The sequence below is a fragment of the Thalassophryne amazonica genome, chromosome 2 (assembly GCF_902500255.1).
Source record: "Thalassophryne amazonica chromosome 2, fThaAma1.1, whole genome shotgun sequence".
NCBI classification, from domain to species: Eukaryota; Metazoa; Chordata; class Actinopteri; order Batrachoidiformes; family Batrachoididae; genus Thalassophryne; species Thalassophryne amazonica.
In genome coordinates, this window is record NC_047104.1 from 133,461,538 (window position 1) to 133,521,041 (window position 59,504).

The following is a 59,504-nucleotide window of genomic DNA, read 5'->3' on the forward strand; positions in this document are numbered from 1 at the left end:
CATGTGTGTGATCTGCTTTTTTTCTACAAAATTAAACAACTGAATGAACATCATCCGAGGCCGGTGATTCCATAATTTTTGCCAGGGGTTGTATAATATACAAGCTAAGCATGACGATAGAGCTGTCGGCTGATATGACACAATCGTTTCCTCCCCGTTCACTCCTCTGCTATAAATATGTGCAGCCTTTATTTAGCAACAGAGTGAGCTTTGTCCTTCTGGTTTACACTTCTGATTACGACAAAAAAAGAACACCGCAAACACTCAGAATATAAGCCAGCAACAATTTCAAACCATGTCTGATGTACTGGCTGCTGCATATCTGATAACTGCAAGATATTGGACAGGCAGTACAGCGAGGTGCCTGCTAACTGAAGTCTGTGAGTTTGATCCCTGTGTGTGTCTACACATCCTTGGATAACATATTAAGCATACAATGTGTTGATTTGGGATGTTTCTCAACTCTTTTTTGCCACCACACTGCAAATAGGGGTGACAAAAAACAAGACAAAAACACTCAATCTGAGGGAAAGGTACTCAAAACAACTGAAATGATCTGTCCATGCAGCAAGATAATTTCACTCGACAAGATTCTTGATTTAAGATTGTTAAATCTAGAAATAAGCATGTTGAACACCTAAAATAAGAAATTAACTCTTAAAACGAGATAAATTATGTAATACTTCTAAATCTAAGTTTTTTTTTTTTTTTTTTGTAAGAACTAAATCATTTGCAGTGCAAGAATGCAGTCTTGGTCAATTCTCAAAGTGTACAATTTACTGCTTGACTTGTGTTTGTGTATTGCTCATTAACCACTCATTTTAAAATCTGCTAAGCAGCCAGGACAGAGTCCATATTGTATGGTTGATTAACAGCTCTAACAGTTGATTGACAGCTCAAATTGTCAAGATGCAAATTGTAAATTGAAAAGTAAGTTTTGCATAGTTTTACTGAAAAAGAAAAAGATACACTGTCTCAGTGAGAAAAAGTGATGTAACAATTTGCATAGATTTTTTAAAGTTATTTCAACTTAACTAGATAAGTCTTGTGGCATTAACTAAGTTGAAAGTTGAAATAACTACGTTGAAATATTTAACTTTAAAAAATCCATGCAAAATGTTAAATCAGTTTTTCTTGTTGAGACACCAGTTGCTTTTTTTAGAGTGTACATTTCTCTTTGCGAGCAACTTCATTTACAGTGAGGAGAATAAGTATTTGAACACCCTGTGGTTTTGCAAGTTCTCCCACTTAGAAATCTTGGAGGGGTCTGAAATTTTCATCTTCGGTGCAGGTCTACTGTGAGAGACATAATCTAAAAAAAACTATCCGGAAATCACAATGTATAATTTTTTTTAAATAATTTGTTTGTATGTTACTGCTGCAAATAAGTATTTGAACACCTGTGAAAATCAATGTTAATATTTGGTACAGTAGCCTTTGTTTGCAATTACAGAGATCAAACGTTTCCTGTAGTTCTTGACCAAGTTTTCACACTGCAGCAGGGATTTTGGTCCACTCCTCCACACAGATCTTCTCCAAATCTTTCAGGTTTGGAGTTTCAGCTCCCTGCAAAGATTTTCTATTGAGTTCAGGTCTTGAGACTGGCCAGGCCACTCCAGGACCTTGCAATGCTTCTTACAGAGCCCCTCCTTAGTTGCCCTGGCTGTGTGTTTGGGGTCATTGTCGTGCTGGAAGATAGCCATGACCCATCTTCAATGCTCTTACTGAGGGAAGGAGGTTGTTTGCCAACATCTCACAATACATGACCCCATCCATCCTCCCTTCAATACGGTGCAGTCATCCTGTCCCCTTTGCAGAAGTGCACCCCCAGAGTATGATGAGTTTCCACCCCCATGCTTCACGGTTGGGATGGTTTTCTTGGGTTGTTCTCATCATCTAAACATGGTAAGTGGAGTTGATTCCAAAAAGCTCTAATCTGGTCTCATCTGACCACATGACCTTCTGCCATGCCTCCTCTGGATCATCCAGATGGTTACTGGTGAACTTCAAACGGGCCTGGACATGTGCTGGCTTGAGCAAGGGGACCTTGCTGACCTGCTGGATTTTAAACCATGACAGCATCATGTGTTACAAATGTAATCTTTGTGACTGTGGTCCCAGCTCTCTTCAGGTCACTGACCAGGTCCTCCTGTGTAGTTCTGACCTTTCTCAGAATCATCCTTACCCCACAAAGTGAGATCTTGCATGGAATCCCAGACCGAGGGAGATTGACAGTCATCTTGTGTTTCTTCCACTTTCTAATAAATAATCATAACAGTTGTTGTCTTCTACCAAGCTGCTTGCCTGTTGTCCTGTAGTCCATCCCAGCCTTGTGCAGGTCTACAGTTTTGTCCCTGGTGTCCTTAGACAGCTCTTTGGTCTTGGCTATGGTGGACAGGTTGGAGTGTGATTTACTGAGTTTGTGAACAGGTGTCTTTTATATAGATAACAAGTTCAAACAGGTGCAGTTAATACAGGTAAAGAGTGCAGAATAAAAGGGCTTCTTAAAGAAAAATTAACAGGTATGTGTGAGCCAGAATTCTTGGTGTTCAAATACTTATTTGCAGCAGTAACATACAAAGAAATTATTTAAAAAAAAATCATACATTGTGATTTCCGGATTTTTTTTTTTTTTTTTAGATTATGTCTCTCACAGTGGACATGCACCTAAGATGAAAATTTCAGACCCCTCCATGATTTCTAAGTGGGAGAACTTGCAAAACCGCATGGTGTTCAAATACTTATTTTCCTCACTGTACATCCCAGGTTGCTACATATGTATTGTACAGCTGTATTAGGTGTTAATGTGAATACATGTAAATTTGGGCTCAGTAAGCATGCATATGTGCAGGTGTATCGTGTAAACATCTGGGTCAAAGGACAGGTATTACCTAGTATTCACTCATACATTTACTAGATACGACAGTAACAGCTGCACTGAAAAAAGAACCAATTTAAAAAGCTGTTTCAATTGGTAACACTTAAATAAATGAATTTGTTTAAACTTAATGTTAATAAGTTAGATCAACTTTAACTTACAAACTTAAGTTCAAACAGCTTAATTCATGTAGATGTTAAGAATTGAAACAATTAATTTAAGTTGGTTCAACTATTCTCTTTTTCAGTGCACAAGGTGTCTTGCTAACTTCTGACATACAAAGCCATTTGGTTTGTTTTTCCTGTCAAACAGCTGCAAATTCTGGATGACTGCTGTATATTTGATTTGATTTATTCAGTATTAGATGACAGCTAATAATAATAATAAGAAATTTTATTTATAACGTACTTTATATTTACAAGAAAATGTCAAAGTGCTATAAATGAACAGAAACACATTAAAATGACTCATTAAAAGCCTTTCTAAATAAAAATGTTTTAAGCTGCTTTTTAAAAGACTCCACAGACTGTGGTGCTCTCAGATGTTGAGGCAGGCATTCCAGAGTTGTGGGGCAGCTGCCTGAAAAGCTCTGTCCCCCATGGTGCGGAGCTTGGTCCAAGGTTGGCAGAGGCAATTTGAGTCAGTGGACCTGAGGCAACGGGTGGTGGTGTGTGGAGCGAGGAGCTCTGTCAGGTAGTCCAGGGAGCGGCCATAGAGGCACTGGGAGGTCAGCAGGCAGATCTTGTAAACCACCCTCTGCTGGACCGGAAGCCAGCAGAGGGATTGAAGTATGGGGGTGATGTGGTCATATTTGCGCCTCCTCATCAGGACACAGGCAGGGCACTTCTGGATGTAATGGAGCTTCTGCATGCTCCTGCCCGAGATCCTGATGAGGAGGGCATTACAATAGTCTAGCCTGGAGGAGACAAAGGCGCAGACCAGCCAGCTAAATAGATCCTTGCCAGTTGACTGACAGATTCTGTCACATCACATTCATTCACTGCCGTTCATTTTTTTGTTTGTTTGTTTTTGTTTGTTTGTTTGTTTTTACTATTTTCTCTCACCCATTTCACTCTATTGCAAGACTACATTAACTTTTCGTAAAACTGCTTCCGTGATATGAGGAAGCTAATCAAGCTGCTAGAGTGTTTGCGGGGAAATCTGTATGTTTGCAGCTGTTGAAGTGCTGTCAGAAGAACTGAACAAGTTCTTGTTCTCATGAAAATTCAGTAAGATATATCTTATATATTATATTCCAATTCTAAGGTGGAACTATGAAGAATAGCTAGGAATAAGTATATAATATACAAACAGTATATGGAACATATATGAAGATTACCAGGCCTGAATAAACGTGTCATATCAAAACTTAACCTAAACCAGTCTACCGGGGTAATGAAACCACCAAGTACAAAACTGGAAGGATTGCTTTCACCAAGTGTTGTGTTGTTACTGTTTTTAATCTCTCTGTTTTTACTTTAAATTTTTACTGTGAAACACTTTGTCATTGTATCTTAAAGGTGCTATATAGTAAATAAATGTTACTTACTCATTTATTTGTGATGATTTTTCATCCTGCAGTGCCTCTGCAGCTTGCCTCTCTTGGCTTGAACTCTATCTTCTAGCCTCTGTCCCATCACTTCACCAGTTTCCGGCGTTTTGCACTTTTCCTCTCATTGGCGTCCTTGGTCTGCTCTTCGCGGGGCACTGTGAGTTCCAGCACGATCAGCTGTTTAGACAATTCAGGTGACGATCATGTCTGTCTGAAGTGATGATGTGATGTGCTGTGGAAGCTTTGGACTCTCTTTCTTAGGCTGACCTGCAGCTGCCGGTCTGAGGCTATGTCGAGGAGGCCAGTTGTCAACTTTGCTTGTGGATGGGGTTTCTCTCCTGCTTTGATGAAAAGGATTGATTTCTTTGGGGCACAATGGTATTTGCGTACATTGATGGCTGTCGCTATGCTTTCCGCAACAGCCTGAAGCACCTGGTCCTGACGCCAGCAACAGCAGCCATCTCCAAGAGCTTTTGGGCAGCTACTGATGAGAGCTTTGAAAGAGCTTCTTCCAGAGCAAAGAGGGCAGGAAGGTGACTTGCTCTTTCCATAGATGTGAAGGTTTGTTGGGGATGGTACAGCATAGGCTGCTGGCACACAGGAAATGAACTTGCTAGAAGTCTGCCTGCATGATGTTTGACTAGTCCCAACCCCTGCTACCTCAGCTTTGCTGCCCTGCTCACTCACTCTTCCTGCACACCTGCTCCGACCTCTTCCTGGATTAGTTGGTGTATGTCCTTGCCCTATAGGTCCATGTATATCTGAGCCATAAAAATTCAATCATTTGCAGATCAAGCATTTCCACAAGAAAGGAGCTCTATGTGCACCATAATGCAGGATGTGACATTCTAGGTTACTAAGTTAAAACACTGATTAATAATATTAACCCTCTGGAGTCCTGGGTATTTTTGGGTGTTTTTGACTACTTTCAGTTTTACCTTCATAATTTACCTTAAAAAACGTTTTTTTTTTCAGCACAACCTCACCTGTGTGACTTTACAGTTTTTCTTTCATTCTGACATACTGCATTAAAACAGTGATCCTACATTCATCCCAAAACCTAAAATTTGAATCAGAAAAAAGTTAGTTGTTTTTTTTTTACTGTGAAAACCAGAAATATGTCTAATGAACCATTTTTATAGCTTAGAATACAAATATAAATTGTAAATTTAAAAAATATATGTTAAAATAGAGTAAACAGTTATATACAGCAATTCACATAAATGAAACAGAGTTCGTCACATCCACCAAGGACGTAATAAAATTATCTGCATTTATTTATGTGTCTGTCTGTCTCTTAGCAGGATTACATCAAAACTACTGCACAGATTTCAATGAACCTTTCACCACAGATAGATATTAGGTCATGGAAGAACCCATTAAATTCTGGAGGTGAAACAAGTCTGGACTGGTGGACATCAGAAATCTCGGATTGCTGTTGTTATCAGTGTTTCACTAGAATGAGAATATTAATTTTTTTGTCTTGGATATCCCGTGGACAAACCAAGTTTTTTAGTTATTTTGCCTAAATATTAATATTTGGTGCAGTCTGTCTTAGTATGTGCGATAATCCCACTGCCCTCATGAGATCACCTACTGCTTCACCAGTTTGTTCATTTTTTATGCAGTGATGGTTTTTAGATTTTCATGTCTGATACGTAATTTACAAGACATAGTTATCCATCATCCTGCAGTTTGGTCAAATGGAATCCCCACCTTGAGGAGATAGGTCACACGATAGTCATTGCTTAATGCGTAACTTGTTGCACATGTTAGTCATTTCATAAGGTGATGCCATGCCACTGTAAACTCCGCCTTTGCAGTATAAATGCGTTCAGCCTTTATTTGGAGTCAAAGAATGAGCTCAGTGCCACAGAAACGTCTCTCATTCTTTCTCTCTCAGTTTCTGTTTCTCCACTTTATCTTTTTACACTGACCAAAGGGTGACTATTTATTCAACACTGTGTGCATAGTCATTAGGCAAATTGTATTCCAGAGCATTTATTTTATTGTTCAACAAAGAGCTCTCAGTCAATCCAAAGCAATACACCTCAAATGTGAATGATTAACAAAGGAAAAGAGAGTTTTGGCATTCTCAGTGGAATGTGTGCAGAATTATTGGTTAACTAATTAAAAAAAAAAATTCCCATCTCACTTTTTTCATATAGAGAGGGCAGCACGGTGACTTAGTGGTTAGCACTGTTGCCTCACAGCAAGAAAGTTGTGGGTTCGGTTCCCACCTGTAGCCTTTCTGTGTGGAGTTTGCATGTTCTCCCTGTGTTTGCGTGGGTTTCCTCCTGGTGCTCCGGCTTCCTCACACATCCAAAGGCATGCAGGTTAGGTGGACTAAAAACGTTAAATTGATCGTAGGTGTGGGTGTGCATGTGGCCCGGTGATGGATTGGCGTCCTGCCTCACACCCCATGGCTGCTGGGATAGGCTCCAGCCCTCCAAGCAGGTATAGAAGATAGAAAATAGAGTAAGTATGAAAAATGAACAACTCAAAATAAACCAACACTTTTGGCATTTCAGTGACGAAAAATTGCCTGAGCTTTCCATCCATGAAGTCTTCTGGATCTGTTGACAATCTTTTGTATAGGAGCAACCACAGCCTCCCAAATGCTGTTCCAAGAGGGGTATCGTTTTTCCCTCACTGTAAATTTTATGTTTAAAAAGGGCCACGGATTCAATGATTATCACCTTGTTTCTGCTTAAAACTGCACTCCAGTCATCATCTATCACAGCGACAGATATCTGAAGCTTTTGTACAACAATCATTTCCACATAAATTCAGCATTATTTCATCATAAAAGACGCGGAGCGATCAGAGGACCACAGCAGCATGTCTGAGTCTGACTCTCTGAGTCTGACTCTCTACACCCAAAGAGATCAAAGGGAATAATCTGATTATTAACCATCAGATGACAAAGTAAAACCTCTTAAATCATTCTAAAGTCAGTTTTAAGCAGAAACGAGGCAATAATCAGTGAATCGCTGCTGACGCTCCGAAATGATGTATGCACAGTGAAGGCAAGGAGGAGATTGATTTTTAGGGGGGACCGTTTGGTCAGCGAGACTGGTCAAATATGAGATAAACCAGTTGTGAACATTTTCTGAGAGTCCAACGGTGTTTTGCCCGTGGTGAAGGAGAAAGTAATGGTCTTCTGTATCAAAAGCAGCTGTTAAGTCCAGGAGGATGAGTAGCGATGGAAAACCAGTAGCAATAAGTCAACATAAACCACTTTTCCATTCAACAATATGTTGGAAAGAAACACTTCATATTTTGAACGTTGAAGATTCATTAAACATTTCAAGTTAAGCCATTTCCTCCCCTCCTTCCATCTTTAAAATTTGTTTTATGAACTTTTTTTTTTACCTCTACCAACAAAGTTGGAGGACGTTATGTTTTCACCCGTTTGTTTGTTTGTCTGTTTTCATATATTGTTATGAAATTTTACAGAAGATTCATATTCCGATAGGCAAGAAATGATTCAATTTTCAAGATCACAGATCAAATGTCAAAGTCAGGAAAAATCGTGAATCCCTATCTTTAACATTGAACGAATTTTCAAAATTTCATAACTCTGTCAAAAAAGATCAAATTTCTTTCATTTTTGAAACCATTGTGTAGGATGGTATAATGTATTGACTGACAAAGTTTGATTCCAATCTGATCCATATTACAGATTTTGTATCCATTTAAATTGAACACTGAAAACCTAATTTTATGTACATTTTACATTATATCTCAATCAAAAGTGCCTCAGCCACTCTCATTTTCCCGTTATTGATTTATCTACGCCACCAAAATTGGATGGAGGTTCCAATTTTATGCCTGTTTGTCTTACAGTTATCAGTCGAAAGCCAAGTGCAAAAAAGCAATGATAAATCATGCATAGCAGAGATAACCAGCGTTCTGTGAAAATTATCTAAAAAAGAATTCAGAAACTGAAAAAGTTGGAAAAACAAAAACAAAAACAATTTTAACACCATAAAAAACTTTGATTCAGGTACATGAGCTAAATACATACTCCTGACATTTGATCAGACTAATTAAGCTTATGAAAAGCCACTTCTAACACGACTTTGACCTTGAAAATTTTTGTTTCTCACACAGTTTGTAACACAATGTGTCTCGGTTGCTTCTTTCACTTGACTGAGAGTTTCCTCATTCAGAGAGCGTCTGTGGCCTCCAAGGCACACACAACTCTCTCTCCTCACAGGGGTTCTCGCCTACAGTTTCATCGTGTCTGTTCGCTGTAGCACGTGAGAGCTTGTCAGTGATGTACATGTTCTTGCCTGGTATGTGTGTAACATTTAGATCATACCTCTGCAAATGCACCAGCATTCCCTGCAGTCGTGCTGGTGATTTGTTCAGCTGTTTGCTCACGATGACCTCATACTGGTGGAATCTCTTGGCAGTGAACATTATGGCAAGCAACAGCAACTTCAGAATTCTGCTTATAAAAGAATTTGTATAAAATATTTTTTTGCCAAACAGGAACCCCTCACAGCTTCTTCTCCTTACAATGGATGTGGCAACATCCCTCCATCTCCTACACCACCACTACACCGTCAGTACCACACTGTGGTGGTATAATGAGATGCTGCATAATATCACCTCAAAAACTAGCACAATACCAACACAAATTACCACGAATTTTCAATCCAACTATGCAACATCACAAACATGTTACAACGCCATTACAACATGCGTGACATCTAAAGATGTCATCAAGGCATCAGTGTAAAATATGGAAAATGATTATGAACAAGGAAAGTCGCAGTTGATGATTGGGAATGTTTGTCACGTGATCTTCACCACACGCTGGTGGTTTCTGGGTGGTGTCTGATGGGCTTCATGCTGTGTTTCATATATAATCAAGAATACTCATGAGTCACCAAGATGCGGTCAAACCCACCAGGACACTGACAAGCCTCACCAATACACCATCACATGTCAAGATGGCGGTTCATTTTTGAACATTTTTTAAAAAATGTTGCTGCACATTGTGAACCATCTTAATCCATGATAGCACATCATGGCATACCACGGTAGGGTGCCCAACATCAGCAAAATGTCAAGAGGACTCACTCAGTCTCGCAGTTCAGCTTGTGTGGACCCCCAAAGTACTTAAGTTCATTAATATTTCTGCACTTTTTTTGACTAGTTTCCGTAATGGTGATTCATGTAACTGTGAAGCCTATTTTGATGATTATTCATCTTAAACTTCTTTCAATGCAATTCATGTTAGGTTTTCCAGGGAGATTGTTCACTTTGTGCCTCGATGATCTTCTACTGAAGCCATGGCCATTTCTGGAATGTAAGACTACTACCATCATTATGCATCCATTTTTATCCATTATCCTCAGAGTTATGGCCCTTGAGGAAAAAAAATGAATTTCATCCATTTTGGCATAAGGCTTTAAACATAAAAAAATGTGGAAAAAGTGCAGCGTTGTGAATACTTTCTGCATGCACCGTATCCATTAGGGAGAACACACCCAGAAATCCTCTGAGGAGACGGAAACTTTAACTAGTCCCAAGAGAAACAGTACTCCACAATGTCAAGTGCCTAAGATCAGTAATACAGTGGATCCCTTCAGACGGGTGATGAAAGAAATGAACAGGTGGACATAATGGCAAAGCTGGATGTGAAACATGACCAACAAGAAAATCCCGCCTGCTTCACAGAGATCATGGAAGAGCAGCTGGCTCTGCTGAATAGGAGCTGACTCTCAAGACAAATGTGTAATAATGATCCCATTTGTTGAACAGATTGATCTTGTTTTGCTCTCTCCCATTAAGACTATATATTGGGTATGTCACACAAAGTTATTTTTAAAACAGAAGTTGCTGCTATACAGGAGTGCTGAAAGATCTTGAAAACCAACAAAAAGTCTGTTGTTATGAGTACAGCCCGACCGATACGAATTTAAAAAATTTTTTGGAGACTGATACAATACTGGTATTAGGGAGTTAAAAAAAAAGTGATACTGATATATCTGCAGATATATACATAAAAAAATATCAGTGATTCCTAATATCAAATCGAATACTTATGACAAAGTCATGTAATTCAGGATTGATGTTTTACAGTTTAAAGATGAACTCTATTAAAAATAACTATAAAATATAACCAACAACCAAACAGCATATGTCCCGCTACCACCAGTCCAACTGGCAATCAGAGTCGCATCACTCAGCATTTGCATAAAATAGACTTCTTGTGTATTTTGTCTCCGCTTAGCTGGTGGCATAGTGACCACTTGTCTATTCTCACTGTAAAACACCCATTCTGAGTGAAAATGAATGGCAGCTGGACATTTTGCCTTGATCCCTTGTAGCTTATATGAACACGGGGTGATGGGGTCCCATCCATGCTTGACAGCATTATAAACAGTGCCATCACAGTGCTCTCTTCTACACATACTACGCAATGACATATTTTCTAACAGCCAGAGGTGGTGGCCAAGTGGTTAATGCGCTTGGTTTCAGTTCAGAAGGTTCTGGGTTCAAATCCCACCCCTGCCATATTTCTCCATGTAATGTGGAGTTGCGTCAGGAAGGGCATCCGGCGTAAAACCTGTGCCAAATCAACGTGCAGATCCACCTTGGATTTGCTGTGGCGACCCCGAGTGCAAACAAGGGAGCAGCCGAAGGGACTTACTTACTTTTATTTGATAAGTTTTCATATCTGCAAAAATACACAGATACTGATATGTTTGTGAAACACTCATATATCAGTTCATATTTGTTGGCTGATAAATATCGGCATAATACATTGATGAGGCACTAATTATGAGTAAAATTTAACTTTTTCCATATGACTTGGAACCTTCATTGATATCTGCTAGTTTTATTTGCACCACATTGTTACTGGGAAGATTTCAGTGCAATGGGTTTTCAGTCCAGTTTAATTTTTGCTTAGGTTTATGTGATTTATTTGTCACCTTTTGCATTTTACTTATTTACAGTTTTTATCACAGTCTTGCCATTGTCACTTATGTTGTATTTGGACCACATTGTTACTGTGAAGTTATATTGGAATGTACAGAATTCCAATATGCTCAAGGCCCAATTCCAGAATATTTCAGATTTACAAAGTGTGCACAGAATCACACACACCATGCACACGCAAAACATGCAATAATAAAACCAATATTTTAGCAGAAACTTCACCTACTTTACTCTTATATACAGCTAGACTCTATACTGAAGAAGGTGTTTCTTAACTTGGTGAAACACACAAAAACAAACTGAAACGTCACTGAGCACAGGCCAAGTTTTGGGTGAGACAATATGGTGGGTAATGACTTCAGCAGTGAGCAACCCTCGCTGCGTGTCTCTTATAAAATACTCTCTTAAAAAATACTACTAAATCACAAAAAGACTCTGGAAAAATCAAAAGATTTTTACAATATTGTAATTTAGGAGGGATGGTTAAAAAAAAAAAAAAGGCATGGACGTGTTCTTTGTACGTAACGACGTCACCTAGCGCTCCGCACGGCGTATGACGTCATATCTTCCAACACAACAGCCACTTCCTGGCCGGTCCGGGCCCACACGGTGAACCGTTATCTGTATGTTGTTACCGTGCGCTCGAAGTCTGTGCGGTTCACGGTGTGATGAGCTGTGGGCGTCATGACTGAATGAGAAGCGAAATCCTCCACAAAAAGCTCCGGGACGCGCTGCCAGGTGAACATTTCCTGAGTTATTGTGCGTTTTCTTACTTAAAGGCGTCTTCACAGGAAAACTGATCTGCAGCTCCTCAGTGGCTCATGTCAGCTTATTTTTATTTATTTATTTATTTATTTTTTTAACCAAGAATGCACACCGAACATTTAAAGTAAAGCTGCTGTTTGTGTGTGTGTGTACGTATGTTAGTTAAGTTGTGACTGTGAAATTTTAGGTTATTTTCTTTGGGCTTTGGAATTTGTATTCTTATTGCTACTTTTTAATTGGATTTATTTAGTAAAACAACACAGTACAAAAGATATATTGTACGTTAAAATGCTTTAAAGTCCCAATAAAGTCTAAGCACATTTCTGTTGTGGTCCATATTGCTCAGAAAATGTTAAGAAATAATTATTATAGCAAACTAATAATGTAATGATGATATGTGTTGTAGATACATAGTTATAAAAGACAAATAAACAGCACCAATGTCTTATTGGCACAAAGACAATTGAATGGTGACGTATGTTATTATATTGTATGTGTTAGATGTTCCATGATTCCAACTTAAGTGTGACTCTGGATTCCTTTTTTTTTTCTTTTTTTTTAATCGTGTTTAATTAATTTTAGGGAGCTTATGCCCTGTTGATTAGTTGTAATGCATGATGCCATTTTGGACTTAGAAAAATGTAATGAGTATTTTTCCTTATGTTCTGACATAGTATAAAGCCTTATATTGTTGTTCTTCTGACTGCCCCCATTTGGGGTCTCCACATTAGATCATCCCTCTCCATCTCATCCTGTCCTCTGCATCTTCCTCTGTCACATCAGACACCTGCATTTCCTTCCTCGGCACATTTATAAATCTCCCTCTTTGGCCTCTCTCTTTACCCACTGCCTCACAGCCCCGTCCTCTGCATCCTTCTCCATATATACCCCGGGATCCTCCACTGCACATGTCCAAACTATCTCAGTCTCAGCTGTATCACTTAAGGCTTGATTTACTAAATGTTTGTACGTGTAAATACTTGTGCAAACACAGTTGCACTGGTAAATGTGTAAAAATACAGTGTATTGTAAATTTACATTTGCCTTCATGAATATGCAATTTTGGCTTTCTCCACCTGAGAGTACAGAATTGTGGAAGGAAACATGCAGAAAGGTGGGGTTTGCATATGCAACACAATTTATCAAGATCAAAAGGGCATTTATTGCATGCAAATATCATGTGGATTTAGCACATTTGAAACCTTGGCATCAACTGATTGTACTTGACAGACTGCTGTTCCAGCACAGAGGCTGCATAGAATTAAAAATAAATAAATAAAATCATTCAGGTCCACCAAAAACAGGCACATTTCAGAGTTTGTGTGGGACATTACAGCTGTGCGCAAAGGACACACAGCACTTGAACACATTCATGCTCTGGCTATTACAACAAACAGAAACATATAAAATGGTCTGTTGTCCTGTTTTGGACATTTGGTCCATGTTTTGTCCATGGTGTCTTGACAGGGTGGTGTGAGGTTGTAGTGTGTTTTGTGGGTGGAATGCACAGGGAACTATGGGCAATGTTCTCTGCATTCCACAGGTGGAGTGCATCATGATGCCATGGATGGAGTAGGAGTTGAATATCTAAAATAGATTCTTTTTCTTTTTTATTGCCAGTGCATGAACACAGTTTTCATTTTAATTTCATTTAATTTATTTTCATTTATATAGCGCCAAATCACAACAAAGTTTCCTCAAGGCGCTTCACACAAGTACGGTCTAACCTTACCAACCCCCAGAGCAAGCACACAGGTGACAGTGTTAAGGAAAACTCCCTCTGATGATTTGAGGAAGAAACCTCAAGCAGACCAGACTCAGAGGGGTGACAGTTATGTTCAGAGTTCATGTGCAATGAAGCGTAAGGTGGATATTGCAAGTGAATATCCTCTGGATCTCCCATTATCAGCAGACAACAGAAAGGGTCACAGCAAGAAATTATTTAAAAGGTCACATCTGGATTTGAGGAAATTCTCTTTTACAATGAGAAACAGCACCAAGTGTAATTGTTTTTAAAAATAGACAAACACTGGAGATGCCATTCAATAAGCCAAAATATACTGCTATTCAAGGTCTGACTTGTCTTCCGTGTATGTTAGATCTGGATGAAGATGTGTCTTGCAGGTGGCTGATTTAATTTAATTTTGTGCTTACAATAATGCACAGAATCGTCATTTAGATAATCCCGTCTACCTCACATTACCGCCCACTATCAATTTCATGTTTACTCTTAGTAAATCACCCGCAAAACAGTCTCCACCCCAAAGTGCAAATGTTTGGATTGGACGCAATTTAAGGGCCCTTTCACACATAGTACGAATGTGGGCGAATTGTGCATGAAGCAGGAATTGGATGCAATATGTGTAAAATCGTTAGCTGCCTCCAACGCCTTGTACACCTGTCGCTACAACTATTTGCGCACACCAGCGGCTGAAAGACAGAGTGTGCCCTGTGAGAGCCCATTCTGTTATGTGTCGGGCGCAGCTCGGAGAACCGACCAGCGTTTGAAGGACCCAGTATGAAATAAGCAGAGCACGGTACAAAGGCTAACTGAATTTAATACATAACAGTGATGTGATACAAAACAACAAAAGAGTGTGCGGTCTGGCGTGGTGGTGATACGGTGCGCTCCCAGCAGCGCTAACGGTCCGGAGCCAGAAGCCGTTCGGACCCAAGGACCCCGCCGACACCCCCCAGGTGGCCGCAACAAACCGAGTCTGTGAAAGAAGGAACCATTATGTGAGTCCACACTCTACACACAGAGAGACCACTCAAAGGTGTACATAAACAGCAAACACTTCCTGGCTTAATTACTAATCAGCTTCCCAACCTGCAGGCATGGAACATCCAGTTCACAAAACTCCACTGCAGTGGAAGCCGATACATGACTAACATACAGCTCAATATAATAAGGTGTGAGGGACACCACATTTACTGACTGTATAAACGTTAGTCACAAAATCTAACGTACCTCAGGAAGTGTGCTGACGAGCGTGAGACCTCACCCCCTCCTCTTTCACAGACCGTGCATCAAACCCTGGACGTTCTCTGCATCCACTGATGATGAGATGGCTCCCGAGACGACGATCTCACCCGTCTGGTCACAAGGTCGAGTCTCTGGCAAATACACACTGTATACTCCAGTCTTAAATGCCACCATGTTCCAATCCATATAGATGCACCACAGCTGTGAGTCCTGACGAGCCGCAGGTGATCAGGGTGAGGTCCTGATAACCACAGCAACACAGCCACTCAGTCCCAAATGCAAGCCACCTGGAAGGAAAACCAAAAGACAGAAACAAAAAGGCAGCCAGGCCCCCCCAGCCATACAACACCATTCAGTCCCTCTCGTGGCAGGTGTCGGCCAAATTCCAGGTGACACACGTGAACATCTAACACCGTTCACTTGTCACTTAGAAAATGTGTGGCTATTTGCAATATTAGCATGAAACCAGTCAGCAGACGATCACTGTTGAGCTGGCTGTGAAATTTGTCTAAGTGCCCAAAGGCTGTGGAGTTGCCAAGTACACATGGCGTGCCAGAGTGTCTGCTCCCCCCACAACATATGTGTGCGTGTGTTTCGCACACTCACCCCTGCTCCCCCAACATGTGCGTACGTGTGGTTCGCCCCCCGCAGGCGAAGCGCCTCCCATCTGATCATAGAATGACACCTTGGTCTGTGCACTGAATGAACAGGGGGCATGGCTGGCTGGTTGACGTCTCTGGTCCTGGACGTCACAGCTGCAGAACATGTACAGTGTTTTGATTAACACAGGCCAGTGTGTGCTTGCTGTCATCACGTAGAAATTAGGGCTGAAATGATTGGTTGAGTAATTCGAATAATTCAATTACAAAAAAATGTTCGAGGCAAATTCTGTGCCTCGAAGCTTTGTTTAACGTTGTAGTATATATGCCAGGCCTGTGTGTGGTGCTGTAATATCCCCAGAAAAACAAACACAAGACTAGAGTGAGTGCTAATCAAATTAGCACAAAAGTTACAGCTTTCCAACATGACAGAGTGAAATAAAGCCTTTTAGGGAAAAGATGGTCCACGCTGATCATTTGAAATAACTTACTGCACATTTAAAGCAAAGCAGTGTGTTTGTTTTTTTTTTTAAAAACACAGTTTGTCCGCTGGCCACTCTACGCGTGGCGGCTAGCTGCTGCCTCTCTCTGCCCGGTGTGAGCGGCTCAGCACTGCCCTCATACAGCTCCGTCCTGGTCACAGACAGTCTCTGGAAAAAGTCCACTCTTTCTTCTGAGTTTTGCTTAGACTCGCAATGAGTGTTTCGCTTTTTAATTTTCGCTTTTTTGGGCAACACACAATGCTTCACAAACACGGGAACTCAAATATAATAATAATAATAAAAACAGTGACTGCGAGGCTTGCATGTTCAAAAAGAAATTCATGCAGGGACCCAGTCCACCACCTTAATAAATAAATAAATAAAAATGGTTACATTTTACAAGTTGGGGAAAACAAAAAACAGAAAGCCACAACCCATCGCCATTCAGCAAAATGTCAAGACTTTGGCCTGACTTTGGCTGATCTCCTGACACCATGAAAGATCCAAAACTTGTAAAGATGTGAAAAAATAATAGTTACCCAAGAACACAGAAAGGGATACACTAAATTTGACAATCTCAGTGATGATGCAGTGACATTGTGCCATTACGTAGGGAGAGCCCTGGACTGTTAATGTTTTAAAACGCAAAAGTACTTTTTATCCGATTACTGGATTAATAGCCAGAATAATCAATAGAATACTCGATTACTAAAATAATCGATAGCGCAGCCCTAGTAGAAATACATAAAAACATATATCGCTTTTGCGACAGACTGGAGAGCGCGTACATTGAGAGGCTGTCCCAGCTGAAACAGACGTCAGTTCATGTGGACATGCAGCTGGTGATCTGAATGTCATGTCTGTCTGACAGGACACACTGTGAGCCGCGCGCTGCCGGACTACATGACAAGTCAACAGTGCGACAGATACGCCACTTTCAGTCACGTATCAGTAGAAATAAACCGCAACAAATGCCGTTTGGTCAGTTATCACAGCAGTTTTTTTCTCTTTTTTAAAAAAAATATATATTTCAGTCCTTGTTGATTTCAGGTGTTTTTCCACACCTTGTATAGGACAGTGATTGTAGCACAGTGGTAAAGTTTCTGGCTGGCAGTCAGAGCTTTTGTACATTGCAGGTTCGAATCCCATGGGTGGCATGTATTTTTCTTTTTTTTTTAATTCCCCCCCCCCAAATTTCTAACTTATTAATTTAGAAAGTGTCAAATCATGAGGAGGTCGCCTCAAAGCACTTCACAAACATCATTTAAAAAAGCAGAACAAAATGAATTAAAAAAATTAAAAACACAATAAAAAATTAAAACATAAATAAGTAAAATGGAATAACATAAAATACTAGTGATAAAACAAGGAAAATGTGTCTTCACTCGAGACTTAAAAATCTCCACAGAGTCCGATTGACAGATCTGCACGGGCAGATTGTTCCACAGAGCTGGGGCACGGTGAGAAAATGCTCTGTGACGCTGACTTTCACCCTAGGGACACACAGTAGACCTGCACCCAGTGAATGCAGGGCCCGAGCCGGTACATAGGGCTCAACCAGGTTGCCCAAGTAAGGAGGTGCCAGTCCGTGAACAATTGTGTAGGCCAATAACAACACCTTAAAGTCCGATCTTAAAGAGACCAGAAGCCAATGAAGGGATGCCAAAACCAGTGTAATGTGGTCCAACTTTTTGCTTCGTGTCAGAAGTCTGGCAGCAGCATTTTGAACCAGTTGAAGACCCCTAATGCTGGACTGCCATAACCAGAAAACAGAGCAATGCAATAGTTCAATCTGGAAGAGATAAAAGCATGAATCAGAGTCTCAGCAACAGCCATAGATAGGATAGGATGAATCTTTGCTATATTTCGCAGATGGAAGAAAGCAGTCCCCGTAATGTCTGTAATGTGGAGGTCAAAGGACAATGTAGGATCAAATGCTACTCAGGGTTCCTCTCTTTGTCCGTGTGATGTATAAAACTTGAACCAAAGCTAAGCGTCAGCTAATCAATGCCTATGCTGATGTCTTGCTGGGCCAAGAACCATTGTTTCAGTCTTATTAGAGTTCAAAAGTAGAAAGTTACTAGACATCCAACTTCTCACTGCTGCAAGGCAGTCTTCTAAAGATTTTATGTGGACAAGATTACCAGCAGTTATCGGCATATACAATTGGGTATCATCAGCATAGCAATGAAAGGCAATCCCAAAATGCCGCAGTATATCCCCAAAGGGTGCTACATGAAGGGAAAAGAGCAGGGAGGGCTAAAACAGATCCCTGTGGAACCCCAAACTTCATGCCCCTAAGATCAGAGAGAGTGCCATTGCACAAAATACAGCAGCTTTTTTTCACAGCAGCTGCGCGATGTGGTTACACATACTCCAGCTGCTTGCATTGTGTTCCCGCTGCGACGGTCTCGTGCACGACACTGTCGCATGCACGAAACCGTCGCAGCGGGTTTGTTCATGGCTGCTCGTCAACTAGATGTTTTCGTGATTCGCTCATATGAGCTGTTCCGCCGTGACTCCCCCTGATTTGTATTTCTTTGTACTATGTGTGAAGGGGCCCTAACCCTCGTTATCTGGGATCTTAGTAAATCAGGCTAGTTTTCAAATAATCTTTCCTCCTCTGTTCCTCTGATATGTTCATACCTACATATTCCTGTCCATTATAGACACTCTCAAAGAAAATCAATCAATCAATCAATCAATTTTATTTATATAGCGCCAAATCACAACAAACAGTTGCCCCAAGGCGCTTTATATTGTAAGGCAAGGCCATACAATAATTACGTAAAAACCCCAACGGTCAAAACGACCCCCTGTGAGCAAGCACTTGGCGACAGTGGGAAGGAAAAACTCCCTTTTAACAGGAAGAAACCTCCAGCAGAACCAGGCTCAGGGAGGGGCAGTCTTCTGCTGGGACTGGTTGGGGCTGAGGGAGAGAACCAAGAAAAAGACATGCTGTGGAGGGGAGCAGAGATCAATCACTAATGATTAAATGCAGAGTGGTGCATACAGAGCAAAAAGAGAAAGAAACACTCAGTGCATCATGGGAACCCCCCAGCAGTCTAAGTCTATAGCAGCATAACTAAGGGATGGTTCAGGGTCACCTGATCCAGCCCTATCAATCAATCAATCAATTTATTTATATAGCGCCAAATCACAACAAACAGTTGTCCCAAGGCGCTCTACACTATAAGGCAAGGCCATACAATAATTACGCAAAAACCCCAACGGTCAAAACGACCCCCTGTGAGCAAGCACCTGGCGACAGTGGGAAGGAAAACCTCCCCCCCAACAGGAAGAAACCTCCAGCAGAACCAGGCCCAGGGAGGGGCAGTCCCCCGCCGGGACCGGCTGGGGCCGAGGGAGAGAACCAGGAAAAAGACATGCCGCGGAGGTTCGCAGAGATCAACCACCAACGACCAAACGCAGAGCGGCGCACACAGAGCAAAAAGAGAAAGAAACACTCAGTGCACCATGGGAAACCCCCAGCAGTCCAAGTCCACAGCAGCACAACCAAGGGATGGCCCCTTGGTTGTGCATCACAGCATCTTCAGCACTGCCAACACCAACTCAGCTACCTCCAGCTCTGCCTCCTGTTTTTTGATGTTCCATGCAGTATGTGGATTGGAACAAACTCAATTTATTTTTACACTCTCAAAACTGACCCCCATTTTTGGAAGGGCACTGTCCGATTCTGGTGTCGGACCAAGGCTTTAAACCTGATGTCTTAATCAATTTTACAAATTATTTTAAAAAGTTGGGCTGAGGTTTAATTTTACTTAAGTGAATAAAAACTTAATAAATTTGAGCAGTGCTTCTATTTCAGAACCACAATTATGCACAATGCCCAGTATCAGAATTGTGATATGGTCCTTGTTGTCACAGATCAGAGACACTAGGGACACTATACTAAGGCAATGGACTTCTTCACAGTGACACACACTGAAACACTATGATAAAGGGAATTTATTAACGAAAAGAGACCTGTTAATGTCACAGGGAGCAATAATTTAAACTCGATAACAAAGACCTCAATACTAAAATACAACTTAGGTAGGATATCATAACAAAACAAAACACAAAATACTCCCCATAAATATATCACTGTAATTCAGGCAAACCAATATAGCAAACAAAGTCATAAGTCCAAAAAGCTGACTCAGTGGAAACACAGCCACAGGAATGAAATACGTATCTTAGGGAATCACAGAGGGTTCAGGGAACAAGGAGTTAACCGGAGCTGACACACAAACAGAGAGACACGAGAGAACAAGGAACGAGGAAACTCTGAATGCCGCAGCCCTTTTAAAGCGCCACGATTGTGTGCAAATTTGCTCCCTAATGAGTCACACGGGGAAGCGGCAAATTGCACACAGTTACCAGGAAATGCAGTGGTAAATAAGCAAACCACATGTGGAAGAAATGCGGCAAAAGTAAGGACAGAGAAGACGACAAACTCAACACAAAGTAACAGTTGGAGGAGGGCACAAAAGTAAAAACTAATGAGGGACAAAGCAACAAACACAATAAACAAAATTTGCACTTGAATGCTGATGAGAGGAACCACTGTGAGGGGAAACACACAGAACTCAGTGACACAATGAAACATGAATGAATGAATTTATTTGGCACACAGATCCAAAACAACAAAAAACTTACAAAAAAGAAACTAATCCAACCCATATGCTTGAAAGGGTGTAGGCAGAAGCAGAAGCTTGTAAACGCCTACCCCTTTAACCAAAAATAAAAATTATGCATATGTATATAAAATTATACATATACCTATGATAACTAACACAAAGTATAAATTGATCCCTGAACTAAAATTCCACATACGGACATGATCTTGGTGTCTAAACCTATGTTTATGGGTATAAGGATGGAGCTGTCACAACACCATCAATGTGTGGAACTTTTGTGTAGCTGGAACCTCTATGTATGATTTTGGCAATGGGGATAATGCTCGTTTTCGTGCTAGTGCCTCATTTGGGACAGATGGAAATGTTCTCTCCTGGGTGTTCTGGTGTGGGGAATTGCATTAATGTGATAGCTGTGCCATGAAAGGACCCCTGTGCTGTTTTAGAGCTAGGGTTGTGGTCGATGTTATCGACTGTTCCAACTGTAAAGACATTTTTCACCATTGCTGGAGGGCACACTACCTTTTCTGCGTCATATATGCCACAAACCTTGCCATCTCATTTGACATAACCCTGTCATAGGAGATGCACAGACCAAGACTAAAGAAATTGGCTACAAGTTCTTTCTTTGTGGTTCTAGCATGGACAAGGAGGCCTAGGTAGATGGGAAGTGGCGTTTCTCTCTCTTTGGGATGCCTTTGAGTGCTTGTTTCCTTTGGAGTGATAGTTTTTTTTTAGTTAAACATCACCATCTGAGACAGGCCCAGAGCAATCTTCTCTTTTGCAGAATTGATTTGTTTATCTTTGATGTTTGGGCCTTCCATAATCATCATCATCAAAGCATTAAGAGCAGGTGGAACTGAATCTGCTTCACACTTCTCATTGAATGATCCATCAAACTCATATTGTTGCTGAAACATTTGTTTTCGAACACACTGAGCAGCCTTCACCAAATTAACTCCTTCATCATCATTTTCACTATTAAGTGCTTTCTTAAGTATGTCACCAATATCTTTGCTGAACATCAGAACAACATCTCTTCCTTGTTGTTCTGCTCTGAGGTCTGGGATCTGTTTCAGAAGTCTGTCTTTCAGGCGTGTGGAGTGCACATGTACTTCATCAACACCTTGGAGTGATGCAAGTCTGCTACTGTAAAGCTTCGAAAGCTTTGATAATTTGAAGTTTGGAACAGCTTCCTTACTTTGATGAGCTTCTTCAATGTATGCAACAAGTTCTCCCAGAACAAGACTTTCATAGGTCTCCTCTTTATTTGTTTTAAGCAGCTGTCTTCGTTGAGAGATGGTGCGATGTCTAAGGACATTCAGACAATCCAAATGATAGACTGCATCTATCGCAACCATATCTCCTGCTGTTAGCTTAGAAAGTAACTTGGAGTCTCTTAATTCTGTTGCATACCCACGCACTGTAGCATCAGTTTCTTTGCTTGAAGCTGTGGTAAGCTTTTGCTTATTATCCAATTTCTCACAGATTAAACACACATTTCCTTTGGTGGTTGGCAGAGAGTGTCTTGTTTTAGCAGGGCTTGGTGCTTCTGAACACAAGGTTTCTGTTTGCTTCCTCTTCTGTGCTCGTTGAAGCCTTAGATTACAACATTTCTGCGAACAAGACTTGTGCCACATGGCTTGGTTCTTAATAAGAGTATTTTCAATGCCAGTACCATCATCAAGCCTATGAATGTCTAGAATACCTTCTGGTGTATCACCCATTTCAAGAAAGGCATTGAGGTTCCGAGCCAGACTTTCATAGCCACTTTTTCTTTCTTTCTGTGTTTTATTTGCTGGGTTCCCCTGCTTATCTCGTTTCTCTCTGTTCTGACAAAGTGCACAAAGTGTCCAGTCAATTTCATTTGTGGATGAGGATGTCGCCATTTTGGAAAGATTCTATCTACTAGGAAACCCACCACCAAGAGTCTTTGTCGACTTACCTGAAATAGAAAAGAAGCAGACATTAAAAGCTGTTAATATTAATCTAAAGGCATCTAATAGTTTGTTCCACTTCTATAACATCTAACAACAAATATGCTTTTGGGTACAAAACAATCATTATGCTTCTACGAGGTCTGTCAATAAAGTAACGGTCCTTTTTATTTTTTTCAAAAACTATATGGATTTCTTTCATATGTTTTTACGTCAGACATGCTTGAACCCTCGTGCGCATGCGTGAGTTTTTCCACGCCTGTCGGTGACGTCAATCGCCTATGAGCACGCCTTGGGAAGGAGTGGTCCCGCCCCCTCGTCGGATTTTCATTGTCTGGAAATGGCGGAATGAAAAGGACTTTTTTTCCATCAGAATTTTTTCAGAAGCTGTTAGAGACTGGCACCTGGAAACCATTCGAAAAATGTATCTGGCTTTCGGTGAAAATTTTACGGGCTTCACAGAGAATAAGGTCTGTTACTACAGCTTTAAGGACCCCTTTAAGGACGTTCGGCGCGCCATGCTACAAGCTGCGACGACACAGCACAAGCCACCGGACCATTTCTAAACGGATGGCTCTGTGGATACGAGACTGTCATGTGCTCTTTCTCTGGTTATCACAAGAGCTGGACATCAGCCATTTTCCGGCAGATTTCACTTTTAACAAGAGATTTTGTCATGGAAAGCCGCACGGAGGCTTTGCACGTAAAGACCAATTTGCTTTGGAAGCGAGACAAAGGAACACCTCCGTTTCGGCGTGTCAGAGGACAGGTTTGGACATGTCCAGCTCTCCACAATTTCACTGATACTTACTGGACTGGTAAGCATTGAAAGCTGAGATAGACATGTCCAAACTTGTCCTCTAAAGGGGTCCTTAAACCTGTAGTAACAGACCTTATTCTCTGTGAAGCCCGTAAAATTTTCACCGAAAGCCAGATAAATTTTAACCCTAACCCTAACCTAAATATTAACACCTTTAACAGAATCACAATGACTTTTTTACAGTAGTTCAAATCTTTGATTTCTGAAATAATAATGTAAATTATAACTGGAGTCCCTCATTTTAAACAAGTTCTGGACATGTTGTGGTAGAACTCTTTAAACATATTTTGTATTATGACATAATCAATCAAATCTCAACATTTCAAAATATGCAAACGGATAAACAATGGATTTGTTGAGTCATGATATGGTTTCTTAATAATAATTCTTATAGCTTTCTTTTGAATTAAAAACATAGGATTTGTGTTAGTTTTGTAGGTGGTTCCCAAAACGTCAATACAGTAGGTCATGTATGGAAGAAGTAGTGAATGATACAAGGTAACTGAATTAGAATTTTGAATTTTTATTTGGCGCACACACACACACACACAAATCCAGAACAACAAAACATACCAAAGAAGAAGAAAAAAAAACAATCCAACAATGCACATGTTCGCCCGAAAGGGTGTAGGCAGAAGCAAAGAGCTAAAAACGCCTACCCCTTTAACTGAAAGTACAAATTATACATCTGTACAGTGGGTTATAAAAGTATTTAGTCAGTCCCTGATTGTGCAAGTTCTCCTACTTAGAAAGATGAGAGAGGTCTGTAATTTTCAACATAGGGTCAACTATGAGAGACAAAATGAGAAAAAAATTCCAGGAAATCACATTGTAGGATTTTTAAAGAATTTATTTGTATATCATGGTGGAAAATAAGTATTTGGTCACCCACAAACAAGCAAGATTTCTGGCTCTCACAGACCTCTAGGTTCTTCTTGAAAAAGCTCTTCTGTCGTTCACCTGTTACCTGTATTAATGGCATCTGTTGGAACTCTTTATCTGTATAAAAGACACCTATCCACAGCCTCAAATAAACTCCAAACTCAACTATGGCCAAGACCAAAGAGCTGTCGAAGAACACCAGGAAGAAAATTGTAGATGTGCACCAGGCTGGGAAGAGTGAATCTACAATAATCAAGCAGGTTGGTGTGAATAAATCAACTGTGGGAGCAATTGTAAGAAAATGGAAGACATACAAGACCATTGATAATCTCCCTCGATCTGGGGCTCCACGCAAGATGTCATCCCGTGGGGTCAAAATGATCATGAACCCCATAGAAAATTTGTGGAGGGAGTTGAAAGTCCATGTTGCCCAGCGACATCCCCAAAACATCACTGCTCTAGAGGAGATCTGCATGGAGGAATGGGCCAAAATACCAGCTACAGTGTGTGCAAACCTGGTGAAGACTTACAGGAAAAGTTTGACCTCTATCATTGCAACAAAGATTATGTTATAAACTATTGAGTTGAACTTTTGTTATTGACCAAATACTTATATTCCACCATAATTTACAAATAAATTCTTTAAAAATCATACATTTAAAAATCATAAATTTTTCTCATTTTGTCTCTCATAGTTGAAGTGTACCTATGTTGAAAATTACAGACCTCTCTCATCTTTCTGAGTAGAACTTGCACAATCAGGGACTGACTAAATACTTTTTTACCCCACTGTATATAATCTATACATCATACAAAGTATAAATTCATCACAGAACTAAAGTTTCAAAGATGCAAACATACAAGCAGCAGTGCACCATAAACAAGACAAAATCAATGAACCTAATTTGACATAGCAAGCAATCAAATAGTTTCTGTAGAGCCTTTTAAGGCCAACCAAAGTACCAAGAATTTTTATGTTAATATTGACACCTTTAACAGAAACACAATGACTTTTTACGGTGGTTCGAAACTTTGATTTCTGAAATAACAGTGTCCCTTGAAGATTGTAACTGGAGTCTCTCATTTTAAACAGGCCCTGGACATGTTGAGGCAGAAGTTTGTTTTGCACTTTGAACATGAATTGTATTATGATATAATCAATCATGTCCCAAAATTCCAAAATATGCAATGGATTTGTTGGCTCAAATGGTAAATGGACTGCATTTATATAGCACTTTTCCATCTGCATCAGACGCTCAAAGTGCTTTACAGTTATGCCTCACATTCACCCCAATGTCAGGGTGCTGCCATACAAGGCGCTTGCTGCACACCGGGAGCAATAGGGGATTAAAGACCTTGCCCAAGGGCCCTTAGTGATTTTCCAGTCACACGGGGATTTGAACCGAGGATCTTCTTGTCTCCGTGAAGATTATTTTGTTTATTAACTGCACAGATGTATAATAAAACAAATGGTGACTGGTTTATAACACAATTATGACAGAGTTTCAGGAGAGAGAAAGAGAGAGGAACTATGGAGCCCTGGAAGTGTCATCGCAAAATGTTTTGCATGTGGAGAGAATGTGCGCTCATTTTATTATATTGTGTGCACTTTTTATGATATTGTGCACTCGTTTCATTATATTGTGCGCTCGTTTTATGATATTGTGCGCACGGTTTAAGCATTGTTTGAGTAAAACAAGGGCACGATCTACTTAAATGTAGCCACAATTTGTAAAATGTGCACTCAATATTGTCTTGACACATAAATGTTGGCTATTAGTCAACAAACCAGCAGACAGTGTAATACATTTCCCCATTAGAAATGGATCTGGTCAGAGTGTATCATCATGGTTTGGGCGCACAAGGACATACAGAGAACTCCAGCTGCCCAGCATGACATCATCTGGAGTTTAAGCACATTAAAAAGGATGCTGAGGGCGAAGCGTCTCCCCGTCGTCAGGATGACAATTTAGGTCATATTATGAAGTTTATTTTGAACGAAAGGAAAACGTGCGCATGTTTTATTAATTCGAGGGCTCAATTAAACGTGCGCACGAATTATCATGGCCAGGAAAACATGCGCATGTTTTATTAATTTGAAAGCAAGTTTTATTAATTCGTGGGCTCAATTAAAGGAAAATGTACGGCTCACAATATGTTTTCTTAATAATAATTATTATAGCTTTCTTTTGGAGAAAAAAATATGGCATTTGTCTTAGTTTTGTAGGTGGTTCCCCAAACGTCTATGCCATAGGTCATGTATGGATCAAGTAGTGAATGATATAAGGTAACTAATGAATGTTGGGGGAGGAAGTCCTGCGCTTTATACAGAATGGAAATGATCTTTAACATTTTAGATTTAACATAATTTATATGTGTTTTCCAACTTAAATTTTTGTCAGTAAAGATCCTGAGAAATTTGGTTTCATTTGCAAGTTCAATTTCAACGTTGTGTACTCATAAATTTCTGGGCTTGTTTCCAAATATGATACACTTTGTTTTACCAAAGTGAAGCAATAATTTGTTAAAGTCAGACCATTCCTTGAACTTCTGTAGTTCCCTCTCCATTGAGTCCAGAACCTGTCCCAAGTGATCCCCACTGCAAAACACAGTCAGCAAATAAAATACAACTCACAAACTTGGAAACCAAACATATGTCATTAATATATAAAAGAAACAACAAAGGCCCAAGGACTGAGCCCTGGGGCACCCCACAAGTGCACCTCAAAAATTCAGAGTTTATCCCACCCAAGTGAACAGATTTATACATGTTGTGCAAGTAACTGGCTATCCAATCGTGCTAAACCTCTGATGCCATACCTCCACAATTTATCCAATAATACTCCATGATCTATAGTACCAAATGCTTTCTGCACCTGCTGTGCCTGCTAAAGTGGGGGATGATTTGTTGGTGGTTATGGATGAAGATCGTACTTCATTAGAAGTGCATCACATCACAAAATGTCCGGTTTGGATTGGAGCACAGTTTACAACGACAGATTGGATCATTTTTTAGATCAACAAATTAAAGGGGAAACTTGTACAACTTGATTTCTGAGGGGCACTCTGCTCGGCAAAAGTCAGGAAAAGCATTTTTTGTTTGTGTGTTTTGTTGTTGTTTTTTCAGAGTGCAGTGGACACTTAGCCACTTCAATTCCACCCACACTTGACTCAGTGAGCTCAGGATGGAACATTGAAAATGCGATGTGCACGCTGTCCTCAAGTCCTCATGTTTTGAAGTGATTCTTGATTTTTGATTTGATCTCGGCATGTGTCAAGCCTGCATTAGGCTGTCTCACGCTGAGCCTGGTACAAGGTGGCAGTCTGGTTTTAACATGCACAACCATGTTTTGTCCACTCACATGAACATGCATCTGCTTGCATCTTTGCACTGAGATTAATGCAATTATTGCTTTAACAACTCTTTACCATGACAGTAAATCTGTATTTCACACTAGCTATGACCTAAACTTTGCAATTAATCAGTCGTTCATTTGTGTTATGAACTATGGGGTGCAATGATCATCTATGGCCTGTAACACCACTCTGCTTCAGTGTTGCTGTTGTTAAATCTCAGTGCTACATTAGTATAGTGGGTCACTCCATTTTGCTGGACAGAATTGAAAATCATATATTTCTGCTCAAGAGGTTCCATGGCTAAGATCTTATCTGTCTGGTCGATTAGAAGGCTTTTTTTCCCCCACGATATTATGTGTGAATTCTCCACAATGATGTGGTTCTTCAGGGCACAGGTTTAGCTTCAATGTATTCTCTTTCTCTGTATCACCTCCAGGTCAAATTATACAGAAGCACTGGACTAATTTTCATTGTTATGCTGAAGATATCCAGATGTATATACCTATTGTTGGCAATATGTCTCACATTGTAAAACTTGTAGCTTTTCTGGCAGCAGAGAAATGCTGGATGTCACCCAGTTTTTTTTTACTTCTGAATTAGAGAAGAGATAAATGATTATCCGACTTCTTAAACATACGACACATATCACTTAATGCTGTCTCTAGGTGATTGAGCAATTCAGCATAGTGTCAAGTCAAGTCTGGGAGCATGCATTCGTGCTGCGCTTTGCTGCATCCACAACACCACGGAACTGCCGTGGGTCATGGATGGTAAGACCCTGGACAAATAACCGGTCCATTCCTACATATTTAAAATAACCATCTGTCCGCTGCAGCCATGTGAAACGTGGGTGCCCCTTTGGTCTGGGGTCCTCAACACTCAGGCACCTGTGTGCTGGATCATGCACAGAGAATTTCAGTTTATTTCAGTTATATGCGCCAAATCACAACAAAGCTGCCTCAAGGTGCTTCACACAAGTAAGGTCTAACCTTACCAACCGCCAGAGAGAAAAGGGCCACATGGCCAAAATATCAAAGGTGACGCTCCCTGATAATGGCCATTTTCACTTGTGCAACATTATTATGGTTAGACTGATTTTCTCTGTGACTGATGCTGAAACTGATTCATGTCTAATCTAGAATTGAATAGTACAATGTAGTAGTCTCTCATTTATCTTGCAATAATATAAGAACTCTTCAAATGATTCAGAATTCGGCTGCTAGAGTTTTGACCAGATCCAGGATATTCAATCATTTTACTCCAATGTTGAGCTCCATGTTCATGCAAGTGTAGATGTCAAGATGTGCTGCTGACAAGATAAGATACTTTATGGCTATGCACCGCCTTGATCCTAGGCTAAAAAAAAAGTTTGCAGGCAGTTGAGCCGTTGCTTGTTGTGCTCCAGTATTGTGGAGTAGTCTTACTGCCAAAATTAGACACACATTTAGTTGAAGTATAGGCTTCAAACTCATCTTTTCTTTTCTGCCAGTTGCAATTAACAGAAGATATTATTTTATTCATATCACTGTGATCATGATTGCTTATAAAGTTGCTGTTGTTGCAATTAGGTGATGTTGCGATGGAGTAGTGTTTTTGATTGATTAACTGGGATTTGCTCTCTGTCTAAGATCCTGCCTGCACAAACTGCATGACCTTAACTACGCCGCATTAGGAGGAGCAGACGGGTTTAACTCATGCAGTTGCTGGCATGAAGGCATGAAGACTGCAGTGTTGGGTGTGATGGTCATGGATTTGCAGCCACACTGAAAAAAAAAACAGGTCACTGGACAAATGTTAGAATTGAAAGAATTGGAAACTGAACAGATGTGTTAGCGTCACATCTGAATGTGATTCTTCTGCATGGAGATGTATGCAGACTGTGTTGCAGTTTTTGAACCCCAACACTTGCATGTTGGACATGGGTCATTTTTTGGGGAGTTTGAGATGTAAATCACTGATTTTGTAGTGTGATCTGTTTGGCTGGGACTTTGGTCTTCTTTCAGCCCTCTTGACTGCAGGCACTGGACTGTGTGTGTTTTCTTATCTGCAATATTTCTGTCACTGTATGTTCTGTTTTTGTTGTGATTATGGCCAAAGCAGATGGTCACCCCCGTGAGTCTGATCTGTTTGAAGTTTCTTACTAATCACAAAAAGCGTAAAGCCATTTTTCTTTGCCACTGTCACCAGTGTGGTTGCTCATGGGGTGGGTGAGGTTTAAAATGTACTCATGCAGTCCACCATGGGGCCATTTATGTTGTGATTTGGTGCTATAAATTAATTGTATTATTATTGTTGTTTTCCATTCAGCTGCTCCCGTTTCTTTAGTTCGGGGTCGCCACAGCGGATACAGCCAGATCTACATGGGTATTTGGCACAGTTTTTACACCGGATGCCCTTCCTGACACAACTCCAGTGTAACCTGTTGAAACACACACAGCCCATCCAAGGTCTCCCATCCAGGTACTAACCAGGTCCTGCACTGCTTAGCTTCTGAGATTTGGCGGAATCAGGCTGACACAGAGCAGATCTTATTATTAATATTTGTCAAGTCTCGGAGCATGCACTGATGCATCCACAACACCACAGAACTGCCTTGGGTCAAGGATTGCAACCACCTAGGCTAGTGATGTCCAAAGACATTCCAGAAAGGAACAAAAGGGTGCAGGTTTTCCTTGCAGCCACTGACTCCAGCAGGTGATTTCACTGATGAACTCATCCCATCTGCAAATAGGAGATACTCCTGTCAGGGTAGCTTTGTTTTTGGAATTGTTGGTCATGATGATATCTAAAGGTTTATGCATTAATCTTGTTCTCTTGTCAACAGCGCTGGGGCCGACGTGAGATTGAGCCTGAGGCATAGTGACTGTGGTGATGGTTTTGGACTCATGTGAGGTCTGCATGGATCAGATTGAGAGTAAGGGGGTCAGGAGCGGTAGAGGCGTGTTGAAGTCAGAAGACCGAGGTGGTTCAACCAAAACCATCAGCAGCCCAGCCGCGCAAGCTAAAAGCAACAATCTTCCAAAGAGGGAGAAGGCGTTACAGAATGGCCTTCCAGCCCAGCCTCAAGGTGGCCAGGCCCGGATTGTAGAGAAGAATTCATCAAGAAGCTGTGGAAAGCCGAGACCCCCGCTCCGTCGTCCACTCAGCCTGGAGGTGACACCCCAACGTCTTCAAGGGTCTCAGGAGCAGAATGCAGACAAGCGCATCATACAGCCTCCTTGGCGCAGTGGTGCAGCTGCCCCATCGCCTCCTATACGTAGCGTGACCAGCCCTAGCCTTGGCCCGAGCAGCTGGATGCGTCGCAGCGAGAGCACCTGCTCTGTCAACTATTCTCTTCGGGCTAGCAAGGGGCAGATGCGACCGGCCACCTCTCTGCCACACATCGCTAAGGGCTTAGGGGGTCCGACACTGCCTACATTGTCCAGGCCGTGTCTGCTTGTTGCCCTTAGGCCCCTTAACTTGGAGCAGGAGAAGCAGACTTTCTTTCAGTCTGACTACAACTATGAGCCTCAGTTTGAGTACGCACAGCCTGAGCCCAGGAGTGTTTTGGACAAATACAGAGAGGGTTCAGGCCTTTTCTTGGAACAGGTAGGCCAGGTTTAAATTTCATCCATTATTTCTGTTAAATTGAATGTTTAACATATTTTTTATTTCAGTGATGATGTGTCTATGACTATAGGCAGTTGGAATCATGGAGTGTGTCCTGAGGAAATTTGGCTCCTATGAGAACTTTGAGGAACTGACAGGTGGCAGTGTTCTTCCTAAAAGTCAAGTCTGGGCTGCTGTGCGCAAATATCTGCAGAAAGAAGGCTGTGTGGGAGAGGTGAGACCATCTACAACATACGCCATGCATGGAGGTGACTGAAATTTGCTGTGAAATAAGTTTGCATTTACCTCCGTCATGTACTGTACAGTTTTATTTTTATCAGTGACAATGGGGCAAGAAAGTCCACACCCTTGGGCTTCTCAGTATCTTATTGTATCAAATTAAAACAAAAACAAATTGACAACATGATGTAAATTAAATAAAAATATTATTGACTTCAGGGTCCCATGATCCTTTGTGTGCAGGTGGGGGTGGGGTGTTCCGGTCCCACTGTAGCATGGCATTGCATGGAGATTTGTTGTTTCCTTATGGTTATCGGAAAGTAAGGACCTTCTGGAATGGGAATATTGATGGCACGTAATCTGAGTGTGATTCATTGTGGGATTTGATTTTTTTTTAAATTCTATATAAACATTAACTCACATTTGAGTTTGGTGACTGCATTTCATGATGCTATGCATTTTTTTTTCCTTGTGCGTGACAAGCGATGATGCCATTTTTGTTGTTTACATTGGGCAAGTTGAACCGGAATCCTGACGGTCTGCATTTTTCTTTCCACGTGCGTGACGAGTGGTGACACCGTTTTTGTTTACATTGTTACCTTGTTGGTTACATTGGGCAAGTGGAATCCAACCATGCACACAATGGACTTGTAGCCCAACCCCCTTAGCACAACACAACTAAATCTTCACTTTTACAGCCATTTTTTTGACATGTCAAGAGACATACAGTAAAATAACTTTTACAAGTAGCTCAACATTTTCTATCGTTCATTTAAATCAATTAGTAATAAATGCAAGCAGTATGGTAAATTTCTCTGAAACGGTAAAAGTTCTCAAAAGCAAATGTAATGTGTATGGAAGGAGACTGGTGAGGAAAGCCTTCAAGACCTCCACAATATTGAAAGAGTTACACACTTTGAGTGGCTGTGACTAGAGAAACTACACACTGGAACCTTTGTTACTTCACCTGTCACAAGTTCTTGGTAGAGTAGAACAGAGAAGTACTTTGATTAAAGAAAACATAAAATCTAGTCTGAAGTGTCATCTGGAAAACTCTGACATTTCACATTTTTCTTCACACTTGTTTGACCCTTTTTTTTCTGAGCACTATTTTGTTGTTCTGTTTAATTCCACATTTGTTTGCTTTTCTCAAGTCTTTTGTTGCACCCTTACACTGTGCATCGACTCTTGTCGAGCCTTCTGAATTTGGTCTGTCACTCCAGATAATGAGTGCCTTAACTTCAATCTCTCAAACTTACATTTTAAAGCAAAAACACAAAGTATTGGAATGTAGTCCTGAACAGACACATATTGGAGACGCACTACAATTTGTCAGAGTTCAGTGATGTTTATGTTGTTGCTTGTGTTTTTCAGCCAATCAAAACTTGCCCTGACTCACTGAGCATGTATGCAAGACTCCTTTCGCCCGAACTAGAAATGAGGCATTCACAGCCGGCTGTTGTCATGTCAGGGCTTGTTTGTGGAGCCAGTGGAAATGCTTATAGAATGAGTGTGATGCAGAGCCGAGGTCTATGAGCAGCACTTTAACCATCTGTCTCTGTTGGCTGTGTATCAGCCATGCCAATTATCAACATAGGCCGATTATCTGCCCATGTCAATAATTGGTCTATGTGTGTGTGTGTGTGTGTGTGTGTGTGTGTGTGTGAGAGAGAGAGTGAGATAGAGGCCTGATTTGCTAAGATCCCATATAACAAGTATTAAATTGTGTGGGCATTCTACAATTTTGTGCTTTTGTGAACCTTTGCGGGCAATTTTCCAAGAATAGGTTTGCAGTTGATAGCAGGTGGTAACTTGACATTGACAAATGTAAATGAGAATTTTGCATTTGTTAATGACCATAAGTGCAAACTGAATTGCAATCAGTCATTTGCAGATATGCGCAAAATAAGACACATTTGAACTGAAAATACTATTTATTGAACATTTACCAAATTGAAAATCAGTGTGCCTTGAAAATGGTTTGTCTGTGATTTAACGGTAGGTGTGCGGGACAGCCCCTCCCTGAACCTTCACATTGAAAGCTCTGTTTTCTTTTTTGCAGCAAACAGGGAGCAATATTTTTGATTTGAGTAGGGTGAAAATAGACTGAAGTGGGGAGCAATAATGAGCAAAACTGTCTGCAGTGGTGGGAATGGTGGGGCGGGTACAGTTCCCCCCCGCAGCCTCGACAGCTTTAAGCTGAGCGTGGAGACCAGAACAGAATTGCAAAAATGTGATTTGAATGGCTTTTCAAACCATCTACGAATGAGGCTTGAAACAGATTTGGAAAATAAAATGGATTTCATGCCATTTTTGACTGTTCAGACTTGCAACATTGGATCAGATAAGAACATAACTTGTATTCTTACTGGCAGTCTGAACAAAGCCAGACGGATTTGTGTACCTTTTATTTATAGGTGGCGCTGTCCACGGCTCTCACGTGCGGGTTCAGCCCCTTTGCATGGTACATGGACAGACACAGAGAGCACGCTGCTGTCAAACGAATAAATCAGCCCCTACAATTGCTGTAATCATGATAAATCACATTGCATGTGTGAAATTAGCCTATTTGTATGTGCTTCCAGACACACACCAAATTGTGTATTAATTAAGGTAAACATTAAATTAAGAATATGTGCAGTTTTGCTCTTTTGAAAGAAGCAATCCTTTATGCACAATGCGTTGTTCAGGTTGCAAAACTGTATGTGGTATGTCATTTGCACACATTTTTGTACATGCAGAGCTTTACTAAATCAGCCCCTAAATGTTATGTTAATAGGGCACCGCAGTCTCGTTTGAACCCTGCGTAATATCGTGAGATTTGACCACTTATGGGGACAACCTCTCCCATTGCGCAATATATACACAGCATAACTTCGCACGGAAAAATGGTGTACTGTTTTGTTTTCGGCTGCAGTCACTGAAGCAGTCATGAAAAGTGCAGTTTTTTGGTTCCCAGTGGAGAAGAGAAGACAAGGCAAATGGGAGACGTCGTGTCGGTGAGTGTTAGCCTACACAGCTAACCAGAGTAGCTACATTCTCTTGCCTGCAAAACCGCCTCAACACATTTGAGCTTTGGGTCATAACCACAACACATGTCCACTTTCCACTACATCGTCACTTTTTCTTTGTATTTTCACTTTGTTTGCGTGTAATTTGCCAAATATCTCAAAGAAAGTGCCGTGTTTCTGTCCCTGGAAGTAGAGAAATTACGTCATATGCCTCAAATGAGACTGCACTGCCCTATTGTCTGTGTATATTTTTTTCATAACATGGTCTGGAGGTTTGTTGCAAGTCAAAAAGGGTAGTTGCAAAAAATGTAAACAAAACAAAACATAACAGTTACCTTTAATCAGACAATATTTTGTATGTGCATGGTGAGGACACTGTAAAAGGATGTCATTGTGTTTTATTGTGTCTAGGTGGTGGTGCGTCTGTCAGACGAGCTACTGTCTCAGGCGGTGATGGTGGTGGAGAGCTCTCGTCCAACTCTGACCATAAATCTGGCTGGAGCGCGGCAGCACTGGCTTGAAGGCATGCTGCGACATGAGATAGGTCCGTATCAACTCTGCTCCTTGTAGATGTCTGAGGTGTCACGAGTGAGAGGAGGCATGATAGATTATTACAAGCATCAAATATTAGAGACATGGTTGCAACCTAAAACAATTATGTCCAATGTGACGTCTTCAAATGTCGAAGATTGACAGTCATCCAGGTACATGGTACCTGCAAGTTTAATCAAAACGCCTTGGTCTTGTTTAGTCTTTGTGACATTTCACCACTAATACAACTGGCTTTTTTACACCCCTGCTCAGTAAAGTTGGGGGGGGGGGCAGGCATGATTTCACCCCATCTGTAAAAGTTTATTGTCTGTACAATAACTAAAGAACACCTTTTCTGATTGAAATCATTTCTTGGTGTTCAGTTGGGGGAAGATAGAGGAGGGTTACCTTTGAAAATGGGAGTTGTCTGTCATACAACCCCGATTCCAGTGAAGTTGGGACGTTGTGTAAAATGTAAATAAAACAGAATACAATGATTTGCAAATTCTCTTTAGCCTATATTGAATTGAATACACCACAAACACAAGATAAATAATGTTCAAACTGATGAACGTTATTGTTTTTGTGCAAATATTTGCTCATTTTGAAATGGATGCCTGCAATACATTTCAAAAAAGCTGGGACAGTGGTATGTTTACCACTGTGTTACATCACCTTTCCTTCTAACAACACTCAATAAGCATTTGGGAACTGAGCACACTTATGATTGGGTATAAAAGGAGCATCCCCAAACGTCTCAGCCATTTACAAGCAAAGATGGGGCGAAAAAAATAGTCCAGCAGTTTAAGAACAATATTTCTCAACATTCAGTTGCAAGGAATTTAGGGATTCCATCATCTACAGTCCATAATATAATCAGAAAATTCAGAGAATCTGGAGAACTTTGTACATGTAAGCGGCAAGGCCGAAAACCAACACTGAATGCTCGTGACCTTCAATCCCTCAGGCAGCACTGCAATAAAAACCAACATCATTGTGTAAAGGATCTTACCGCGTGGACTCAGGAACACTTCAGAAAAGCATTATCAGTTAACACAGTTTGTCTCTACATTTATGTACACTCAAAAATATAAACACAACACTTTTGGTTTTGCTCCCATTTTGTATGAGATGAACTCAAAGATCTAAAACTTTTTCCACATACACAATATCACCATTTCCCTCAAATATTGTTCACAAACCAGTCTAAATCTGTGATAGTGAGCACTTCTCCTTTGCTGAGATAATCCATCCCACCTCACAGGTGTGCCATACCAAGATGCTGATTAGACACCATGATTAGTGCACAGGTGTGCCTTAGACTGTCCACAATAAAACGCCACTCTGTAAGGTGCAGTTTTGTTTTACTGGGGGGGATACCAGTCAGTATCTGGTGTGACCACCATTTGCCTCATGCAGTGCAACACATCTCCTTCGCATAGAGTTGATCAGGTTGTCAATTGTGGCCTGTGGAATGTTGGTCCACTCCTCTTCAATGGCTGTGCGAAGTTGCTGGATATTGGCAAGAACTGGTACACGCTGTCGTATACGCCGGTCCAGAGCATCCCAAACATGCTCAATGGGTGACATGTCCGGTGAGTATGCCGGCCATGCAAGAACTGGGACATTTTCAGCTTCCAAGAATTGTGTACAGATCCTTGCAACATGGGGCCATGCATTATCCTGCTGCAACATGAGGTGATGTTCTTGGATGTATGGCACAACAGTGGGCCTCAGGATCTCATCACGGTATCTCTGTGCATTCAAAATGCCATCAATAAAATGCACCTGTGTTCTTCGTCCATAACAGACGCCTGCCCATACCATAACCCCACCGCCACCATGGGCCACTCGATCCACAACATTGACATCAGAAAACCATGAATGCCACCATGAATGCTGAAAGGTACATCCAGGTTTTGGAGCAACACATATGCTGCCATCCAAGCAACATCTTTTTCAGGAACTTCCCTGCTTATTTCAGCAAGACAATGCCAAGCCACATTCTGCACGTTTTACAACAGCGTGGCTTCGTAGTATAACAGTGCGGGTACTAGACTTGCCTGCCTGCAGTCCAGATCTGTTGCCCGTGAAAATGAGTGGCGCATTATGAAGCGCAAAATACGACAACAGAGACTCCGGACTGTTGAACAACTGAAGTTGTACATCAAGCAAGAATGAGAAAGAATTCCACCTGCAAAGCTTCAACAATTAGTGTCCTCAGTTCCCAAACGCTTATTGAGTGTTGTTAGATGGAAAGGTGATGTAACACAGTGGTAAACATACCACTGTCCCAGCTTTTTTGAAACATGTTGCAGGCATCCATTTCAAAATGAGCAAATATTTGCACAAAAACAATAAACTTTATCAGTTTGAATATTTTGCAAATGGCCATTGTCTGTTATCCAGTATGGCCACTACAGACACCATCTTGATTTTCATTTCTGTGAAATAAATAAAGAATATCTCATCTGACCAAAGTCATTTCTTGATGGTGTATCGCGGGAGGCTAGAGGAAGTATCCTTTTTGAACACGGGGGTCAGTACACCCTATACCATCTTTAAATGACCAGTCTTTCAAAGTGCAAACCACTTCTACTATGAAACCATACACCAAATCAATATACAAGTGGGATCATATGTCACGCTGTTTGTTGCTCTTGTTTAGTCTCAAGCAGACTGGTGTGGAATACTGAAAAAGCCAGCAGGATGAATGGCAAAACATCTTCAAGATGTAATTTTACTTTTGCAGGTATCTAAATGAAATGTGAATGTTTGTGTGTTTATATGTGGCCCTGCGACAGACTGGCGCCCTGTCCAGGGTGTACCCAGCCTTGCGCCCTGTGAATGCTGGGATAGGCTCCAGCTCCCCCGACCCTTAATTTTAAGTAAGTGGGTATAGAATATGAATGGATATCTAAATGATTTGTTTGACCACAAGGCCACAAATGCAAAAATATTTACTTTACACCAGTGTAAAACAGCAGAAAATCCTTGTATCTTTGAAAAGTATTTGAGTGTCATTTTTCTTCATCAACCTTAAGCTGGGCAGACACGGTACGATATTTTCAGTTGTTGTACTCGGCTCCAGCTCAAACTGTATGACAAAACTTCAGGGTGTAAAAGTTCAGAACGCACGATTTATGTTCTCACACTATACGGCCCGATGCTCTGATGCGATCTGACTACTCACATTGTACATTCAAAAACCACACGTCGAACTCGTGTTTCCGGAAGCAAAAGGTAAACAGAAGCTTTTTTTTCAAACTTTATTTACATTTCTTATTTTTACAAAAACACTCGATGGGAGACATCAAATTTGTAACAACAAAAAAATACAAGACTTTACCATGAGTTGGATAAGGGGGGGAAAGAAACAGAAGCTGCTCTCCCAAAGAGATGATCACTGTTTATGCTCTCTCCAGTACTGCATCAGTGTTTGCACATGCACAGTGCGAGAGGTTGGGGTAAATCGGCTCGTAGACACTTGTAGCGCTGCTTCAACAGCGTGATACCCTCTCAAGGGCTGACCAGAATATCAAACAGGTTTGATTTTCACCCGACCATACGATTGCCGATCAGGAGGTGGTCGTGAGAGGTTAAATGCAGCTCGTTACTCCATGTATACTACACGATGCAGGACGCATGATTAAGCTGAAACTCGGCGTGATCCAAAAAATTCTCGCACCGGTGAAAAATTGGCTAAAAAAGGGCCAAAACTCGCACAATGTAAGCCCAGCTTTAATGGTAGCATCACAAATATCTGGATGTTACATCAAATTTATCAACATTTTCCCTTAAATCCATGGAAAACAGCCTTTGACCATACATGAAATTAAAATATAATAAAATATAATTAGCTCTTTGTGTGTTTTCAGGTGGCTTTAGTCTTAAACCAACAGTGTGTAGAATTTAGGGGTGTTTATTAGAAGAGAAGGAATACAGCATCTTTTCATCCATCCATCCATCCATCCATTTTCTTCCGCTTTATCCGGAGTCGGGTCCCGGGGGCAGCAGCTCAAGCAAAGCCGCCCAGACCTCCCGATCCACATACACCTCCCCCAGCTACTCTGGGGGAACCCCAAGGCGTTCCCAAGCCAGCCGAGAGATGTAATCCCTCCAGCGTGTCCTGGGTCTTCCCTGGGGCCTCCTCCCAGTGGGACTTGCCCGGAACACCTCTCCAGCGAGGCGTCCAGGGGGCATCCGGAAAAGATGCCTGAGCCACCTCAACTGACTCCTTTCGACGTGGAGGAGCAGCAGCTCGACTCCGAGCTCCTCCCGAGCGACCGAGCTCCTCACCCTATCTCTAAGGGAGCGCCCAGCCACCCTCCGGAGGAAACTCATCTCGGCCGCTTGTACTCGCGATCTCGTTCTTTCGGTCATGAGCCAAATCTCATGACCATAGGTGAGGATCAGAACGTAGATCGATCGGTAAATCAAGAGCTTTGCCCCCCTACTCAGCTCTCTCTTCACCACGACGGTCCGATACAGTGACCGCATCACTGCAGATGCTGCACCGATCCGTCTATCGATCTCACGCTGAACCACAGAATCTCGTCTCTGCTGTTTGCGGACAATGTGGTTCTGTTGGCTTTGTCAAATCAGGACCTTCAGCGTGCACTGGGGCGGTTTGCAGCCGAGTGTGAAGCGTCCGGGATGAAAATCAGCACCTCCAAATCCGAGGCCATGGTTCTCGACCGGAAAAAGGTGCTTTGCCCTCTTCAGGTCGGTGGAGTGTCCTTGCCTCAAGTGGAGGAGTTTAAGTATCTCGGGGTCTTGTTCACGAGTGAGGGCATCTTTTCATTACTGTACATTTAACTGTAACAATGAATTTATGTTTTCATAAGCTCAGGATCAACCCTTCATCACTACATAAAAGTGGGCTCCTGTCATGGAGGCTGCCATCCTGCAGCGCCATGTTGATATAGTAGTCCAGAAGCTGCAAAATGCAAAAGACTGATTAAGTATGTCCATACTTACGATTGGGGAGGTGGATTAACAGGAAGACAGGACGGGAAGGAGAGGAACAGCAGTAGCCAGTAAAGCAGTAGCAATCACTATGTCTGGTATTTATATTAGTATATTTATATTTGCAATTTTTTTTTTTTTACTTTCACTTTTGATACTCTGTGTGCTTCTTACCCTGTGTGCTGCTGTACAGTGCTGCTAGAACCTCGATTTCCCTGAAGGAGTCTTCCCAAGGGATTAATAAAGTTCTATCTGATCTAATCTAAATAAGGAGAAGATGTGAAGAGAAACAAAATTGTGACTGGTGACAGCATGATGCAGTCTGCATCTTCACCACTAGATGACACTAAATGCTGCACACTGTAGCTTTAATGTTTTAACAGTGTATTAATTGGGGTTGTCATTTCAAAAGATTGGTCATTGTTTTTTGTTGGCCTCTTCAGGCACGCATTATTTACGAGGGGTCAACAATAATCTGCAGCCGTGGTCAAACACAGAAGGCAGGAAGCAGTTTGATCTCAAACCGGCCAATCCCACGGAGGAGGGTTTGGCCAGCCTACATAGTGTGTTGCTACGGAAACAGCCCTACCTTTGGCGAGCGGCCCTGCTGTACTACACAGTGTATCACGCCACCGTGATGAGTTTCAGCCAGCTCTTCAGGCATATTGCCCGCTTCGTGCAGGACCCGGACGTACGCTGGGAGTACTGCCTGCGTGCCAAGAGGGGACAGACAGACACGTCCCAGCCCGGTGACCACACACACACACACACACACACACACACACACACACACAGAGTGCCAAAATGCCTTGAATTATTTTCAAATTATTTTGTCATGGTTTATAGTCACTTAAATTTAAGACATAGGTTTGAATATACAAATAATTTTGCTTATTTTCAGGAAATACAAGGAAATGTATTAATTACTGTGTGGGGCTCCATCACTGGCCAGCTGGCTGCTTACAGCCTCTGAAGCAGCTACAGTGTGTGAAGACTGTTTGTTTGTTTAGTTATTTATTTACGAGTCTTTCTCGATAATATAAATACTCAAAAAACTGATTCATTGGCTTGGATTTCCATGTAATAAATATTTCTAGTCCCTACTAAATTAAATTAAATTATCTTGCATGCATGTGCTTTATTTGAGTTGGGGCTACATATATTTATTAGATGGAAATCCTGCACATAATTGAATTGAGTTCATCCAATGAGTCATTTTTTTTTGAGTGCTCGGAACCTAGGTTAAAGAAATAACTACACTTAAAAAAAACTGATGCAGACACAGGGTTCCGCCAATCGTTCCCAGGAGACCCTCACGATATGTTTGGGCCTGCCAGGTCTGACCGGCTTCCTCTCCTCCCAGCGGATCCAACTCACCACCATTACCACAGCATACACACATTTTTATGCCCCATTTGGGTATCCAATTGTTTTTTGCACCAAGAAAGCACACAATCAGGTGCCACAAATTGGCAATGGGGGGGGGGGAGCAATGCTTTAGACAAGTCAGGGAATGGATACATGAAGATTTTCAAGACAGTAAATATGTCTTCATATGACTTCATTTACATCAGCTTCTGTGGCTGTGATTGGAGAAATTCTGCATCGTGCTACCTTTTTCTGTTATGTCACCAGTCAGAGCTTCAGAGTGGAGTGAAGGATTTTCATACAACTGACTGTCTTGGAAATGTTTATATGTCCATCTCTTGACCTGTCTAAAGAAAGCTGCCTGTAAACGTGATGATTTAGTTGTCTTATACTTAAGGGTCTATAGATTTATGCATGCCATTGTTTTGAACTTTTATTTTTATTTTATTTATGCCATGTTGTAGATACCAGTTTTCACAATGAATTCAGAGGGCATCGCTTTAGAAATTTAAATTTAAAAAGACTGAATTATGTTTTTTAAATTTTATGTCATTAAAAAATTCAGATGTGTAACAGCTTAAGTGTTCAAAATCTTTTGAGCTCCACTATTGTTTTTTTTTTATTATTCAGATCACTCTGGCAGCGCTCTTTGTGCCTCTTCCTGTATATCTTTACAGCACGTTCAGTCATTCACTCATTCATTTGCTGCACCTGCTTATTCCAGTTAAGGATCACGTGGGGCTGGAACCTGTCCCAGCTGTCATGAGCAAGACGGAGCCAGCATACTGTAGGGCCAAAGACAGACAGACACTCTCACTCACATTTCTGGTCAGTTGAAGTTGGAGCACCCAGAGGAGTGAACACACACAAACACAGGGACAACTCCACACAGAAAGGACGAGATCAGAAGGGATCCAAGGACCTTCTTGCTGTGAGACAACAATGATAAGCGCTAACTAACCCATCGTGCTGCTACTTTGTAACAATATGCATGTTAATAATCATGAAGTAGATAATCATCATTTGTTGTCAAACACTGATAAATAAAAGCATCTACATACAGTCAGATATACAGCTGTCACTCCAAAATGCAAGCTGCCGGGACAAAAATAGACCAGCCACGTAAAAATACCACGTGTGTGTGTGTGTGTGTGTGTGTGTGTGTGTGTGTGTGTGTGTGTGTGTGTGTGTGTGTGTGTGTGTGTGTGTGTGTGTGTGTGTGTGTGTGCGTGCGTGCACGCGCTCACGCACGCTAAGGCTGTTTGGACTGAACCATTGAAGAAAAAGATGATGAGTGTTGCTGTTCTGAATGCAGTCTGCAGCACATGTGGATTGATTTTAATACAACCCCAATTCCAATGAAGTTGGGATGTTGTGTAAAATGTAAATAAAAACAGAATACAATGATTTGCAAATCCTCTTCAAAGAGAGAAAAGGAAAACCTACAATGTTATTTAAGAAATAAATAAAAGATTTCAATTAAAATATGGATCTGCCCCAGAATCTTTTTATTTGTCCAACAAATTTTAGTCATGGCTATCCTTGAATTTTTTTTTCTCTTGTACAGAAACAGAAAAAAACATACAAATGTTTACATGAATTAGTGCGTATGCACACACGTGGAACTAATCCTATCAGCACTCAGAAGTAAACCATAGTAGGTCCTGATTAGTACAACCCCAATTCCAAATAAGTTGGGACGTTGTGTAAAATGTAAATAAAAACAGAATACTATGATTTGCAAATCCTCTTCAACCTATATTTAATTGAATACACCACAAAGACAAGATATTTAATATTCAAACTGATAAACTTTGTTTTTGTGCAAATATTTGCTCATTTTGAAATGGATGCATGCAACACATTACAAAAAATCTGGGACAGTGGTATGTTTACCACTGTGTTACATCACCTATCCTTCTAACAACACTCAATAAGTGTTTGGGAACTGAGGACACTCATGATTGGGTATAAAAGGAGCATCCCCAAAAGTCTCAGCTGTTCACAAGCAAAAATGGGGCAAAAAAATAGTCCAACAGTTTAAGAACAATGTTTCTCACCATTCAATTGCAAGGAATTTAGGGATTCCATCGTCTACAGTCCATAATATAATCAGAAGATTCAGAGAATCTGGAGAACTTTCTACACGTAAGCGGCAAGGCCGAAAACCAACACTGAATGCCCATGACCTTCGATCCCTCAGGCGGCACTGCATTAAAAACCGACATCATTGTGTAAAAGATCTTACTGCGTGGGCTCAGGAACACTTCAGAAAACCATTGTCAGTTAACACAGTTCGTCGCTACATCTACAAGTGCAAGTTAAAACTCTACCATGCAAAGTGAAAGCCATACATCAACAACATCCAGAAACGCCGTTGCTTTCTCTGGGCCCGAGCTCATTTGAAATGGACAGACACAAAGTGGAAAAGTGTGCTGTGGTCTGATGAGTCCACGTTTCAAATTGTTTTTGGAAATCATGGATGTTGTGTCCTCTGGACAAAAGAGGAAAGAGACCATCCAGATTGTTACCAATGCTAAGTTCAAAAGCCAGCATCTGTGATGGTATGGGGGGTGTGTTCGTGCCCATGGCATGGACAACTTACACATTTGTGATGGTACCATCATTGCTGAAAGGTACATCCAAGTTTTGGAGCAACACATGTTGCCATCCAAGCAACGTCTTTTTCAGGGACGTCCCTGCTTATTTCAGCAAGACAATGTCAAGCCACATTCTGCACGTTACACCAGTGTGGCTTCGTAGTAAAAGAGTGTGGGTACTAGACTGGCCTGCCTGCAGTCCAGACCTGTCACCCATTGAAAATGTGTGGCGCATTATGAAGTACAAAATACGACAACGAAGACCCCGGACTGTTGAACAACTGAAGTCGTACATCAAGCAAGAATGGGAAAGAATTCCACCTACAAAGCTTCAACAATAACTGTCCTCAGTTCCCGAATGCTTATTGAGTGTTGTTAGAAGGAAAGGTGATGTAACACAGTGGTAAACATACCATTGTCCCAGCTTTTATGAAACGTGTTGCAGGCATCCATTTCAAAATGAGCAAATATTTGCACAAAAGTCTATGAGTTTGAACATTAAATATCTTGTCTTTGTGGTGTATTCAATTGAATATAGGTTGAAGAGGATTTGTAAATCATTGTATTCTGTTTTTATTTACATTTTACACAACGTCCCAACTTCATTGGAATTGGGGATGTAAAATTAATTCTTTGTTAAAAGATGAATTAACTGACCCAGTGACCTAATTTATATACAAAGCAGGTCACTGTTGTTCTGGTGATTCTTCCCACACTGGGATCACATATGTACCATGTTTGGATAGTTTGAGCCCAAGGGTGTTGGAGGTATGGTGGCACGTTTGTATAGATAGAAGCTGCTTTTGGCTGTATCAGCTGTATTTTTATCAGAGAAGTTGCATTCATGACACTGAATCTGAACACACCAGAAATTACTTTTTTTTTAGTACACAAGTACTAAGTACTAAGCTGAATATTCAGAATTCTCCATCAAGACTGATTTGATAGGCTGTACAAGAACTGTATTGTGGGTAACAAGTGGGGTCCCTCAGGGATCAGTCCTAGGACCTGTTTTGTTCCTAGTCTTTGTAAATGCTTTGTCGGATGTTCTTTCAGCAAAAAGACGACACAAAATTGTTTCATCCTATGCAGTCATTAGAGGATTACAGTTGTATTAAGGATGACTTAGATAAGGTACTGGATTGGTCAAAAGAATGGTTACTCAGGTTTAATATATAAGGTAAATGCACTTTGGTGCAAAAAAAAAAAATCCTTGTTATGAGTATTACATGAATGGAGATAAAATGGATACTGTTGTGGAAGGAAAGGATTTAGGTATTTTGTTTGCCAATAATTTATCATTTTCCAAGTATATAAGTAATGCAAAAGTTAATAGAGTGCTCGGTCTTATCAAGAAGTCGTTCAATTATATCAATAAGGAATCTTTCCTGGTATTGTATAAGAGACCTCATCTAGAATATTGTGTGCAAGTGTGGTCTCCCTTTTTGTAGAGGGACAGAGATACATTAGAAGAAGTTTGACGCAGGGCAACAAAAATTACCTGGTTTAGAACATTTATCTTAGGAAAATAGGTTGAAGGAACTCGGATTTACTACACTAGAAAACAGAGGAGCCTGTGGGGACCTTATTGAAGCTCATAAAATATTAAACTGCCACAAAAATGTTGATTGCAATCAATTTTTTCAATTTAGAGATCATACTGGTCTGAGAGGCCGCTCGACTATATTAAAGGTTATTAGGTCAAGAATGACCATCAGAAAGAATTTTTTAGCAACAGAATTGTCACCTTGTGCAACAGTTTACCGAACCATGTCATTTACTCGACCAGTGTCAATGTTTTTAAAGATAGGTATGATTGGTATTATTATGGATTTTAGGTATTGTTACGGTTTTTAGGTATTGTTGTGGTTTTAGCCTAGGTGGTGTGTTTTTATGTGCTATTGTATCAAATACATTTTATGGGTTTTTTTATTTTTATTTTTTAACTATTATTTTAACTTTGGGTGGTGTTTAATGTATTAATTGTGCAATTAGTATTATTATTTAAAGATAATATTATGATTTAAAGATAAGACATAACATTATGGTTTTAATTATTACTATGGATTTTAACTTTTGATGTGTGCTTCTATGTACTATTTGTACAAATTTTTAGCATGCAATAAGATGTTTTGTTGTTATGTACAAAGACTAAAATTCAGTGCTCAATGTTCCACTTGTTTCTATTTCAGGTTGCTTCAGTAAAGACCAGGTTTACCTTGATGGAATTCTTCGGATTCTTCGACATCGAACAACCATCGACTTCAAGATGTTGACATCTTTAGGCAAGGTCAATGTCAGCGAATAATAAACATAACGTGTGTATCTTTGGTGAAAATGCTGACAAAATGTTTGTTTTTTTTACTCCAAGGAAAAATGCACTAAAGGTAGGAAAATATTAGTAAGAAGCTGAAAATTTGTGTATGCACTCTACTCAGTAGCCTTAATAACACACTAAAAGTCCTCATGCACCATCAGCTTTCACTATTTTGACAACATATTTATGTTAAAAATGGCCTTATGGGAGATGTAGTTTAATATACTGTATACAAGTATGTAATTTGATTATTTTTGACTAAATGGCCATGCAAAGCTTTGAAACAATGCCATGAAAGTAAAGAAATACAAGTAAAATGTATGATGTCATCTTAGGGTAAATTCTTATTAAATTTCTTCACAGTTGTTGATCGTAGGGACTTTCACTGCTATGTTGAAAACAGAAAAATACTGAAAAATAATTAAAATGACTAAAATGGCGATTTAAATTATTCAAATAATTAAAAATAAAACATGATATTATACAATCCAGGGTAGAATATCTACTCAACTTTTAAACGAATAGTGTTGGACTATCCTGAAGGGGGTGGATGTGTTCACACTTACCTGAAATATCAGATTCTCACAGAAACAAGCAAGCTCAGTTTGCTGTATCACAAACTGACCGGCGGGACCTGAGCACTGATTCATTTATTTTGTGTTTATCAGTGACGGAGCAACAGAAGAGGTTTTGTGAGCAGTTTCTGTAAACTAGCGTGTTGCCCGCGGGGATCCACAGGCTCTAGATTGGGTAGTGTTTATAAAAATAGGTAGCTGACATTTTTTAAGGGTGATAATAAAGTATGCAAAGTTTCTTTAATGATTGTAACTGAAAATACAATAAATTAAAATGAGAAAGTTTTGTGAATATTTTTATTTATTGTTTGGCACATTTAGTTGATGTCATGTTTTACAACTGGCAAGGTTGAAATATTTCCTTTGTTCAGAGCTTGTCTGGTTACCAGGGACTGATTAATGGTGATATCAATGTCCATTGTTCACTGTTGTTACCTAATATCCCAAATTTATCCAAAAACGTTAGACCTATTAACTTTCCGTTTTCACAGCGTTCATCCTTGACCTAAAATACATAAATAAACCAAATGGAAAATGTCAGCTCTCCCCAGTTCCTCCGTGATCGAAGTTATACACACATACACATAGGCCACTTGGCTTTTCATATATAGAAAATATCTAAATATCATTTTTTTTGTATGTCTTAAAAAATAAGCCTGGAGTACATCTTTAAATGATTTTGTGACTCAGGAGGAATAAAAAAAGAACATTTGTGTCATCAGTTTCACTGTTTACCATTGAGAATCGTTTCTGGTTCATTCAGCCTGAGTGAGAAACCGTTTGCTGTGGACCTCCTCAGGTGTCCTATGAAGACGTGGAGAGGCTGCGACCTCTGGGCGCGCTACACAGGACCAGGATCCCCCACTTCATGCGGGACCAGGAGAAGTACCTGCAGCATCTAGATCACATAGTTGCTGTCAATGAACTGGACGATGCAGCGCTGCAGCATCTCCTGCCCTGACCGTCAGTCCATCCGTCCAGCCAAACTGCCTGAAAAGACTTGAGAACATTGGTAAACAAACTCTCCCCATGCTTTTAGTACGCCACTTAAAATAAAGTATTATCACGGCTTTCTTTGAAAGATTTTTAAAACTTGAATAACGTGAACTGAGGGAGACAAACCACACAGTAACACCTCCACACTTTTGCATGTCTGTGGCTGTTTCAGAGCCAAAGCCCTCACACTACCCCCCCCCCCCCCATGGCCTTTACTCCTACTCTGAAGTTACCTCAGTATTGCAACACTACAATGTAATTGAAGTATGTAGACGTTTCTGTGCACATGCTACGCCTGTAAAGGACAAAGCTGCCTGTTGGCTTTAATGTTTTATCATCGTGCTTTATTTATGCAATTATTTAAGTTTTTTAATTTTTTTATTTTTTACTTTGAGCAAACAAAACCTGAATGTGTATGGTATTAGCTTTATGTATTCTCTTTTGGAGTAATTTTTTATGACTTTTATTTTTAAGAAAGGACACTGAGGTCACGCCCCATCACTAAAGTGAGGCAAGTGAGGCCGTGACTTAAAAAAAAAAACCTGTCAGTGGCCTCACGCAAGTGTTAAATATTATTTGGCTCTGATTAGTGTCCCTGTGATGGACTGGTGTCCTGTCCAATGTGTATCCCGCCTGTCACCCTATGTCAGCTGAGACAGGTAGGCACCAGCCCCCCTGTGACCCTTGATTGGAGTATGTGGGTAATGATTGAATGATTGGTGTCTTTCGTTCAATTTTTATAACATGCTACTGTGATTTAGTGCAGTGGATAACTGAAAAAAATCATTCAAATGGTCATGCAAGCACCAAATTTGGCTCAAATACACCTTAGACATTACTCTTTTGAAAGGGCAGAGTGTCCACTTGAATTTTCAGTAGATTAGATTAGATAGAACTTTATTGATTCCTTGGAAAGACTCCCTCAGGGAAATTGAGGTTCCAGCAGCATTGTATAGCAGCACAGGGTAAGAAGCACACAGAGTATCAAAAGTGAAAAAAGAAAACAGTTTGCAAATATAAATATACATACAATCCTCAATGTAAATACCAGACATACTGATCAATATTAGTTTACTGGCGACTAGGCTGGTTTACTGGCTATTACTGGCTAATAGTTGCCATGTCAGTTGAAGAATTACACATGGATCAAAATTAAAAGATGCTCCAATCATATTGAAAACTATTACATTATTTGTCTGATCACATAGATTCCAAAAAGGTATAGTTTGGACTATGAATGTTATGGAGTTATGGGATAAAAACAGCAAGAATGGTGACAGGTCAGTTTAAGTTTGTACAGGAGTCAAAAGTTAAAGCTGCTCTAATTTTGGAAAAAAAATTAATGGAACTTATTGGTTGAGTTAATAGGGTTTTAAAAAAGGAATAGTTTGCATAATGTGTCATGCTTAGTTATCATGTTAGTTATTTGTTAGTTAGTTCTTAGTTATCACCATCCCTGGTTCTCAAGACCAGGCACCTAAGTGGCTCTGCTCTACTCTTTTCTACTCTTCTATTCTACTCTCCTTTTTTTTTTTGGGATATTTAGATACACCTTAGTATACACTAGTAGAGTTCTACCTTAGAATTGAATGTATTATAGAAGACATACCTTACTGAATTTTCATGTTACAGGGTAACATATGTCACATGTCATGGAATCCAATGGACGTCAACATTGTTTGACCTTTTGTTTGGAGACCAAACAGTCAACACAGTCAAAACTATTCCATTTATTAATCCTATTAGCTCAACCAATAATTTGAACCAATTTGTACCAAAATTGAAGCAGCTTTAACTTTTGACCCCTGTACAAACTGAAATTGACTTTTAATAATAATAATACATTTTATTTATAGTGCCCTTTTCATCAAAGATCTCAGAAGGGCTACAGATAAGATAAGATAAAATAAAAGCCAAAACAAGGCAAGCAGTTGTATTTTAAAATAAACATCTAAGAGGAGGGTCCATAGGTTTTGTTAAAAAGAAATGTCTTTAGACTCCTTTTAAAACAGTCAGTGGATTATGGTGCCCTCAGGGTGTCAGGGAGGGCATTCCACGGGTGTGGGGCAGCAGCACAGAAGGTCCTATCTCCCATGGTCCTTAGCCTGATTCTGGGTATGTGGAGGGGATTTAAATGAATGGAGCGAGAGGAACGTGTTGTGTTTTGTGGGTTGAGGAGTTCTTTGAGGTAGGGGGAGCATGTCCATAGATGCATTGGTGTGTGAAGAGGGAGACCTTGTATTCAGTCCTGGTGGAGACAGAAAGCCAGTGGAGTGAGTGGAGGATGGGGATAATGTGCTCATGTTTGCACACTCTCATCAGGATCCTAGCTGCAGAGTTCTGGATGTATTGGAGCCTCTGCAGGCTCTTGCTTGGGATCCGATGAGAAGTGCATTACAGTAGTCCAATCTGGAGGAGATAAAGGCATGGACCAGCTTTTCGGCATCTGAGAGGGAGAGAATGGGGCGGAGTTTGGAGATGTTCCAGCAGTGATAGGAGGTGGTCTTGCAGAGGTGGTTGATAAGGGATTCAGAAGTTTATCACCATTTCTGCTTCTTTTTTTTTTTAACCCCGTAACAACATAGAATTCTGTCATAGATGGTCCAGACTATACCCTTTTAAAATCATTATGATCAGACAAATAATATGGAATACCTTTCAATATGATTGGAGAATCTTTAAATTTCTTGACCCCTACCTGGCCGCCTATTGAAAATTCAAGTGGACACTGCTTTTTCAAAAGAGTAATGTGTAAGGAGCATTTGTGCCAAATTTGGTGCTTGTATCACTATTTGAAGGATTCCTCTGTAACTACTCTCTTATCTGCTGCATTAATTGACCTGAACGTGCTCCAATCATACTGCAGCCAAACTGAAATCCCAAACAGTTGACATGACAAAGTGCAAGACAGGGAGACGAAATGCTGAATATGACAACTTCACCTAACAAACGGTGTGTCCAAGTGGTATCTTGAACACACCGTTGGATCAACTGTCCCCACAGTTCCATCCGGACTCCTCAGAGGTGCCATTGTTGGTTTGAGGACGGCGCGGGCATGCTGTGGCCGTGCCTTTGGTGAGCGCTGAGCTTGACTGCTGCAGCTCGCCGTGTATTTGCAACTTGAATTTCTGGACCGTCGCATCACTTTAGGGGGCTGTTACTCAGTCACTTAACTTCCACCTGTATGCAAATGTTTGTGTGCCTCTGGGCACATCCACAATTTAGTCTTAAAAATAGGGGAAAATCTGGGTTCTGCGTGCAAAATTTTAAATAACAGCTCTTGAATCTCAAAATGAATTCAAATGCCTACAACGTGATTTCAATTCATATAAAATAAAATATAAAAGTGAAAATAAAGGGCTATATTGATGACATGAAGAACAGCAGTGACGTCTTTAAATTGCTGCACTTTTATGACAGAATAACATATACTCATGCTTTTACTGGTCCAGTTTAGGGTTTTCTTCATGCCTAACATTTGGGAATCTGTTTACTGGACTTTATGCAAGTGGAGAAGATATTTTCAGCGCTTTCCCAAGCTGATACGGCTCAGCGAATGCAGGAATATCTAGGTTTCTTTTCCATGAGCAGCAACAACTCTTTTACCAGTTCAGTGAGTGTCATCTCTGTGGAATGATGTGCCCTAAATGCTCACTGCCACGTCCACTCTGATCCTGCTCTAATCCTGCTATTTTTAAATTCATGCTGCGTAATTTCAAAGCAGGATTCACAGACTATTTTGCCACAGCTGTTGCTAACAGGATGTGATATTGCACTCCTGCTCATCAATTATATAGTTACATGTAAAAAAAAATTGTATTATTACGTTTACAGCCAAATGGCTTTAAAAATACAAGTGTTTCCAAGTTTTTAGATATATTTTTCATATATCGTTATGAATTTTTTTTACAGAGGATTAATATCCTTATAGGCAAGAACTGATTCATTTTCAAGGTCAAAGGGCAAAGTCAGGAAAAATCTTGGAAAATTGGAAAAATCCTTAACATTGAATGATTATTCAAAAATTCAAAACTCTATCAAAAAAGATCAAATTTCTAACATTTTCTAGAGTGTTATGTAGGACGGTATCCTCTATTGACTGACAAAGTTTCATCTGGATCTGATCAATATGACAGATTTTGTGGCCATTTCAATTTAACATTGAAAGCCCATTTAATGTGTATTTTACATTATATCTTAATCAAACGTACCCCAATCACTCTCATATTTGAAAGTGAGATGCAGACTGCCACTCACTATCACCTGACAAACTTTGATCTGGATCTGATCAAGATGACAGATTTTGTGGCCATTTCAATTTAACATTGAAAACCCCCATTTAATGTATATTTTACATTATATCTTAATCAGACATGCATGAATCACTCTCATATTTGAAAGTGAGGTGCAGACTGCCACTCACTATCACAGGATCTGATCCGTATTGTGAATTTAGCAGATATTTGATTTTAACATCGAAACACCCTTTTGATCTATATTTGTATCATATTTTAGCTTGTAACAGGACTTTGACCTTGAAAATTTTTTTCCAAGGTAAAAATTTGTGGAATTGGAAACTAGTGTTGATGGAGGTTTGCTCTCTATGAGTACGGTGCTCTAGTTCCCAGTTTGATTTCATGTAACTTATGGTTCAGTTCTTCCCCCCCAATGAAATTTTGTCAAGAAATGTCACTTTGAGATACATTTCTAAAATGCATTCATAAAGAAGCCTGATTCATTTCATTCGTTATAAAATCTTGTAACTTGCCTAAGTTTTGACCCAGTTAAACTGAATGAGTTTTTTTTAAAGGAACTTAAGGGGAAACTTTCAGATCCAGTTGATTTGAGTCCAGAGGTGCACAGATTTGAATGACCCGCTGCCACAACACAGTTAATTCAGAGTAGCTGATGAATGAATCGGCCCTGTGACAGACTGGCGTCCTGTCCAGGGTGTACCCTGCCTCACGCCCTGTGACTGCTGGGATAGGCTCCAGCACCCCCGTGACCCTTATCTACACGGATCTTTGCAAGTTCAGCTTCCAAAACGAAGCACAGATACAGTAAATGTTGGGATGCAGATGTGCACATTTTTAGTCCTTTAACACAAATTTCACAAACGTTTTTGCAAGTAAACCTTGCGCTTTCCTCAGTAATATATTTTTGCACTATAACGAGAATTGATCTGTAAAAGTATTTTTCTTTGAAACCTATACGGTGAAAGTCACTACAGTTTAAACTTAAAAGTGAATGAAAACAGGTTTTTAGCCAACAGCAGTAGGATTTATGACGCAAAAAGTTTCAGCTTGTATTAAGCTCAAACTGGAACTAAGTGACTGAGCGTCAGCCCATTTATGTCTATCAAAGCAGTTTATTTATTTATTTATTTGTTTCATTTTTGTGCGTTTCTCTTTGGGTCAAAATGTGAGAACAAAAATGATCAGCACTCTCAAACGAGGTGGGCTCAGAGCATCAGGGCAGGTCCAGGTTTGAACAAAAATAAGAAAATGCCTTAAATGATGATCATGATGAAGTAGAAAGGAGACAGGAACATGTTATGGTTACATAAAAGTGATTTAATCCGTTTGTGTCTGCTGACCACACGTGTGCAAAATCTCAGCCCAGGTTCTTCTGAACCAGTTTGTATGACACCAGTGTTACAGTGTTTTGTGTTCTGTAAAACTGTTTGAATTTAATTGAATTTCCAGTTTATTAAAGCAAGTAAAAATGCACAGCATTCTCTCTCTCTCGCTTTTGTAACAATAAGTACGAACACTTTTTTTTTCATTCACTTTACCCACATCAGCTTCTTGAGTGTTTTTCAGTTGATGAAATACATTTGCTATTAATTTGCATATCTCAGAATTCTGCCTTTGTGTGTGTGTGTTTTTTTTTTAGTTGGGAGTGATCTTTTTACGGAGTCAACTTAGACCCTGATTGCAGCACACGAAAAAGCTTAGTGAGGGATTTTGTCTGGATTTGTGATTCTGCTGGATCGTTCACGTCTCTCTGCAGTGACCTTCATGTCCTTGGGTCCTCTGTATCTTGAGATTTGGAGATGCCTGAGAAAAGTTGTAGAGTCATGAGGTCACTAGACAGAGGTGTTTGTTGATGACGGTATCTGATGATGGTTGATGAAGGTCCATGTTTTTGTGGTCCTGGTGCTACTTGTTTTACTGTATGGCTGTGAGACTTTGCCAAAATTTCACTGGAATTTCCTCATTTCAAGACGGATGGCTCTCCTCCAGGGAATACTGAAAATACATCAAGTTATTTCCTTAAGTTCTCCAGTACTGAAAGCAGTACAGTTAATGTTGAATACTGAAAATACATCAAGTTATTTCCTTAAGTTCTCCAGTACTGAAAGCAGTACAGTTAATGTTGGCGCTCATCAACATGCCGGTCTTTAATCATTCAGCCATTGGGCCTGTTTAATATTGGGTATCAGTACCCAATCCCTACTCAGGAGTACTACTTGCATTGTAGGGGAACATTAGTAATGCAATTTTTGCCCTGTGGTTCACAGGTACCTCAGTGTTGGACTGCTACCACAACCTAACCCAGATTTTAAACAGCCATATTGCAGGTAAAGCTAGTATCAACTATTGTTGATACTTGCTAGTATATACTATATTTTTAAATTAACACATAAATTTAAGAGTTCTGTGATCACTTCTGTTTTTTTTTTTTTACACATTTCCCTAAACACCTGAGATGAAAATGCATTTAAAATGTTAAATCTATAATACCTTTTTATTTCTCATGATTTAAGTCATAAAATTAATTTATTTCATTTTCCCATCGCTATAATTTTGTTCCATTGTATTGAAATAAAGGATTCACAATCTTATATTGTCAATATGATTAAAATTCACCTTTTCTGGAATAAAATTTGAGCCATGTAGGTTAACAAGATTGGGAGATGACATATGTCCCCAGAAATCAGTACTACAAAGTCTCAAGGGATCACTCAAGTACACCCTTATGCTAAATATGAATGAAACTGGTCAACTGGTTCTTGGGATATTGCGCTAACAAGTGAAAACTGACAGGTGGGCGTGCTGAGTGGCAAATCCACCTCTATTTCATACCGGGGTGGGAGAGAGATAAAAACTGAGGCAATATGCATTGACAGTTGGCATCACAGTGGGGAAAAAGACAGACCTTCATTTGTCACCAGTACTGTACAGTACAACAGTACTGAAAAAGTACATAAAATGGAAACAGAAGAACAGCCAAACAGTGTTTAGACTTATAGTCCATGAGAGAGCCTATTAGGAAGAACTACAGATAAAATCTGGAAATATTACACATGAAAGGTTCACATTCCCTTTTTAATAATAAGTTAGTTTTGCTTGGTTCACCAAAATGAGTCAGTGGGGAGATGGAAGAATTTTTTTTAATCATTGCTTTTTTAAAAGAATTTTTCCTGTTGGTAAGTCCATCAGTCATAAATTTCAAGTTCTCAGTTTTCATCAAATGCAGCATGAGCTTCAAACCTTGCACATGCACTTTTTCCTTTCATGTCTTCTGAAAAATCTCAAGGAGTGAACCCACTATATTTGCAATGAATATACCACAGAAAACCACTAAAAGTAAATTTTGTGGTCAATTTGGAGGCTGCACGATGTGTAAGAGCTTGGTAGGAGTATGATGAGCTGTCTATGGTTCTCATCAGATCTGGAATACAAAATAATACGGTGCAGAACATTTTGTGCAGCTGCTAAGATAGATAAAACTTTATTGATCTCACAGAGGAGAAATTCACGTTACGTCAGCTCTTAAAAACACAAAAGATGGGTGCAAGTAGAGGAAAATGTTCATCAAACAGCATGCGCAAGGATCAGCAATAATAATAATACTTGTAACAGTACAATAAAATAAGAAAATGAGAGAAATAGAATATATATATACACAGTGTTCAGAATAATAGTAGTGCTATGTGACTAAAAAGATTAATCCAGGTTTTGAGTATATTTCTTATTGTTACATGGGAAACAAGGTACCAGTAGATTCAGTAGATTCTCACAAATCCAACAAGACCAAGCATTCATGATATGCACACTCTTAAGGCTATGAAATTGGGCTATTAGTAAAAAAAGTAGAAAAGGGGGTGTTCACAATAATAGTAGTGTGGCATTCAGTCAGTGAGTTCGTCAATTTTGTGGAACAAACAGGTGTGAATCAGGTGCCCCCTATTTAAGGATGAAGCCAGCACCTGTTGAACATGCTTTTCTCTTTAACTGCCTGAGGAAAATGGGACGTTCAAGACATTGTTCAGAAGAACAATGTCCATAGTTTGATTAAAAAGTTGATTGGAGAGGGAAAACTTATACGCAGGTGCAAAAAATTATAGGCTGTTCATCTACAATGATCTCCAATGCTTTAAAATGGACAAAAAAAAAAAAAGACAGACGCACAGAAGAAAACGGAAAATAACCATCAAAATGGATAGAAGATTAACCAGAATGGCAAAGGCTCACCCATTGATCGCTCCAGGATGATCAAAGAGTCTGGAGTTACCTGTAAGTGCTGTGACAGTTAGAAGATGACTGTGTGAAGCTAATTTATTTGCAAGAATCCCCCGCAAAGTCCCTCTGTTAAATAAAAGACGTGTGCAGAAGAGGTTACAATTTGCCAAAGAACACATCAACTGGCCTAAAGAGAAATGGAGGAATATTTTGTGGACTGATGAGAGTAAAATTGTTCTTTTTGGGTCCAAGAGCCGCAGACAATTTGTGAGACGACCAGGGGCGTAGGTTTGCATATGGACCATAGGGACAAGTCACAACCAATATTTTGGGATGGCAAAATAGTCCCTACCAATATTTAGCATTTTTGTTTATATAACAAAATCATTCACTATTTTTTTGCGAACTCGATACTATAATTTTAGTCGTCACGTTTTGTGTTTTCGATGTGCCAGAGTGACAGGGTTACCCATGTTGCAATTTCATTGGCTCACGTTCTTCTCACATGGACGTAAACAAAGCGCATCTCGTGGCAGGCAGTGCTTCATTTGTAAAGTGGGAGGTCCCGGAGCACAGAGGATGGGTGGCTCCGGTGCAGTGTTGCCAGATGTACGATAATTATCGTATTTGTACGATAGTTTTGCCCTCTGTACGATGTACGATCAATAATGGGAAAAAAAAACCCCAAATATGTACGATAATTTCAGTTGGTTGCCCAAACACGCATCTCTCTCTGACACCCAAGAATCATTTTGCAGGCGTTGCACTCAGGCGGCATCAAAGACACACCACACACAGGGCTGCTGCTGGCTTTGGGCGACCGGGACAAGGTCATTTGAATGAGTTCCCATCCAATCTCTGCAGGACAGGACAGGAAGATTCCCCAACCAACATCTTTTTTTTTTTTTTTTTTCAAAACTGTATTTCAACAAATGCAATAACAAACGAACAAAATACAAGAGCAAAGAGATATACAAGAAAAATAAAAAAAAAGTTCAAGTTCCTTATGGAGGTGTCAACATTTTTTCTGTGTTCAACAAAATCTGCACAAGTGGCATCGGATGACGACAGCGACCTCGAGGTTGAATTCGACTCTTTCTAGTCTGGTAATTAACACATGTTTGTGTTACTTCACAGTCTTGCTTGTGCATTTGCGTTCTTTTTGTGCCATAGTTTCCCCATTACTATAATTACTGTTTAAAAATGTGACATAAAATTCTTTGTAAATTAAAAAAAACCCCGCTAAAATAGCTACGTTGTATGCGTTTTGTTTGTGTACGATAATTTCTCCCAAAATACGATAATTTTGAGGTTTTGGTACGATAGTTTCATATTTCATATCTGGCAACACTGCTCCGGTGCAGAAAAACAAGAAGGGCGGGGGGGGGAGGGGTTGCGAACAATGCTGTGCGCCACACTTAAAATAAACTGCACACACCTTCACAAGTGACACTAACACCCTGCTTTTTCCTCAAAAAATACTACATTTATGTTTGCTGTCTGTCTATGTACTTTTCTGTCAGTTTTGCGCTCTTTTTCATACTTTTCCCTCGTTTCAAAAGTCACCGAACGCACTTTACTGTAATATATGCAACATGTAGCACACTGTTGGAAAGCACGGGTTCTTGGCTTGCTGTCAGTGTTGAAATTTTTCAGAGTGAGGGCTTACATGAGAACTTACGGTAATGAGAATCAGCGGCGCACTAGTGTGAAACTTCCGTGTTTTTCCTCTGCGTTATGACATCACAGGCTTACGTTTACCGTAATACACCATATATATCATTGGAAATCCCTTTTTTTTTTTTGGCAAATTAGGTTGCCAGATACCTACAACTGCATTATTGATGAAGAGAATAGATTATACATCTTGTTTGCAAAAACTTTTTTTTTGTTAGCTCCACAAGTATTTTTTTTTGTTGTATGGTTCTCTCAGGTGTAGGCCTATAGAATAGATTCGTGATTTTGGGTGCAATTTTGTTATTTAAGCTATTTGTTTGTTTGCCTACACATTTAATATTGTAAATAAAGTGTTAAATTATTCAGCATTATGTCGTCATATGTTATGTATTATGCTGTACTTGTGCGTCTAATGGTATGAGTGGGTTAGGGGGTGATGGTGGTGAGCAGGGGGGCCGGGTGGGGTGTGTGGTATTGTCCCTACCAAAGCTGAGACCAAACCTACACCCTTGGAGACGACCCCCAAACTCTGAACTCAAGCCACAGTTCACAGTGAAGACAGTGAAGCATGGTGGTGCAAGCATCATGATATGGGCATGTTTCTCCTACTATGGTGTTGGGCCTATATATCGCATACCAGGTATCATGGGTCAGTTTGGATATGTCAAAATACTTGAAGAGGTCATATTGCCTTATGCTGAAGAGGACATGCCCTTGAAATGGGTGTTTCAACAAGACAATGACCCCAAGCACACTAGTAAATGAGCAAAATCTTGGTTTCAAACCAGCAAAATTAATGCCTCGCAGATGTGAAGAAATCATGAAAAACTGTTATACAACTAAATACTAGTTTAGTGAGTCACAGGATTGCTTAAAAAAAGCAAATTGAACATAGTTTGAGTTTGTAGTGTCAACAGCAGATGCTAGTATTATTGTGAAAACTTTTTTTTACTAAAAGCCCAATTTCATAGCCTTAAGTGTGTGCATATCATGAATGCTTGGTCTTGTTGGATTTGTGAGAATTTACTGGTAACTTGTTACCCATGTAACAAGAAATATACTCAAAACCTGGATTAATCTTTTTAGTCACATAGCAGTACTATTATTCTGAACACTACTGTACAGCCTTGCCCACTTCATTAATCATGACGGATAGATGTGGGGTTGTGGTTCTGGTAGCAGCTGTCTTGCCAATTTTCCGGAAGGTCAGGGCAGCGCATAACCCAATCAGCCCCAGTTCTCCTACCATAAAGCAAATAAGAATAAATCTTTGACATCGTCCATGGATAGTACCAAGCATGCAACAC

The 59,504-nt window shown here is 40.3% G+C and overlaps 1 protein-coding gene and 1 long non-coding RNA gene across 2 annotated transcripts; one reads left to right on the forward strand and one right to left on the reverse strand.

Annotated features, from left to right (window-relative positions):
• Nucleotides 1-11,963: 11,963 nt before the first annotated feature.
• Nucleotides 11,964-48,482, forward strand: LOC117530882 (uncharacterized protein KIAA0895-like). The gene is made up of 7 exons (XM_034193834.1): nt 11,964-12,128; nt 30,683-31,446; nt 31,538-31,681; nt 35,109-35,241; nt 40,640-40,945; nt 46,357-46,454; nt 47,856-48,482. Exons 2-7 carry the CDS (start codon nt 30,730-30,732, stop codon nt 48,015-48,017), a joined length of 1,560 nt encoding a protein of 519 aa, XP_034049725.1. The 5' UTR covers nt 11,964-12,128; nt 30,683-30,729; the 3' UTR covers nt 48,018-48,482.
• LOC117530890 lies at nt 19,499-39,294 on the reverse strand. The gene is made up of 3 exons (XR_004566469.1): nt 39,267-39,294; nt 34,959-34,963; nt 19,499-19,752 (listed from the first exon to the last, which is right to left on the reverse strand). It is a non-coding gene; the product is annotated as an uncharacterized LOC117530890 (long non-coding RNA).
• Nucleotides 48,483-59,504: the final 11,022 nt, after the last annotated feature.

What these genes read in the sequence shown, in the direction of transcription:
- LOC117530882 (XM_034193834.1), top strand. Translation starts at nt 30,730, where the DNA reads ATGGTTTTGGACTCATGTGAGGTCTGCATGGATCAGATTGAGAGTAAG. An exon ending in AAGAAGGCTGTGTGGGAGAG is followed by an intron (nt 31,682 to 35,108) that starts GTGAGACCATCT and finishes TATTGTGTCTAG; the next exon opens with GTGGTGGTGCGTCTGTCAGA. An exon ending in CATGCTGCGACATGAGATAG is followed by an intron (nt 35,242 to 40,639) that starts GTCCGTATCAAC and finishes TGGCCTCTTCAG; the next exon opens with GCACGCATTATTTACGAGGG.